This window comes from Manihot esculenta, chromosome 1, assembly GCF_001659605.2.
Source record: "Manihot esculenta cultivar AM560-2 chromosome 1, M.esculenta_v8, whole genome shotgun sequence".
NCBI lineage: Eukaryota > Viridiplantae > Streptophyta > Magnoliopsida > Malpighiales > Euphorbiaceae > Manihot > Manihot esculenta.
Genome location: NC_035161.2, coordinates 28452250 through 28511892, shown reverse-complemented (window position 1 = coordinate 28511892; position 59643 = coordinate 28452250). Strand labels below are relative to the sequence as shown.

The 59643-nt window shown below is 32.3% G+C and overlaps 9 protein-coding genes across 23 annotated transcripts; 3 read left to right on the top strand and 6 right to left on the bottom strand.

Moving 5' to 3' along the window:
• Positions 1-2162: 2162 nt before the first annotated feature.
• On the bottom strand, positions 2163-4005 carry LOC110629216 (3-isopropylmalate dehydratase small subunit 1). Its single transcript, XM_021776134.2, has 2 exons — positions 3121-4005; positions 2163-2456 (listed from the first exon to the last, which is right to left on the bottom strand). Exon 1 carries the CDS (start codon positions 3875-3877, stop codon positions 3128-3130), a length of 750 nt encoding a protein of 249 aa, XP_021631826.1. The 5' UTR covers positions 3878-4005; the 3' UTR covers positions 2163-2456; positions 3121-3127.
• A 159-nt stretch (positions 4006-4164) lies between these two features.
• Positions 4165-6745, top strand: LOC110629222 (60S ribosomal protein L15-1). The gene is made up of 4 exons (XM_021776139.2): positions 4165-4302; positions 5032-5198; positions 5990-6187; positions 6270-6745. The coding sequence occupies exons 1-4, from the start codon at positions 4299-4301 to the stop codon at positions 6513-6515; spliced, it is 615 nt and encodes a 204-aa protein (XP_021631831.1). The 5' UTR covers positions 4165-4298; the 3' UTR covers positions 6516-6745.
• Positions 6746-6903: 158 nt separating this feature from the next.
• LOC110629185 (DNA mismatch repair protein MSH4) lies at positions 6904-22119 on the bottom strand. Of its 8 annotated transcripts, none has more exons than XM_021776110.2 (25): positions 21984-22119; positions 21135-21338; positions 20968-21003; positions 20756-20868; positions 19998-20063; positions 19579-19624; positions 18904-18950; positions 18609-18716; positions 17277-17352; positions 15804-15876; positions 15548-15693; positions 15385-15470; positions 14492-14631; positions 12345-12484; positions 12201-12251; positions 11237-11300; positions 10325-10468; positions 10178-10245; positions 9993-10051; positions 9051-9207; positions 8880-8893; positions 8710-8808; positions 8080-8194; positions 7882-8004; positions 6904-7400 (listed from the first exon to the last, which is right to left on the bottom strand). In XM_021776110.2, exons 1-25 carry the CDS (start codon positions 22047-22049, stop codon positions 7236-7238), a joined length of 2406 nt encoding a protein of 801 aa, XP_021631802.1. In that variant the 5' UTR covers positions 22050-22119; the 3' UTR covers positions 6904-7235. The 8 variants fall into 8 exon arrangements, 7 of the variants coding, with proteins under 7 accessions (XP_021631802.1, XP_021631805.1, XP_043812359.1 ...); XM_021776113.2 differs by having other exon boundaries at positions 6905-7400; positions 8880-8932; positions 15548-15636; XM_021776099.2 differs by having other exon boundaries at positions 6907-7400; positions 8880-8932.
• A 798-nt stretch (positions 22120-22917) lies between these two features.
• LOC110629173 (inositol 2-dehydrogenase 2) lies at positions 22918-26399 on the bottom strand. Its single transcript, XM_021776089.2, has 7 exons — positions 26059-26399; positions 25816-25986; positions 25419-25583; positions 25183-25347; positions 23825-23959; positions 23426-23523; positions 22918-23324 (listed from the first exon to the last, which is right to left on the bottom strand). Exons 1-7 carry the CDS (start codon positions 26239-26241, stop codon positions 23126-23128), a joined length of 1116 nt encoding a protein of 371 aa, XP_021631781.1. The 5' UTR covers positions 26242-26399; the 3' UTR covers positions 22918-23125.
• A 351-nt stretch (positions 26400-26750) lies between these two features.
• Positions 26751-35987, top strand: LOC110629162 (phosphatidylserine decarboxylase proenzyme 1, mitochondrial). Of its 2 annotated transcripts, none has more exons than XM_021776078.2 (12): positions 26751-27061; positions 27919-28007; positions 28195-28248; positions 28393-28458; positions 29562-29622; positions 29771-29880; positions 29988-30241; positions 30768-30874; positions 32107-32174; positions 32796-32873; positions 34924-35046; positions 35489-35987. In XM_021776078.2, exons 1-12 carry the CDS (start codon positions 26899-26901, stop codon positions 35651-35653), a joined length of 1338 nt encoding a protein of 445 aa, XP_021631770.1. In that variant the 5' UTR covers positions 26751-26898; the 3' UTR covers positions 35654-35987. The 2 variants fall into 2 exon arrangements, with proteins under 2 accessions (XP_021631770.1, XP_043812341.1); XM_043956406.1 differs by having other exon boundaries at positions 26925-27061; positions 27768-28007.
• Positions 35988-36586: 599 nt separating this feature from the next.
• On the bottom strand, positions 36587-38186 carry LOC110629182. Of its 4 annotated transcripts, XR_006350626.1 has the most exons (4): positions 37987-38186; positions 37746-37898; positions 37487-37547; positions 36587-37034 (listed from the first exon to the last, which is right to left on the bottom strand). XR_006350626.1 is itself a non-coding variant. In XM_043956411.1 (3 exons), exons 1-2 carry the CDS (start codon positions 37990-37992, stop codon positions 37746-37748), a joined length of 159 nt encoding a protein of 52 aa, XP_043812346.1. In that variant the 5' UTR covers positions 37993-38185; the 3' UTR covers positions 36587-37034. The 4 variants fall into 4 exon arrangements, 3 of the variants coding, with proteins under 3 accessions (XP_043812346.1, XP_043812344.1, XP_043812350.1); XM_043956411.1 differs by lacking the exon at positions 37487-37547 and having other exon boundaries at positions 37987-38185; XM_043956409.1 differs by lacking the exon at positions 37487-37547 and having other exon boundaries at positions 37750-37898; positions 37987-38184.
• Positions 38187-40930: 2744 nt separating this feature from the next.
• On the top strand, positions 40931-43838 carry LOC110619099 (formyltetrahydrofolate deformylase 1, mitochondrial). The gene is made up of 8 exons (XM_021762354.2): positions 40931-41148; positions 41243-41355; positions 41526-41676; positions 41781-41854; positions 41934-42093; positions 42360-42458; positions 42563-42649; positions 43526-43838. The coding sequence occupies exons 1-8, from the start codon at positions 41002-41004 to the stop codon at positions 43670-43672; spliced, it is 978 nt and encodes a 325-aa protein (XP_021618046.1). The 5' UTR covers positions 40931-41001; the 3' UTR covers positions 43673-43838.
• Positions 43839-44910: 1072 nt separating this feature from the next.
• Positions 44911-47563, bottom strand: LOC110619894 (VAN3-binding protein). Of its 4 annotated transcripts, none has more exons than XM_021763438.2 (6): positions 47082-47563; positions 46394-46796; positions 45910-46288; positions 45655-45828; positions 45409-45516; positions 44911-45306 (listed from the first exon to the last, which is right to left on the bottom strand). In XM_021763438.2, the coding sequence occupies exons 2-6, from the start codon at positions 46658-46660 to the stop codon at positions 45068-45070; spliced, it is 1167 nt and encodes a 388-aa protein (XP_021619130.1). In that variant the 5' UTR covers positions 46661-46796; positions 47082-47563; the 3' UTR covers positions 44911-45067. The 4 variants fall into 4 exon arrangements, with proteins under 4 accessions (XP_021619130.1, XP_021619131.1, XP_021619132.1 ...); XM_021763439.2 differs by having other exon boundaries at positions 46394-46783; XM_021763440.2 differs by having other exon boundaries at positions 47228-47563.
• A 7938-nt stretch (positions 47564-55501) lies between these two features.
• LOC110623384 (probable aquaporin TIP-type) lies at positions 55502-56639 on the bottom strand. The gene is made up of 3 exons (XM_021768311.2): positions 56424-56639; positions 56086-56336; positions 55502-55997 (listed from the first exon to the last, which is right to left on the bottom strand). The coding sequence occupies exons 1-3, from the start codon at positions 56548-56550 to the stop codon at positions 55623-55625; spliced, it is 753 nt and encodes a 250-aa protein (XP_021624003.1). The 5' UTR covers positions 56551-56639; the 3' UTR covers positions 55502-55622.
• Between the last annotated feature and the right edge of the window lie 3004 nt (positions 56640-59643).

Here is a 59643-nt window from a genome sequence, read left to right as displayed (position 1 = left end):
TATTAAGAAAAGTATTGACGTGACTCGAGATTACTGTAATTGCCAAAGTTTCAGATTTTGTTTCTTTCTTCCGGTCCTTTTTTTGGTTTAAGCTTGTAAATTTGTTTTTCGGATGCTTGTTGGCTTCATTATTATACTTGACTAGTTTGAGGATCGGTGTGCTATCAGCGCGAAAATAGTGTCCGAATGCAGTGGAATCGAATGCATCCGGGCGGTTCCAGCGGTTTTGGGTTGGGTTGGATTACGTGTGTGGATTGAGCTCATTTTCTCTGTATTGGATTCCTATGAATTTTGGATTTGATAAAAACTGTTTTTGGATCATTTAATACATCTTACTTGCATGGTAAAAAAAAAAAAAGTCAATATAACGTGCCATTCCTTTGTATGTTGGTATGTCTTCTGAAGAAAAATTAACAACACATGCTCCATTGATTGATTTATATTTGGTTTGATATCTAAAATTAGAAAGCATATTGTTTTTCAGTTTAATAGTCATCATACTTATGCTTTAATGATCCCCAAAAAAAAAAAAAGCGTACAAGATTTCTCTAGTTTCCCACAATTTTCCTCAGTTTACATTTTGATTTCTCCATTTTTTAGAGAGAGAGAGAAAGCTCTCTCAATCTCAATTAGTCTTCTTCTTTACAATATTAAGTTTTCTTTCATTGTCAAATCCGTGGCCTCCTCTTTTCTCCACCTTGAGTAAATGTGGTTTCTTCTTGAATCATATATATATATATATATATATATATATATTATTTTGGTACTGTTTTTGCTACTTTGGAGAGAAAATACTTGAAATCCTACTTGTTTGATGAGGGTTTATTTTAAGAGAAGATTTTATTTTTAGGTGGATATTCTATTGCAGCTACCCTATTTCTACGGATGTTATTGGATTTTAGTTGACAGTTTATCATACTCAATTTATTTGGGAAAAATAATTTTAAAAAATATTTTTTAATAAAATCATTTATTTTTTATTATTTAATTTTAATTTAAAAAATAAAATACATTAATAAATTTTTATATGAAAGTTTTAATAAAATTTTTAAAATGTAAAAAATAATTTAAATTTATTTTGGCCCAAAATTTTGGAGCTTAGCTAGACTGTTGCTTAGATATTCCTCTTTTCATCAATAAATTAAAAAGAAAAATCAAGAAGTTGAACGTAAACGAGCTAAGTTAAATTTTGAAAAATTCAAGTGAAATTTATTAAAATTTTTTTAAATTCGAATTAAACTTAAGTTTAATAATATTAATAAATTTAAATTTAAATTATTTAGAAAATAAATTTAAACAAATTGAGTTTTTATTAATATTAATTTTAATAGTTTACAAATAATTTAATTTATAATTAATATTAAAATCTTAAAACTAAATTTAAAGAAATTAATACTAAAATCTAAAAATTAAATTAAAATTTAACTCTTTTAAAAATTGAGTTTGTATTCGACCGAATCTCAAGCTCCCAAATAATTTAATTTAAATTCAGTTTGATTTATTTACACCATTTCTATACATTTTAAAGATAATAACTCATTCAACAAAATCTTAATGAAATGTGTCAAAGAAGATTCTTTATTTTACTCAGAGTTTATTGTATTAATTAATTAGTATTGTTATACTAACAAAAATTAACAGATTCTTCAAAATGGCAATCAAGATGAACTAAATCCTAAATTCAACAAAGTCAATCAAAATCATTTATTTCGAGTTTTTGTTTTTTGTTTTCCAACTTTTATATAATAATTTAAGAGGATTTCTTGTTTCCTTCTAATTTCTCTATATTATCTTTATTATTTTCATCAATTGATGGAATAAAATAATTTCAGGAAACAAAACTCAAACCACAATATACTAAACCAAAGCACCAAGAACTGAACGAAATTGAAATCAAAACATTGAAGAACCAAACTGGAGAATTTCTAGACAAACTTCAAAGCAGGATTGTAAACCCCTGCTTAATAGTTGTAGGATGTTGACAGCTATTAATATTGAGTTGATTTTAATTGTCCTAAGCTCGTTCAAAGAAAAAGGCATATTCCTAGAGAAATTTATTTTTGAAGTTGATTATGATTACATATAATTGATTAGGTGCCTTCTGCTGATCAGTTAACAATCTTTAACTGAAGGTGAATATCAACCTTTTTAATGCAAGGAACTTTAAACAATATTAAACCATTAAAACATCAGTGTTTATTTTGACATGGCTGCTGCAACATAATAACCAGCAAAATAGAAGAAAGAAATCACCAACTGGAGCTTCAACAACCTGAAATCACTAAAACAACAAATGGCATCACTCACTCAGGTCCTAATACATTCAGTTGCTTCCAATCATAAAAATTTCCAACATAACAAGCTTTTTGCTCTTGAGTACACAAAGTAGAAGGAGAACTAAGCAACTAATAATGCTACCAATAGCCTGTGAATCCAGCCAGCAATGCTCAAATTGCCTGCAAACGATATTTTTAAATGAAAATCTAACAAAACAGGAAAGAGGCCAATATTCAAGATTATATATATATATATATACACTAAAGCGGGCAAACATAGAGCCACTAAACAATGTGAAAACTCTGATAGGAAAGACATCAATATTGAATAGTACATAAAAACAGCATACAGATATCAGTCATCCAACTCAAAGTTGAAGAGTATATGAAATTGTGAATTGAAATACTAAGGTATTTTTAACAATGACACGTAGATGTATCCAACAGCCTTTTGTGAACCAGTTGAACCCGTTCAAATTAGAATACCTCAGCTAATTATCATCCATTTTCACTCAACCTATTGCTGAAGGTTAACAGGATCACTAAACTTCAATTCGTATCATAAAAAGATACAAATTCGAAACCATATAAATTAAGATGGAACTTGTCAGATTTTTGACAGGGTAATCAGCTCTAGTCGCCTTTTCAAGCAAGTCTCTACAACACCGAAATTTTGGATTGACATCTAGAATTGAGACTAGAGACCTTATTGAAATGAAATAACAATTTGCTGACTTTATTGTTATAAATTGAATTTCAGAAGCCTTCAAAAAAGATAAAGAATTTCAGAAAGGACTTAACCCATAAAACTGCATTTGCCCATATAAATCAAGAACATATATACCTCAATCCTAGCATGGGATCATCCCCGTCTTCCTTGCGTAGGCGAAAATCCCCCCGGCCTCAATCACTGGCCCGGCATCCCCAATGGGCTTCAGCTTGTATTCCTTCCCAGTCGTGTGATTAATCAAGCGACTCTCTGCGAGCTCAATACTAATCACATCCCCAGTTTTGCATTCCTCACAAATCCTAACCTCCGATTCTAGAGGATATATCTCCCCGGTGGCCACCGAGTTCCTGAAGAAGATGCGAGCATAAGATTCCGCAATCACTGCCGCAACTCCAGCAGCACCAAGAGCAACCGGTGCATGCTCACGAGATGATCCGCAACCGAAATTGTCACCGGCAATAACTATAGTGTATTTCGTTTTCATTTCGTTCGGTTCAATGAACCGGGTCTCGTAAGAGGCAGGGAGGCCGATTAGTGCATACGAACCGAGCTTTTCATATTCGGCTGGGTTTGAGGGTACGAGAGTGAGGTACTCGGCGGGGATAATCTGGTCGGTATCGATGTTGTCGCCAACAACGTAGCAGAGTCCATGAAAGGTAGTTGAGTTAGTGGACTGGGCCGCGGGAGTGGCGGAGGCGCGTGGGACGGGGAAAGGCCGCGCGTGAAAGCCGAGGGATTTGATGATGGGTTGTGGATGAATGCAGGGGAGCTTAATAGATCGAGGAGAGGAGAGAAAGAGTGAGGGTTTGGAACCGAAGGAGGTGGCAATGGAAGTAGGGTTTCGCGTAAAAGTTGAAGAAGAGGCCGCCATTTGGTGCTGGAAGTTGAAACGGGGAGAGCGATCGGAAGAGCAGCGTTTTTCTTTAGAATCACTGCAACATCATTAGCCGTCAAGATTCTGCCACGTTAGAAGAAGTTGACAATCTCAAAAGCAGCCGTGCTGCGTTTTCCTTCCAAGTTCCAACCACAGAAACCCTACGTTTAGAGCATTCAAATTTGCGATTGGGCTTGGCTCATAATTTCACGGCCCAGTAGGCCAAGCTTCAATATCAGATGTGAAACGACACCGTTCCGGATCAGATACAAAAATGCCGCATCTACGTCGAAATGGACGGTGTAGATTTCAAGTCGACAATTTATAAGGCAGGCTAGGGTTTTCATTGCAAGCCCTTAGCACTTTGTTTGCAAGTGCAAACCCTAGTCACAAAGCAGCGGTAGCCAGCTCTGATCCAATGGGTACTCTCTCTCTCTCTCTCTCTCTACACTGATTTTTTTTCTCGCAGTTCATACTGCTTCAATCCTAGTGGCTGTGTGTTTCTTATAGATAGTAAAGTATGTTCTTTTTTATATGTTTTTAAACCCAATTATTTTGGTCTTAAATCTATTATTTTCCTGGTTGGTTTCGATTCCGATGTTAGGTTCACCAAAAAGGCACTTGAACTTGCCATTTTGTTTGATCTATTAGGTATTACACTGCTGTTCATTTGGCATTTCGTTGCCCCAATTTGTGATCCATTTTACTATTTTTATAGCTGCCAGTGTGAAATGTAAGTTTTGCAGTTCTGATGTTCTTTGATTAAGAGCAAAGGATTGCGTTATTTGGCTTTGCATCTGGCTGCTAACATAGAAGTAGGGTTGTTGCTTATCTTTTAATGAAAATGCTCACTTGAATGAGTTCTTTTGATATTCATTTTGTGGGATTTCATTATTTCCAGATATCTGATTGGATGGACTGTTAAGCTAACTTTAGGCATGTTTTTTTTTCTGCCATTGATCACTTCAGAAATCTTGAGTGATAATGCTATGAAGTCTTATGCTCTGTAGTTGCATTTTTGTTGAAACACAAGCATATTTATCTGTTCCTGAGCATTTGTTATGAATGTCTTTTGAGACTTAACCTCCCAGTGATGTGAAAAGTTTAATATGCACTGCGATCGTTTTAACATCATATGTTCATAAAAACAGGGGCTTACAAGTATGTCTCTGAGCTATGGAGGAAGAAGCAATCAGATGTTATGAGGTTTTTGCAGAGGGTGAGGTGCTGGGAGTACCGCCAGCATCCTTCCATTGTTCGTGTCACCCATCCAACACGCCCTGACAAGGCTCGCCGCTTGGGCTACAAGGCCAAGCAGGTATGATAAGGATGTGTCCTTTAGTCTTGCAAGCTTCAAGCAACTAATTTGATTCAATGGGAGGATATTCATCTTTGATGTTTATTATGCTTGTTAGTGAAGTGTTTTTCTTTCTGTTCACCATGAAGTGTAAAGGGAGATGCTTGTGAACATTGTGATTTCCTGAGCTTATCCAAGTTCTGTCTGCTAATTTCTAGGCAACAGTGATTTTGTTTTCGATTATTCAGTTCTTGCTGGTTAAGTGGTGTCTTGATTCATATTTATTCCTCCTAGGTGGGGTGTACATGTATGATGATAAGATACTTCCTGAGACCAGCTATGTCAACACAGTCCATCATCTGACCAAAGTGGATTCTTTTTCTGGTCGAATTCATTTTTGTCTCGATCCGATGCATTCTTATTTGGTAGTTTTGTTAGTGATAATTTCTCGTTATGTTGGGATTGGTAAAAATGTTATCGAGTTTTATTTGCATAGTGTTAAATCTCTATTATGATTTGTTAATCATGTTCAGTTTGTAACTTTGCCTGTTTGCATGACTGTACAGTCAACGACATAGAATATGTTGATTTTTTACACAATAAAACATGATAGTGGTATTTTACTTTCTTATTTGTCATAATTCATATAAATCATTGTTCAACAAAGTTATAGAACATTTTGACTCCTAAATTTGCTCTTTTTGGTCTTCCTATCCTTGTTCTGTTGATTTCTGTGTTGCATTGCATGGGTCACATGTGCGTGCATCATGGTCTTCTGTTTGCACTAATTGTGGCTAAGTAAATTCCTCCAGGGCTATGTGATTTACCGTGTCCGTGTTAGGCGTGGTGGTAGGAAGAGACCTGTACCCAAGGGTATTGTCTATGGAAAGCCAACCAACCAGGGTGTGACTCAACTGAAGTTTCAGCGTAGCAAGAGGTCTGTTGCAGAGGAGCGTGCTGGTAGGAAATTGGGAGGTCTCCGGGTTCTCAATTCATACTGGCTTAATGAGGTTTGTTTGCTATATTTTTGGATGTACACTTGTCATGCTTTAAATGTATAATTTTGCTCACGAAATGTATTTATTGGTACAGGATTCTACTTACAAGTATTTTGAGGTGATCTTGGTTGATGTAGCACATAATGCTATCCGTAATGACCCAAGGATCAACTGGCTCTGCAATCCTATTCACAAGCATAGAGAGCTCAGAGGCCTTACTTCTGCTGGTAAGAAATACAGGGGTCTACGAGGAAAGGGACATTTGCACCACAAAAATCGCCCTTCTCGCAGGGCAACCTGGAAGAGAAACAATACTCTCTCCCTCCGCCGCTACCGTTAAGTTCATTGATTTGCTTCAACTTGTCTCTTTGTGGGATTTGTCTGGAGGGCAAATTAGTTATCATTTTGAGTTCAAAATTTTGAATATTGAAATTTTTGGACTTTAAACTCTTTAGAATCCTGACAATCTGAATTGAGATGTTGAGTTTTATGAATTTGCATTGTACAAGTGCTCTTTTAAGAGGTTGCATATTTTATAATTTTGAAGTTATCGTCCGTCTATTGACAAAATGTTGTTTTCTTTCGAAATTTTATTTATTTTTATTCCATGAGAGTTTCCTTGGTTATAACGTTTTATTTTCATGCGGTTCAACTCCTCTCCCAATTTGATAAATTGAAGGTTTAAGTAATACGGAACCGATCCTACACTGGTTGAGGGTAATTAATGGACTTTTTGTAATTACGGTTCAACTCCTCTTCCTTTCGTTCAACCTTTCCCCTTCCTTTTTCGATTGTTTCCTCAAAACTTATCAAACTTTGAATTAGATTCAACATAGTTGCGTATTTGTACGCTCAAAGCTGCTTCGACTTTAAAAATTCGCAGACTTGATAATTGCTGCGCGCTAGATTGTATATGTACATGGTTTACCAATGAGAGTAAGCAACCAAGAAAAAAAAAATTCAATTCAGGAATCTATTGAGAAGCGGTGTGAAGGCAAAGAATTGCGCACTGAACGTAGAACAATACTTAACAGATTGACATATCTTGTTTCATCAACCTTCAAAGCATTCCATTCATGTAGTTCTCTTTGAGATTCTGTAGTGCTTGCCGAATAGAATCTTCGTCTTGGCTGGAATACTTTAAGCATATTAGTCGTTGAGCAACACGATATAGTATCTGCAGTTGATGGTACTGATGGCAGTTTAGTTCCATTTGTTTTATTTCCTGCACAAATCGAAATTGTGGCAAAGCACATTTGAGATGTCTGAGCCCTAGCCATGCTTAAGTAGAGAAGAAGCTTCATAAAAGTTGGAAAGCATCAATCTCTTATATAAAAACCTATGAACCAGCAAATTTGAAGGTCCAATTAATGTCTGTTGCAGATTAATATAATTTCTTGCCTCTCCTATATTACCAGCTAAAATGTTTGAACACATCATGAACAAGTATTGAGACCTTGTAATTGACAATAACCCTCCATTTTGAATAAAGAATTTTGAAATAAAAAATTATTTCTTGTAAACTTTTTATTTGAAATAAAAGAATTCAAAATTTAAAATTTTCTAACTTAAAAAATTTTCATCATATATAAAAATAAAATCATGAATAATTTTACAAAAATTTATTTGAATTTTTTTTCTTACAAAATCATTTATGCCACACAAGGGTAAACATTTATCAATATTGACTGCTCATCAGAAATGACCTTTTCCTTGATCTTTGCAGTGATGCTTCTAGCCGTTTCAATCACTGAACTTGGTAAGCCTGCCACTTCTGCCAGTAGAAGGCCATAATGAGGTATGTGTCTCGGTCCATCCTTGAGTTGAAACTAATTGAATCCAAGCTTCAATCAATAAACACTGACCAAAATCAAACTTAGGCCATAATAAATTAGATATACTACCTTGAAATCTAAGCGGTTGTTTTTAATGGCAACATCCAAGTGAAGAAGCTTGACATTCGGATAGATGGTTGCTAGCTCTGATAGATTCTCCATATGAGTAGCAAATATGGTATACCTGAAATTATGTTTTCGTGTCTTCATAAAACACTGTTTTTAAATAAGAAAGATATCCCAACAGGATAGTCAAAAGTCTAGAAATCATGTAGAGAACCATACTTATTTCAGAAAAGAAAATAAAGAAAAGAAAAAAATAGATGAAAAGTGAAATTTCTGTATCTAGATTTCTGCCTACCCTAAAAATGGAAACCAAGAAAGATGCTAAAAGGTAAAAACCAATAGCTATAAATGTTGATATCAATTCCGGAATAAAAATACAAAGTGAAAATAAAAAAGGATATTATTATGCAACAGTTAATGCCAATTAAGATGCTGCTCAGATAGAAAATAATAAAATACTGCTATGTGATTATACAATTAGCATCTCTAGTAAATAGTAAAATGAAACATGTATCATATGTTCTAAAATTAGGGAAGTAGCCACTTGTCCATTGATGAAACATGGCAGTGGCATCCATGAACTGAATATGTTCATAATATGGTGCGCTAATGACTAGATCCAGAAGTGATTACGCTTTGAGTGATAACAGATTCTCACAGCAGCTCCAGGCAATAGCAAATCCATCTGAAGAAGAAGTAGCTCTCCCAAGCTCATCCATAATGATCAGGCTTCTATTAAAAAAAAGTCGAATTTTGAATATATATTTCATATTTCTCGGTAGTAGAAGCACATGCTATTTCACCTTTGGGAGACATTCTGCATGACAAAAGCCGTCTCTTTCATCTCAGTCATAAACTGCAGCACCCATACAAAAATATTACTGTGATATGGTTGCTTATTATCAAAACCATATTTCAATCTTACTTTTGACTAAGGACTAAACCTTTTCCAGATTAAAGTCTAGAAATTGTACCGTACTAGAATTTGATTCAAGATTATCCATTGAACCCATCCTTGTAAATATACGATCAACTACCCTTATGGTTGAGAAGCGAGCAGGAACATAACAGCCTATCTGAGCCAGAATAACAATAAGACAAACTTGTTGAAGATAAGTGCTCTTTCCACTCCTGCATAAAGTCATGAATAGCTAAATTGAAGCAAAACATATAGCTAACACCGTCAAAATCTTATACGTCTTAGTTTGAGTCTCAGCGAGCATCTCTGTGTAAGCACATGCAAAAAGGTAAAAAGAACCTTATATTCAAGAAAATACTGAAAGGTAATAAATATAACCTAAATATCAGAGATAATGGCAAACAATTCAAGGGGAAGTAAGTTTCCAAGTTCCAACTCTGAGGATACCGGGTTAAGTTTTTATTTATTTTAATTTTTTGAAGGGGGAGGATGTGCTGTTCATCCCGTGATCAGAGGTGGAACGGGCAACCCAATGGAATAAAGGAAATGCTAAATTTACAATTCACCACACCCTCCTTATACAGTATGCATAGTTAAGTCCCCACATTAATACTATGATATGTTACTCATGGCCCTTTTTGTAATAGCACCTTTTAGAGTGAGGCCATTGCCAAGAGTGGACACCTCAGAACTATCCATATTATTTGACCTTCACTTCCAAAACTCAACTGTTCAAAGGCAACACTAAATTACAATATCATTTGAAGTACTCAACATACAGGCTATTTCTATTAAGGTTTTCTTCTGATTTTTATGCTCTGAATTAAACTGGGAATATGCACACAATAAAAGAAAAAAAGAGAAAAGAAAATTGGAAAGGATCAAACTCACATTCATATTCTTCAAAAGGCCGTCAAATACATGTTCAGAAGATACGTTACAGTGCATAAAAAGACTTCATGACAGTCCAGGATCAACTTAAAATGAGATTACTCACATGTTTGGGCCCATGACAATGACCATGTTTGACGCTTCTGAAATAAAGAGATTGTTGGGCTGCAGAAAAAGTTAAATCACTTTCCAGGAACACTGGAGCAAGAAATCAGTAAAACATTTTGCGGCTAAATTCTACATAAGAAAGACAGGCAAAAGCAAGAAATGCCCTGAAGATAAAGTTCATACAACAAAGTCATTGCGAATGCTCTCCAGGACAGGATGTCTTCCAGCATCAATTGCCAATGGACCACTATCTATAGTAGAGCAAATGATAAGACATGCCCAATCACCTTAGGAAGTCACAAGCTATATTATAGAGAGCAGGGAAATTACTTGTGAATTCTGGTCTAGTATATCGGTCAACGAGCTTAGTTGATATTGTATGAGCAAATGAATTAACAAGCATATCTAGAAGGCATAGAACCTCTGCAAGCAGAACGAGCAAGGAGACATCCTCTCTTATAGCATCTAATAGAGCTGAAAATCAAGTGAAATTAACATAGAAGCAATTCAAGGGTATGGCACATATAATGACTGTAGAGTATACAATCTAAAATCAGGAAAAATTGCTGTATCAGTTACCAATTATTAGTTGGAAAGAAGCCAACAGAAACATCAGATTTGTTATAATTGTTAGTTTTAGTTTATATGGCACTGGACTTCCATTGAAAAGATCAATATTATCAGATGCAACATAATGAGTTGAATTTATATTGCCTAAACATGAGATTCAAAATTTTGAGGTTGTAAAAAAATTTACTAGAAATTTGTGACACGGAGATTTTTATAGTTCAATAACAAAATAAACATAAAAGTCTATGATCAAACCGAATTGAGAAGAGAGCCATGGAAAATTGATAAACCCTGTTACAAACATAGTAAAAAACCGTCTTGCTTCCACTACCAACTAACAATGCAGATATAAAAGTTGACTTCCCTTCTTTAACTCCAGAAATATACATGATCACAGGATGTCCAAGAGTAGTGCCAAAATGTTTTCCTATCAGTTAATCTTAAATTAGATCTCTTCAAGAAGCAACTTCCCATAAACAAACTAGTTGTCATCTAATATAAAGAAAGCAAGTTTGATGAGGTACATTTGTTAAAGAAATTAAGAAACTTAAAAAAAAAAAAAATCAAAGAGGCATACACAATGCAGCGCCCAACAGTGAACAGAGAAGTGCACATTTGAAGTTCATAACACCGGTGTGTACCAAAATTATCAGTGAGTTTATCCATTACAACCTTCTAGGCAAACTTCTGTTCTTATATAGCACTCTTCAGCAGCAGACTTATTTCTGACATTTAGCTGCACGCAACGAAGTAAAAATGACAAAAAACTTTCCCAGGATCAAGGCACTTAATTGAATGTACAACTAATGCAAAAGTGTATATTCATCTGGTCAGAAAGACATGCATATAATGAAAACAGGTGTCACCTAATCATGCAATAGAAATATCAACCTTACCATAATTTTTACATGTATATTAACAATGTTGATTTAAAGTTTAATTCAAGTTTTTTCCCCTCATTTCTAATAGGGAATAGAAAGAATTATTTGAGATGCAACAGGCAATTAACATGTTAAATTGTTAATCAATATAGTAATAAGGTAGAATACAAATAGAGGAATGTCTGAGATCGTCATTTGAGTTGGCTCCTATTTTATGAATGATCCTGTCACGCTTTCCACCTATACAGCATAAAGGTTATTCATTCACAAAATAAGGATCTAGTTACAAGCTGGAGTGCTGGATGATTACTGGAGGAAATCTGAAACTATCATTTAAAGTGGCCTCTTATTAATGCTCTGCAAGATAATATCTTTTTTAATATGTATCTCCCCAATATTACCGTGGTAACTTCCAAACTAATTTCAATAAAATTGCAGCCAGAAGTTCATCTGAGATTAAACAGCCAGCAAGAAATTAGGTTCTTATATATTTGCATATTTTTGCACACCATTTATTTCCAAAATGTGCTCTGCCACCCTGAGATAATGGCAAATAAGTATAAAATTAAATAGAAATATTTGGTCATCAATAGGCTAGTCAGACTAGATAATCTAATTTCCTACCATCAAACGGAAACTGCAGTACACAAGCAGAACCAATTCGTTATGCAGTATATAAGAGTTGATATCAAAGGGAATATGAAACATTACTATCACCACATCCTATAATATGCAGTAAACAAGAAGATACTCACAGAAGCAAGTTCCAAAGTGGAGCAGTGTACATTGTTTCCATGTTTCAGGACCTGATTCATGTTCCGCAAGCACATGAATTGATAATCATTAAGGACGTTGTATTATCTTGTATACATAACTAGAGAAAGAATGTTATCCCCAACCTGAATGAACTTGTTTGGAAGCTTTCCCTGGATGTCCTTCAATGGAATGCTAAAGTAAAAGCCCTGTCTATTATTAAATGGAAGTTTCAAATTTGGTAGCTTGAATTCTTCACGGTATTTGTTTGCAAGATTATGTATTGCTGTCAAATTTTAAAAAAAGCAATGACAAACAAAAAGAACATAAATGGACAATGCATATATATATAAGGGGAGGAATAATGGGATAGGAAGTACATTGTTGAATTTGACAATGACAAATTCCTTTACATTTTGATTGATAAGATTGATCAACAAAAATATTTTTAATTTTTATATCATTTTACTACTTAAATTAAACTAGTTTTAAAGTTTATATAAAATTAAAATTCTTAGCCCTACTTTAAATTCTACTTCATAAGTTTTTATTACAAATTAAAGTAAAATTTTGTAAAAAATTAACTAAAACAAAAAAAATCATAGTTTCTTTTAGAAAAATGTATATATGTGCATGTTATTTAAAAAAGCATCAATTCTTTAAAAAAGCAAAAATAAAAATTTTAATCTTTTTGTATAACTTTTATCTTAAAAAATGGTGAATATCTAATTAAAACAACGTATTTTTAACTTTATTTTTTATGGCCCTTTTTCTTCCAAGTTGATGTTTTATTAATTATTAGAATTCATTACTTTTGATTAGCTATTGCCTGCTAACTAGTTAGATTAGTTTTTGTGTTAAATCTAGAATCTATTTTATTAAAGAATATCTATTAACTTTTTTAATCTAATAAAAGATCACATTAATTAATATATATTGTCTTAAGTTAAGAAGAATAAAAATCTCTTTACTTTTCTGTACATTTTAAGTTACTGCTGTGGTTTAGCAGTTGAAGAATAATTAATTTTACTATACTGGAAGATGATTATGAATTAGAATGAGATTGAAATTTATATTGTCCATTGAAAAAATCGTATTAAAATTTAAATTCAACATTTTCATCTGTTTCTTTCAATTTAGTGAATGTTTTGATTTATAGACAGAGAATAGAGTATAGAGTCCAAACAACAAGATCTACTCACCTCGTGAATTATCTTGGCGCCATAAAAAATTGAATATCTACAAGTTGTCTTGCATTATTTTAGGTTGAATCACATTAAACATTTTTGAAATAATTACTGGTTCTCTAAAAAGTGATATAATATCTATATAAAATGCTTGAAATGAAATTTCATAGAAGAATTATTCTCTTCCAATATCATTGCTTCATTTTGGTAGATCTATGGCAATTTTTTTCTTCAATGATTCAAGTATTCCTTCTTTATTAGAAAAAAAAGAAGAAGAAGATAAATTGTTAATGCTATGCTACTTACGCAATTTTGCATAATACATATGGGACTCCCTCCTTCATTGGCGTGGACCTCCATGCAATACAATCTAATTTTCATGAGTATTTGAAACTTGAATGTGTTTTGAATAATTACATTACTACTATAACATTAATAATATCAAATCAACAAGACTTATTTGTTGATTTCTGGGTTTTTTTATTTTAGTAATCTTATTTGGATATATGCTCATTATTAATAAGTTTTGCTTCCTTAGATAATTATTATATCTAAGATTCCTATATGAAGAAATTATTGATTTTCAATTTTTTTTGTGGAGACAGTCAAATCAATAAAAATTGTTCAGGAAATTATGCCTTTGTTAATTTCTGGTTTTTTATTTTACTAACCTTATTTGGATATATGCTCATTATTAATATGTTTTCTTTTCTTGATTAGTTATCAAAGATAAGATTCCTATAGAAAGAAATACTATTGATCTTTAATATCTTTTTATGGAGATAAGTAACATTTAGTTTTATTTGTGTAGGATTCTTTTGGGAAAAAAAAGATATTTTTTAATTATTATTTACTTACATACATACAACTAGAATATTAATAAAGTGTCTTTCAGGTATTTTTCATAATCTTGAGCTAAATCCTTTAATTTCCTTAATTTTGTTGTATTACTATAATCTATTATGTTTAAAGTTCATTAGTTAATTAGTGCAAAACTTTTTCTAACCAAGTACATACAACAAATTCAAGCATTGTGCAACTCAGTAAAAAAAAAAGTATATATATATATATAAAGAAAAAGGACTTAGATGGTAGAGAGTAGAAACCTTCACTAGTATCACAAAATGTTCTCCGAGCAATATCTAATAGTCCATCGATTCCAGCCTTGACAGCAAAACACTGCTGTGTTTGGGCAACGAAAGGAACACGCGCATGTAGCACATCTTCATCTATCACCTCCCCAATTCTTAAGAGAGAGAATAGAAAAAAAGGATGTTTTTTTTTTCAGGAAATGAATGAAGTAGTTTATAGTTAATTTTTAATAAGATAGGATGGGAGAGTGATTAAAAGAGTATAGCACAAAATTGACAAAGTATTTTGTTGCATATAATAGAACTGCAGCAAGTTTATTTCCCGTATTAGTATTTATACAATGTAAATTAAATGCTATCTGAATTCTGGACTACATCACCAAGTGTCAAATAATAAAATCTTTCAATAAAAAACTGAATAAATAGAGAGAGCTCTCCTTTGTGTAAGACTTCAATTGTCATGCCAATGTCTAAACATGCAGCACTACTATTACCATTTCCTTATTTCTTAGTATATAAGTCCATCTTCCTCTCTGTGGACCCTATGAGCATAAATAACCAAATTCAATGGAATAGACAATTGGAAGTTCTCTCAATGGGAGAATTGGCAATCAATCATGAAAAAATCTGATTTTAGTCAGCATTTTAAAGAGATGCACTTTATTATTACCCAGCTAAATTACCCCAAAATTGAATTTTATTTATGTGAACGAATCCATGAAAATGCCAATATATGCTATTCTGAAGTTTGAAATAATTGAAAGGGCCCAATTGCAGTAAAACTGTATTTCAGTTTAATTTTGGCCACAACTATGTCCTTGTGTGTGTGTTTTTATGCATAAAAGAAATGGCAAATATTCTGGAAAAATTACTTGACTAAGAATTCAGCAATCAGAATTGAGATATACCTCTTTCTGATGGAAGCATATTTCTCATTTTCACATACAGTCTTGTAAATATTTGCAAGAAGAAAACTTTTTGCATCTTTAAGCACCTGAAATGCTTAAACGCCATTACTTGAAAATATACAAGGTAAAATCATATGGTGCACGCAAAAGATAACAAATTCACCTTTGAAAGTAAAGGCAAGGCTTCCAAAGCAGTTTTAAGAAGAATAATACTTGATATCAAAACCCGGCTCCTTCTAGCATTATCAGTACCTAAGACCTCATTTGTAACTTTCTTTGGCTTAAAGCAGAAATGACAAAGAATTCTATCTGAATGAAGAGCATGAACAAGATTGATATAGGCATTAAATCAAATACACATGAATTCCAGAAAATTGGCCACCATCAATTCAGTAGTTCTTTTTTCGCATTTTACTTACCAGTGTCTTTTGGAAACTTACGCAGAACCTGAGAGAGTCCAAAGAATAGCTGTTCATTGCTCATCAGTTCATCCTGAAAGCAAATGAAAATAAATGCCACATGAGACTGTTTGTTGCATGAAAAATATTTTTCAAGAAAATTTTTTCTGCATTTTTTGACGTTAAGGGCACTCGGGAAATTGGTCATTGAAAATATTTATTAAAAAGAAAATTAAGTTATTTTTAAGGAAGATATTTCCTCTTTTGAAAAAAAAGTCATTTTTAGATTTTGAAAATCTTATTAACATCACTAAAACTTTTTATATATAAATCTTATTAACATCTTTTACTTTTACATTGCAACCAAATAATGGAAAATTAGTTAATTTCTTGGAAAATAATTTTCAAGGAAAATATTTTCTATATACAAGTTATTTTCCATGAAACAAATGGAGCATAAATGAGACTAAGAGGCATTGCACATTGTTTCCAAAATCAAATTTAATGAACTAAAGCACAAACCAATGTAAATGGAGCACAAGGTGATCAAATCTTTACCAAATAAAAGATAAACAGTAAATTTATTTCATGGTTCTTGCACGTAAATTTTAGAAATAACTCATATAACTAAATAAAGGGATTCAACCTAAATTAGAATCATGTCACTTGCAAATTTGATATCAGAACTTGAATGTCAAACTTCACTGCAACTTAGGTTTCTGGTGCTAGTGTTCCATATACGTACACAAGATTAAGGATCTCTTTGCCAAATTAACTTATTTTGTGGACAGACCTAAACTGAAGTGATAATTAAAATACACAGTTTCTTGTCTTTTCTTTCTTTTCTTCACCGCTCCCCCCCCCCCCCCCCCCTCCATTTTCTGGTGGTGGTTAGAGAGTTTAAGCAATCCAGTTCCACCCCATATATAGACAAAATCTACATCTATGCTGAACTCAGTCTTTTGAGACAATTGCCATGACCTCTTCATTTATGGCTTTTCACTCTGAAGCATACTGTAGAAGGGACAAAGTGTTACATATAAGAATCTAGTAGTAGTTAAGAAGGAACTTATGTTCTATGTAGACGTCTGGAAGTTGTTATAGACCTATTGGGGAAGAAGGAATTGGCAGGAACAGTTAATTCTAGATGCCTTTAGAAGAAGCTAGTCTATAAAAGAGCTGGAAAGCTCCAGGATTGTCAATCTCAAATTCTAATCAATAAAGATATACTTTCTCTCTCTCTCTCTCTCTCTCTAAATTATTTTTTCTCTTAATTCTCTGTTCTTCTACACCTCCCCTTCTTTTCTCTATTTCTTCTCTAATTTCTTTCTATTTTTCTGTGATGGAGAATCTGGTTATGTGACACAAAGATAATGCTTGCACTATTGTGATAAAAACTGCAAGTGCTCTCAAAGAAGAAACATCTTATATTGAAAGCACAAAATTCTGCTTTAGCTCCATTCTACAAATCTGAGAGCCAAAACCAACACTAACCAGGCAATCCAGACGAGTATTGATAGTTTCCACATCTTTTAAAGGCTGCAACAGATTGGCCCGTAGAAGTCTAGTCCTGGGAGAAAATTCCAACTAAATGTCACTCTCTTAATTGTTAAGGAAGAAACAAAAATTAACCAATGACAAAAAAATCAATCGTTTGAATATAGGAAGGTTCCAATTTTTTGCTTTGGAAATAAGTCTAAATTCTCCCCTGTAATTTTTATAGAGTGCCCAATAAGCCTATCTTAATTTTTTCAGCCATTTAAGGTCAAATAGGTACTAACATACTAAAATATTAATTTTTAATAATAAAATATTATTTATGTAGTTTTTAAATATTAAAACTTATATATACTATTTTTACTTAAAACAAAAACTCCAGAAATTGCTCTTCAAATCCTAAAGACAGAAATTCTTTCTACTTGCGTTCTCTCTTTCTAATGAAGATGACGAAGAATTTGGAGATCTTTACACGAATGTGCTACGACCCTTCTCCTTATCTTTATCTTCTGCTCCATAGCCCCAGCAAGCTTCTTCTGCACCTTCATTGATTCATCATCCGATCAATCTCAATCTTCACAAATCCAAAAACAACGACCGCGATAACAAGATCCTCTATGGTGTTCCTTCCAGAATTCAATTCCCACTAACAATAATTCAATTTTCCATCCGATAAGCAGGATAAATAGGTCACTTTTGTTATTTAGGAGGGCAATACTACACTTCTTGCAAATTCTAGTCCGATGATCCTGGGACTCGCCATCAATGCCGAGGGTTCCAAGATGAATGAAGCTAGTGGTGGTTGTGGCTGAGAGGGTGAAGATTGGGAGGAAGACAACGATAGTGAAGATGATTTGCGAATAGTGTTGAATAATACTAATCATGGTCTCATGGGGATGGAAAGAGGAATGGCGGATGATGTTGACGATGACGAGGATCTCCAAATGTTGAGATTGTTAATTTATTTAATTTGTTGAAATGTTGAGATTGTTAATTTGCTCATATTGGTAATTTGCTCATATTGGCTTCAAAAGAGTGAAGATGGAGGAGGAGGATGATGATGTTAACTTGTTTAGTTTTCATTTTTAATTAATAATAAATAACTTTTAATATTTTCAAGTTTAAAATACAAAATTAATAATTTCCTTTAAAAAATGGCTTTTAATGTAACGTTGTTGGTTTATTTGGCTGAAAAGTTAAAATGGACTTATTTAGCTCCGATGAAAAATAAAGAGGTGAATTTGGACTTGTTTCCTTTTCGATTTCATACATTTGCTCCAATTTATGCTATGAAAGTGTGGATCCACGGAGTTATATGATTATTCATACCCTCCTATGGTTTTTGTTGTCTTAAGCATATGGAATAGACTTCTTTTCTTGTTTGTTGTGCCCCAAAGGGAAGAATGAAGCGTCTCAATGATTTCCAGATTCTGAACGCTGCAACAAAATTCCAACCGTAAATTTGTTAACAAAGGATTTTATAGTACCACGGGTTAGGGTTTTTCTACGAATTTTTCCAAGTAAAATACCATTTCAATAGAAATTCATCTTGAGAACCTGACATAATAAAGTGGAAACTAAGCCAGATGTCTGTGCGGGGAGAAAAGAAAAAGCAACAGCTTACCTAGTCGCATCAATATTCATGTGGTCAAATGATCCATTGAAAGTTACCTGGGTCAGCAAGATTTGAAAAACTAAAGGTCAGATTCCTTTGCTACAAATGGCCTATATGGATTATGGGAGAACAAACAAAGTTACATGCACTTGAGGTATAAATATAATATCCATTTAGCCTCGCATCTCCAAGAAAATCTTCAAAGAACTGCATTCACTGAAATTGTGAATCATAAGGAAGGTGGTTGGACTATTTGCAACACTGATTCAAGTGTTGCAAACTATTTTTTTTTTAGGGAAATTAGATTCACGATAACTGAACCTAATGATTTGCACAAAATAATATTGATCATAGATCTGACTTCCGTGTAAAATAGTTGTATTTAACATCTCAAAAATAGGCATTAATAGACCCATAGTGAGCATGCTAATGCAGAAGTTTATCAAATATATAAAAGCAATTAGGATAATTACGATCTATAAGATTGAGATAAAAAGTGAAGAGAAAAAAATTGAATGTTCCATAACGCTTTCACTTTGCTTAAGCTGATAGCCAATCCTAATATCTGAGATTTGACTACGTAAGAATTATATCAGGATAGGAAAACGCTGGAGATGGCACAACCAAAGTATTTATTCTTTTCCCGTGTTCAAAAGCCAAAAGGAACATAAATTACCTACTTACCAACAAGGAATGGTTTGTAACGATGACCCCTTTCTCAGCTTCTGTCCTGTGTATGACACATTCAGAAGTAATAGTTATAATAATTGTAAGCAAGTTAGTTTTACAAACTTTGAGCAAGCATAAATATTAATGCATATGGAGATCTAAAGATGGTAAAAGTAAAAAGAAATATAGCATCAACAATATAACTTCATAATTTTTCAAGGAAACCACTAAGGACAATGTAGGATTTTGTAATCCTTGATTTTTGGGGTCTAATAACAATCATCCACCACGTAAAGTTTGCCTCTGTTTATTGTAACATCACATGTCTGCACCATGTACAGGACATGATTTTCAGAATCAGATAAGCAGCATTAGAGGATTTCTTGTTTCCTATTCCATTTGGTACATATTCACCCTGGAATCTGGAGCATTACCGTTCATGGGTGAAGTAAGGCCAGACTTGTTTATCAAAGAGCAACATCAGCATTACATCATCAAAGCTGTGAAACAACAACATTCTGAGCAATAGCAAATATTTGCTTCAAGTTGATTTAAAAGATCCACCTCAAGTTTGTACATCTTAAGTCCAATAATAATATCTGGTTTTTAATATACAATACTAAGACATGCCTGAGGGCTTCTCTAATGAAAATGAAGTAATGATGAAAATAACATTAATCTAAGTTTTCAAAGATTTGACAGTTTTATCTTACAGAACTAACCTGATCTAACCCTTTAAATTCATTGAATTTTATAGCAACCAAATTATTAGGAACGTTAACTTCTTATGTCATTACAAATACAAGTAAATCCATCATGAGGTTGTTTTTTCAATTATCTTATATCCAGTCTCCTGGACTGAGTGGACTGAGTGGACTGAGTGGACCAGAGTGGCATACGTTCAAGAGCCAAAATGTAGCTGTACAAATACACCTATAAAGTATGACAATAAGTTTACATAGTTTCTTAACATGAACTTGCTTCTAAAATGAGAAACATTTATTTTGATGAAATAACTCTGAAAACTATTCATAATATTTTTAATGACCACTTTAGATATGCCTCTAGAATTAAATGCAATTTGTTTCTAACTTGAGTCTCTGAGTCCTACAAATGATGAACATAAATAAATGAACAATAAATAAATTATTCCTTACTGCAAATACGCTGAAATATAACATTCTGCAGGTACCATTTTATTGTGGCTGCTGCAGCGGCCAGGCAGAGATAATATTGCTTGTAATAAGTATCCAAACCAAGTGCTGAAGGTTTCTTGGCTGCTATATTTTTAATCAGTACAGCACCCTGGAATAAGTATAAAAGAGGCATTACCATCAAAGAGATTTAAGTGCCAGCACCTATAAATAAAACAACAGTCAAGAATTAGAAACATTTTGGTGGGACCTTGGTGTCATCAAAGCAACCACGGGCCATCACAACCTACAAAAATTCAACAATGATGAGCTTGATGTGGGAATACTTACAGATAAGCATGTATGTTAAGGTGTGTGCATACAAAAACATATAGAGACTAATTCATACACAGAACTCCAATTCTTTAAGGACTTCACCTTCTTAACTAAAGCATAAAATCGATCCACCAGCTCAGAAACTCCAACCATCCCATCAGGTGCCAGTTTGTTTGGAGGAACTATGATTACCATAGGATCATAGAATTGCAGCAAAGTTTTTGTATTCTGGTAGGAGCTACTAGTTTCGATATACTGAGAAAGATGCAATGAAGCTGACCTTAAGTCAAAAGCAGCCATGCCGACCTACAAGTTAGACAAAATCAACTCTGTTGATTATATAGAATCCATCTTTTCACCTTGCTAAACCTATTTATAACAAAGCATAGACTACTGAAAATATTCAAAGTTTTTAGAAGTAAAAAATTTCAAATTCTATCTTATACAACGTCTTTAACTTAAGAACTGCTACTGCATAGCTAAATCCTTTAATTAAAACACTAGTTTTCGTTCTAAATATATAGACCAGATCCTTCTTCTTGAATCCTGAGTTTTTTATTCCCCCTTTCAAATTAGCAAAGAGGTAACACTATTACTATTATTATTTGTAGCAGACCGTAACCAGACATTGAAATACTCTTGAACTTTGAATGTATTTGGTAAAATAATAAAACTATACAAGCATTTTCAAACAAATTGAGAAAACGCTGTCATGTATTTGATTAAGTATAAACAAGCATCTTAAGCGTAATCAGAATTGAAGATCTGAAATGAAATTGGCACATAGAGGGGAACAAAAAAAAAGAGAAGAAGATATAGCAGATGCTAGCATTTTAATTCTTCAATTCAAAAGTAAGTTAAAACGGCGAGAGTGCCAGTCAAATAACAAGTTCTACAGAATTTCCCTTTATTTTCACGCATGTTCCTGGAATCCAAACGGAAAGAGCGTACCTCTTTGGCTCTATTTTCTATCAGACCGATCACGATGCTTGATCTCTCTCCTCCATCGTCTTCCATTTTACTTCGGGTGCAGAAGAGTGAAAAATCTTACAAACGCGCGCCAACTCGTGATCCATTTATAGAATTATAAGAGCGTCTTTTACTTCTAACGGGGTCGGAGTTTGCTTAAAATGCGCAATGGGCTTAAGCCCAATAATCTCAACACATGAGAGTGGAATGAGGATTGAAATATCTATTTGATATATCATTTTTTTAATTGCCTTGAAAATAATATAGAAATTTTATTATTGTCTAAAATTTTTAATTTTATTAACTAATTACATTAATGTATTTAAAATTAATAGCTGATTGAAGAATGTGTTTCAACAGTCAAAATCCTTCCAATTAATTTTTTTATTATAAGATAAAATAAAGCTTTCTTTAAAAAAAATAATTAATTAAGATAAAATATTCGTGCTTTGTTTTAATGTTAACGTTACAATAACTCTAGGCTCTAGCAATAAATATTCAAATTTGCCACTAAAATGCTCTATGAATAATCGTTATTTTATTATATTAAAAAAAAGAGAAATAAAAATAAGTATACACGCTACAAATTAGTATATAATATAAATTATGAAGTATTAAATTTATTTGAGTATTAAAAATAATAAATTTTAAATAAAATAATAAAATAAAATTATTAATTCTAAAATCTTTACCAATTAGAATAAAGTTAACAATAAGCTGCTTTTTTTAAACTTATGGTCTACAATAACTTTTATTAAAAATTAGCTTAAATTAATTTTTTATTAAATAATAAATTTAATATATAAAATCAAAGACAAGCTCCCTGATAATGCTAGAATGACTGCAGCTGAGTCTCCCTCAATGATTCTCTATTTAATGAAATTTACCAAAAAAGAAAGAACTGGAAACTAGTGAGTTAGATAAACAAGTTCTGTGAACCATTAACAGCTTTTTTTCTTGTCTTTTTACAGCATGACTCCATAAACAAGTTCTTTGATAATTAACAGGCTTTTTCTTGTCTTTTGACAGAGTGTAGGAGGAAATGGAAGACAAAATAACAAGAAGACTGAAACAACCATAAATGGAGAACGGAGTCATTAAACTCAATATTCAACAGGAACATTCTAATGAAATTCATCCATGACTTCCTCAATTGTAACAAATCTACCCTTCTCAATTGAAAGCTGTGCTGCAACTCCAATGGCAACTGAAATCAAACCATCTTGTAAATCCACTGCAGGAGCTTTCTCTCCTTTTGCTCGAATTGCATACAGGAAATTCAAGTGTTCCAAATAGCTAGACCCGTGATGCAGTCCATCATATCTGAAAAATAAGTCGATTCAAAACCATATTTAAAAGGTAGGGTTAAAAATTCCCATTTATCATTTTAACATTACAAAATAAAAACAAGAAATGCAACTAACTTGATCCGTTCATCTTCAGCTTTCAATGTTTGGACACCATCCCTTCCTACCAATCGAGTACCATAACGCACTATATTCTCAGGAACAAAAGCCTCCCCCTGTTACAAGCCAATAAATTAAAGAAAAGCAAGTAAAAAAAAATGCATAGCATGACCAAGAATATAGCACTATATTTTAAGAATCACAAATTGAATTAAGGATGTAGAAAAAGTAAGCTATTGTTGGATGTCACTCAAATAAAATTGGGTAAATCACATGAAGTGGCCCAAAAAAAAAATGTAGACTGCCTAGACTTGGAGGGTAAATGCAATATAACAGGCTGAACTGCTACTTCGGTCCACAGTGCCAATGCAAATTTGTGTTGCATGTGGAGAGAGAGAGCTAGGGAGATTGCATTACCTTTCCAATATCACCAACGACAGATATTTCTTGTTCATTTTTACTACCTTCAGCAAACATGCAAAGATCAAGCATTCCCCGAGAACCATTATCAAACTCTATAATAACATACGCATTGTCAATGATGTCTGGTACCTGAATCAAAAGTAAATTTGTGAACAAAGTTTCGATTACCTCGCCCTAAGAACATGAAAAGAGTTCCTATCTACTGCTAAGAAAGTTATAAAAATCTAATTCAGGAAAAGGAAAAACTAAATATTTCAGATCTTAAATTGTCATTCTATTACAAGCATACACATTAATTAAAGCAAAAGTTGTTCTAATATCTTGCAAACACATCCATATGGACTTGTGAGTTGCAAGTCATTTTAGCTGGATATAACTCAATGAGCTGAAAAAACAGAACAATCATAACAAACAGCTAGAGACAACCCCATTTCAATGTCATTAAGGTACTTGTATCCATCTGTCTTTATTGTGATTTTTTCTTTCAATCAAATTTACATACTCTCATGCATAGCCAATTGTTCTGAAGTGGTCTAACTACTAAATTAACTAGATCAATTTCATGAGACTGATGTGATTCATGGCGTATGAGGGCAAATCAATATATTAATTGAATGAATTAGAGGGCTTTTAATTTGGTATACACAAAAATCTTTACTTTGTTAATAATTCAAAATTTTGTTAAATACAATTTATCATTAATCAATCCAATTTTTTTATTCAGTTATAGATATAAAAGGATGGTATATTTCTTCGTTTAAAAAAGAGAAAAAAAATTCTACTTAAAATAAAATGAAAAGAAAAAAAAGTTCTGTTGATTCGTTTCTAGATCTAATTGATACATAATTGAATTCCATCTATCAGAATGAAATATGGAGTGGAAAAGAATGACAGGTCCATCTTCTTGTTTTCATATACTAAGTCAGATATGCTATAGGATATATATAACGTCATCAGGTTTTGTATCTGTTTTATCAAATTATAAGACATCATTCAATGCACTGCAGTAAATAGCCAACAGTGAAATGCTCTTAACCACTGCAATATAGCATAAAGAATAAAGCAGACCATACAATTTGGATCTAGTTCAAGCATGAGGTCTTGATCTTCAAAAGGCAAACATAATTACTCAGCTAACCCAGCTTCATTCCATAAACTCCCCAAGTGACCCAGCATAAACTACCAGCTAATTATATGATCAGGCTGCAGTCAAAACTATTAAGCTGCAGGCCCTAAATCCCCTATCTAAGACTCAGGTTGTACAACATCCAAGAAAACACACAAAGCCAACTTTTTATCATGCCAAATTTCGCATAATTATCTTCACCAATTTCCCAAGAATAAGAACTTACTTTTCCGTCATAGATTTCATCTTTGTGATTAACATCCATAGCTCCAGAAGCCATAACACGAACAGGATCTGCACCCGCAAACAGCCGCATCAGATCAAAGAAATGGCAGCATTTTTCTACCAGAGTCCCCCCTGTGTTGGCATTGAACCGGTTCCAATTGTTAACCTATTAAAAACATTAGTCAAGAACATTGATGGCTGCAGTGATAACGTGGAAAACTAAGTTGCACGATTTACCTTAACCAAAAATGGGAATCGATGTTCTCGGATTGACACCATTTTGACTCGTCCAAGAGATCCATCCTTGACAATTGCAATCAGCTTAGCAACTGGTGGCATGTATCTATACTCTAATCCAACTTGCACAAGCATATCTGACCTCTTTCTAGCAGCATTTACGACCTAGAAATTAGGAAGTTCAATAACCAAGAAGCAAGAAGACACACACATTACTGTAATAAATTTTTTTTTCTCCTTTTTTTTCTTTACCAGCAGAAACCCACAAATTGTAACAATGGATTGTGGAAAAACAATTCAAAATCTCACCAAATTTCCAGGAAATTTATTTAAAAAAAAAAAAAAAAAAACTTGATGCAGTGAATGGAAAAGAAAAAAGCCATGTAAATGGACAGACCTCCCTGCAATCAGCTACGGTGGTACAGAGTGGCTTCTCCACCAACACATGATGGGGTTTCGGGTGGTGAATAATATCCATAAGGATTTGATAGTGAGTCATGTTTGGGGACGAGACAACCACAACATCACAGAGCCCACTATCCAATAGCTCCTGATGCCCTGAAAAAACCTGCACAAAGGATCAAGTAACGACAACAGGCAGCATAAGGAAGGAAACCCATTGGAGCATATGTCTTTATACCGTAAGAGGCCAACCAAAGGATTGGGCAAGTTCAACAGCAAGTTTTTGGGAGGGGACATGAGGATCTGCTATACAAACAGCGGCCACGTTTTCAGTACGAAGATGATAGAGATTCATGAGGTGTTCTCTACCCATCATCCCAACCCCTACAATCCCATACTTCACTATATTGCTGCCTGCCATGGATGAAGAAGAGCTGCTCGATCTCTTTTCAGATGTCTGGGTTCATCTTACCTCTTAGTCCTTTGTGGTCTAGGTCCACTGGTGTACTTTTTTTAGTGGCTTGGCAGTCTCCAGTGAAAGAAGTTGATTTGTCTTGTCATGGGACGACGTGGAAAATTTTGGTAATTCTTACACATAGACCTGAAATCAGACTGAAATTTTTCTTCTTATGAATCAGAATAGTCCAGTTGGATTTCAATTTAATTTTTAATTTTTAAAATAAATCCTCTTATAAAATTATCTTACTTATAATTTATGTATAAATAAATAAATTATTAAATAATTAAATTAAAAACTTCTTACTTATAAAAAATATTATTTACATTTAAATGTAATATTATTTTTGAATAATATTACAATGCCGTCAATACTAAAATTTAGCAAAAAATAATCAAATCAATTTGAATAATCATTAAAATCGAAATGTGCTTATAGCTGGTTTTTCATTTAACTTCTTACAAAATTTCAATGCCGTCAATAGTCGTTGCCCAAACGGTGAAATCCCTCGTCGTTTTATCCCTTTACTTCGTCCATTGCCCGCCCAAGACTCGTTCCTAAACCCGCTGAAAAACCCTAACGAAATCAACTATCTCCGTGAATCATACCATTCCACAGAAGATGAAATTCCGCTTCTCCTATAAAGTCCCAATCTTCCCTCCTAATTTACGACTCAACCAGCACCATCACCAGCGCCAATTCTTTACTTCGTTTCTTAAAAAGGTCCAAACAGCGTCTCAAGCACGTGCTTCCTTCAATGGCAACGGTAGTAGCAACTCCCAAGGTCAGTTACTTCAATTAAATTGGCAATGCAACTCGTCGTCTCTGGCTAATTTTCTGTTTGGTTTCTGAGAAACTTTTGGAAAAAGAGATGGAAAGACAATTTTGATTTGGGCTTCATTTGCTTTTTATTTTGTTGGTTGAGATTGCACTGTTTGGATAGTTCTGTGGAACTTGTTTTTTTGTTTTTAAACGGAATGACGTCGAGAAAACACTTCAATATTTCTGCTTTGCACGATGCCCTGATTTTTCGTGCTTAGGACGATGGGAGTATGGAAGAAGGAACTACGAGGGTAATCATGTCCTTCATCATAGTGCTGGTGCTGGATAGTTTTTTTTGTTCGTTTCCTTCTTTAATTTACCAAAAGAGAAGGAACTACTAGGGTTTAACTAGTTTTCTGTTTGGTTCTGAGTGCATTGTGTTTCTGGTTATTTTATGGAAAATAATTATTTTTGCATAATGCCATGAGAAAAGCGCTCCTCGAAGAGATATACCATTGCCAGAGTTGAATATCTTCATTTTCCATTGGTGATATTCTTACATTATGGAAAATGTCTTTCAAGGAAATTGTTTTGACAATTGAACCAAGTCAATCAATTCCCACAAGATTTGGAGTTTTGGCAATTTGTAGTAATTCTTAAGAACTGTTTCCGTATTTAAGAAAAATTTTAACGACTATTGGCAAAATTGTTGATGTTCTTCTAAACAGTAAAGAAAGAAATTCAGCAACATGGTAATCACTGTAACAAAGGTTGAGTGAGGCAGCAAAATGTCATAAGCCATTACTTTTCATAAAAGTCATAATTGTGATGATGGCTTCTTGGAGGGCATGTGAAGTTCATGAATCAATATCTGTGCAGGCAGTGCTTTTCTGTTGCCTGGTGCAACTGTGGCTACTCTACTTATGCTTGGTGCACTTCATGCACGGCGTCTCTATGATGACAAAAAGGTATGTGATTATAATAAATATGCGAGCATATAGCTGTTATTACCTTGTTGCATATATATCACTATTACTCATTTCCCATGGTATCTGCTTTGTGATTGATAATGTGAAGTTTATTCATTGGTATGATGGCTTTTACAAGATCTGTTAATTATTAATTTGTTATAACTTTTTTCACTTGCAATGGCAGACTGAAGAGGCACGGGAAAAAGGAATTGAGTTAGAGTTTCAACCGGATGTAAAAGTAATTTATTTATATGAATGTTCTAAACATTGTTTTCCCAATGCGTTGACAATATATTTTCTGGATATTCTGTTTCTACTACTTAAATGCTATATTTTAGATGTCTAATATTTTAAATAATTCCTTTGGTATTCCCAAGTTCAGGCTACATTTCTTAGGATGCTTCCTTTACGCTCCTTTTCGAGGTTTTGGGGTTCCTTGACAGGCATAGTGAGTATCCTTCCTTTTCCTTAAAATACAACAGATAGTTTGTGGCCACTCTCTCTCTCTCTCTCTCCCTCCTTTTTTATTTAACATTTTGTATCAGTAAAGCTGATTTTCAAATGTAAACTGATTTTGTTTATTCAATAAAAGTTAGAAAACTTATTATAACTCAAGAATTCATCCAAACATTTGTACAATTGTTGAGACATTGGAAAAGTTCACATTCTTTGTAACTGTTTGGGTAATATAATTTCGGAACATCCTTTGAAAATTAACACAAATCTTAGTACAAATGCCTAGGCTTGTTTGAATAGGTAAACTGATATTATGCAACATACACAAATTATTTCTAGTACCATGTAATTGCGCTATTTAATAATAATGTCTTTTTTCTTTGACTACTGTTTATTTGTGTTGATGGAACTCTTTTTTCTTTTATTTTTTCATTTCAAACTTTTACCCTCATGGGGCAGTTTTAAATGTTTACAAAATTTTGCTGATGAAGAAGAGCCCATTCATTTCTGAAAGTTCGTAGATAAACATGGTTGATTCTCGACTTCTGAACAAAGTGTCTACTATAGGTTTGATTGTAGGGATGCTCGAGTAGTGAGCACTTAATTCTAGGATTTGGTTGGTCTTGACTATAAAATTAAAACATACATTCATAATGGCTAATATAAAAGGTATGCATGAAATACAACTAATGTGCAAAGTGATATCATAATGGTAATTAGGTTGGCCCAAAAAATCTCCCATTGGAATGTTTACTGAGGAGTTTTAATGTACTTATCAATTTAACTCTACAATTTCAGATAGACTAAATAATTTCAGCCTCGATGTATATGTCGTTAACCCTGTTCTTGTGACTGCTAAGGTACTTTTGTCTTTCAGCTTTGTTACTGGATTTAATTCATTCTTCTAGTTTGGAATCATATTACTTATTCAGTTATTTGTTCATTTAATAGTTGTAGCTAAATTTTCATAGTTTATAAGCTGCCATTTGTTATTGGATAAAAATGATAGGATATTACCACATGCTCCTTTCTCCATGTACTTCTACCTGTACCTTTATGTGAAAAATATAGCCTGCTAAGGAATCATGTTTTCAGGAACTTCCTCTTTGGGTTCGTCCATATGTTTACAGAGCATGGGCTCGGGCATTCCATTCAAGTATGATTCTTTTAACCTTTATTCTTTTAATTGTTTGATTGATGATTTGTTGTTCTTGGTGGCAGTGATAATTCATGATATAATATGTGGATGACTAACCAGAAATAAAGAATTTGTGGGAAGTTAATGATCCTTGTTTGAATCTCAGACTTAGAAGAAGCAGCTCTGCCTCTTGACCAATATGCTTCTTTGAAGGAATTTTTTGTCCGTGCCTTGAAAGAAGGCTCAAGGCCAATAGACCCTGATTCATGTTGTCTGGTAACTGGTAACAAGCTTCTTGTGCATTTTACCTTTCCGAAGTTGTTTTATTTGTGGTCCTGCTAACTTCTTTTAATTTCTATGGCCATCTTTTGTTGTATTTTCAGGTTAGTCCAGTGGATGGCACTATATTAAGATTTGGAGAGTTAAAAGGATCAGGAGCTATGATCGAACAGGTCAAAGGTTTTTCCTACTCTGTTTATTCTCTTCTTGGTGCTAGTTCTTTCCTTCCTATGATAGATGATGGGCATGTCCAAGAAAACAGTAGTGAACAGCAAAGCAATCTTCATGAAAACAGTAAGAAGTCATGGTGGAGATTTTCTTTGGCTTCTCCAAAAGTCAGGGACACTGTGTCAGCATGGTAATGTACCACTACCTTTGTATGTTGATTTTTCAATCACTAACATGTGGATTCAAATTTGATGACCAATGAGGCCTGAATTAACCTAAGTATTTGACTTTTCATAATGCTTCTGGCATTTAATATGATATCATTGTTGGACAATGCAATACATCTGTTAGTATTAAGATCAAGTTTTTCTAGTTTCATCTTTTCATGAAAAATATTAGTCGAATAATATATAGTATTCATGACATGGTGTCATTGCAAATTGGAATTGAGGAAGAGACTTAAGATTCCTTGGTCAATGGGTTGAAGTGAGTAGTAGACTTCTTTGCGCATAATTGGATCCATTAGTGATGCGAAAGTTGAAGTTTGCAAATTGTCTATGCATGTGCGTTTTACCATTCATGTCTAGTTATTAAAGATCTCTTATTGCATTTGAATTAGGAATTTCACAAAGAATGTTATATGCATATTTGACCTATAACTGGGTATTAAGGTTTGGTTGAGTTGGTAATTTACACATCGATATGATTTGTTGCAGTCCAACTAAGGGCCTTTACTATTGTGTCATATACTTGAGGCCTGGAGACTATCATCGCATACACTCACCTGCAGAATGGAATGTCCTTGTCCGCCGCCATTTTGCAGGTTACTCAAGTTGCCTTGTATTTGGTTGGGAAAGTATTTTTTTATACTATGTGACTCTATTTTCTCGGTTTTTTAAGTACACTTGCAACTGTTTATATTATATCTCTGATATAATCTTTACAGTCAGGCAGTCTTTTAGTTACTAAGGTTATGCTGTGTTGTCTGTTTTCTGACTTCATTTATGGACGTGGTATAACATTGAGACTCTGAACATGACTGCAAAGACTCTCAAAACAATCACTAAAATAGGCAAAGAGAATATGTTGCTTCTGGGAGAGCAAGGGTAAGGAGTGGGGAGAAAATATTGGACAGCTTGTCTATCCCAAGGGAATCATCTAGAAAGGTCCCTGGTAGAATATGAGAAACCATATTGCATGTCTTTCTTGTTGTCCTATAAAGCCCAACCAATTTTATTTTCCCCTAATGAAATGCTTCATTTGATATTTAAGAACACGGTACTCCACTTTAGTAAAACATTATACAGAATTTAGCCATGGGTAACAAGAAACAGAAAGGAGGATGCTGCAACAATGTGACGCAGCATAGCTAAATATCACTCACACATATTGTGAGAAAGAATAGGTAAGAGAGAAATTCTCTGCTGTTTCATTGAAATCAAATTATCCACTACTACAACATAAGATAGTAGTGTATCTATAGAGTTTTAATTCCCCTAATTAGGAGAGGAATAGAATTATATAATTTAAGAAGACAACTCCTACCAAAATAGAAATAAACTAATCTTAATTAATGTAGCATTTACAAAATAGTTTCCTAAATAAAATAAAAGACTCTTAGACTAATCTAGAAATAGTAGGAAAGTTTATGTAGGAATTCCAAACAAGCTAGGAATCGAAAAAGAAAGAATTCTAGTCAAAATAAATACTAAAAGTTCCTATTAAAGTAGGAGACAACTGCTCTCAATTCTCCACATCACAATGAACTATAGAAAGGGGATGATTGGGGTAAAATGACCATGCCATAGGCCTTGGAAGGAATGGTCTGTTGTGAGTTATGGAATACTGGAAATGGATTTGGATGTGCATATGCAACAACAAACTATTGCTTTTGGAGTCATTGGTGTTACCAAGTGCATGAAGAGAGGCATGTTTGAATCAGCTAGTAGCTTGTGTTTATTATTTTTTTCTTGGAATGTTCTTGCAAATATCAAATCCGTTTAGTATTTAGTTGATCTAGTTCTATTTGCTGCTCATTTCTCTTTTGTTTTTTAGGGCACCTTTTTCCATTGAATGAACGTGCCACAAGAACAATCAGGAATCTTTATGTTGAAAATGAAAGGGTAATTCTGATTTTTCAAATATGTCTACTTTAAGTATCTGACATGAAGTCTCTCACCATCATAGCAGCTTCATTATCACTTGATCGTCTATGGTTGGTGGTAGTTTCTCATTGGAGTGGTTATGCAATTTATCAAATAAATTGCTAATAACCTATGAGGAATTGAAGGGGCAAATGAAATTAAACAAATATGCAAAACAAAAGACCAGCTCAACGCATGAATAGATTCACATTTCATGCATAATTTGTATGTTGGACTTCCTAATTTTTAAGTTCACAAACAGAAGTAGACAATTTTTACTAGTCAGTAACTTCCTTTCTTCTCTCGTATTTTAAAATGGGGTAATATACACCATGAGCTACTTCTTTCCTCATTTTGGATATTTTTATAGTCAATCAACTGCATGGTTTATGGCTTCCCCTTCCCTCCTACTCAAGGATGAAAAACTGAAAAATATTGTTGAGTTGTCCAGAATATCCTTAAAGTTCTATTCCATCTATTCTTGATTGGCACAAACATGAATTTTAATTTGTGAATATACCTTATTTAAGTACTCTTTCACCATTTTCATGGATATGTATGGGGTTTCATAGGTTGCTTCTTCAATTCTGTTAACACCAGGTTGTGCTTGAAGGATTGTGGGAAGAAGGATTCATGGCTATTGCTGCAATTGGTGCTACAAATATTGGGTCAATTGAGGTGAGGTGGCTTTTCAATAATTGTGATTTAAGTAATCACTTTCCTCCTTCCACCCATCCACGACTGCACAATTTTTGCATGCATGCTTGCATAAAAAATTTACATATTCAACTCTCAATCAAGGTGCTTTTAGCTGGCACCCGTAGTATGTGGGTTAAATAATAGAAAGTTTACCAACCAAGGTTGCCTCTTTCCCCAAGAACCAAAAAATAAAAAGGAAATCCTACATAATTCACTTAAGTAAGTGTGTGTGTATATATATATACAAATTATAAGGCCTTATAAAGGCAATTCCTAAGAATCCTCCGTCAATCAATTAGCCTATAATTATGTAATCTCCTTTAATTATGTATAAATTATGTTCACACTCTAACACTCTCCCTCAAGTTGGAGCATAGATGTTTATCATGCCTAACTTGTTAGAAAGATAATCTATTCGAGGCCCATTTAAAGTTTTGGTGATTAGATCATCCGATTGGCGATTGCTCTCTTGTCTTTGCTCTCCTGTCTTCACATAACTGGCGGAGATTAAATTTTCTTGAATCTTTTCACTGATGAAATGATAATCAACTTCAATATGCTTAGCCTGTTCATGGTATACTGGATTGGAAGTAATGTGAAGAGCAGCCTGATTATCATACTAAAGTTTCACGGGTGACGCAACATCCATAACAACTTCTTTCGGCAGATGATTTATCTACGGAATCTCATAAGTGGATTGAGCCATGGCCCTATGTTCTAACTCGGCAATGGATCTGGATACCACGTTTTGCTTTTTACTTTTCCAAGACACTAGGTTTCCTCCAACAAATACGCAGTAGTTTGTAATCGACCTTCTATCACTTTTGGATCCCACCCAATCAGCATCAGAAAAACAATCAAGTGCATTATGCCCATGATCATTGTAGAGTATATCGAGTCCTGGGGTCCCTTTTAGATAACATAGAATTTGTTTTAACTGCAAAAGCAATATCTGGCCTAGTTATCACCATAAAGTAGTTCAGCTTTCTAATCAACCTCTTGTACCTCTCTGAATCATCATAAGGGACTCTGTCATCCTTTGTGAGACATATATTAGGAATCATTGGTGTGCTACAGAGTTTAACTCCCACGACTCTCAAAAATACTTAAGTTGACTCATTTAATTTCTAAGGAACAACTAGAAATGATGTTGCGCCTCTCCTTGTGCCGGCGGTGAGACCAAACTTGGTGACCTAATAACCAATAACCAATTTCTCTTTTGATTAAAAAAAAACAACCAATTCCTCAACCCGAGAAACCTAAAAAAAACAGATACCCAAAATTAGCTCAAAGGCTCTGATACCATGTGACAAGACAAGGAATAACTGGACAATTTTAATATGTTTTCTTTATTAAAATAAGTGTATATATATACACACAGAGTACAAGGCCTTATTAAGGCAAATTTTAAGAATTCTCTATTAATCAATTAGCCTATGATTATGTAATTTCCTATAATTAGGTACAGATTATGTTCACGCTCTAACAGTATGTTTGAAAAGTCTAAAAAAGAAAGAATTCATTTTAGCTATATTTAACCAATTCCTATGTTTGAAAGTATTTCTTTTTTGTTAACTTTCTTATTATATCCATCTTAAAGACATTAAATTTTATTAAATACTAAGAGATTTCTTGAAAATAAGATAAAATTAAATAGGGTTATGATAGTCAATTTAATATGTTATTATTGTGTAAAAAAGAAAAGTGGACAATAATTTTAGGATATTTAAAAAAAGAAAGATGGAAAAAAATTATGAACAGAGGGAGTATTAAAAATTCAAAACACCCCTACTATGTTTATTTAATTGTCGGTCATTTCAAACAATAGAACTCAGATGAATTATATCATTTCTAAAGGTCATTTCAAATACATGAATTTATTGAAAAATGATTTTGAATTGAATTCTTGGGCGATAATCATTACAATCTGTGTGTTAAAGAAATGCTGCGACTCCAGAAGAACGGGTATATGAACCTCTCTCCAAGGGAATGCCTTTGTTTTGACATTAGTCTAAAATTGAATTTGCAGCTTTTCATTGAACCAGAATTTCGGACAAACCTGCCAAGAAAAAAGCTGGTGAATTCTGAGCCTCCAGAAGAACGGGTATATGAACCTGAGGGCATTGGGAAAGTGCTGAAGAAAGGGGATGAGGTTAGTAATACATACAGATTGCATTTGTGAAATTGATGATGGATAAACAGTGTCATCAGAGAGAGTAGAAATAGAAATCTTGTTAACATTATAAATGTTATTGCTTGAAGAGTATAGCACAGTTGAATCAGGAGTGCTGCTACCCTACTTATTTTCCTTTATATTTCATGACATGCTTCTAATAATGATAATAATAATATGTATCCTGGCTGATGGCCCTTCTAATAATTGATTCATATATTTAATTCAAAAACCTTAAAGGATTGTAATAGTCACCCTTAGATATCTTCTGGTTTATCATTATGCAACCAATGGTGAATGTTCAAGTGAAGGGAGGATTCTTACTTTTACCGTATATAGCTGCACTTTCCCCACCCTTTCCTGTTAAATTTTATGGACTGTTTTCCGTTTGGGTTCAAGGTTTCTTTCTTTTATGTTTTAGGTGGCTGCTTTCAATATGGGATCAACAGTAGTTCTCGTCTTTCAGGCTCCCACATTAAAGCCACTCGATAACAGGGACGTCCCATCGTCAGAGTTCAGGTTCAATATCAAGCGTGGGGATAGAATCCGTGTCGGGGAAGCACTGGGGAGGTGGCACAATTTGTAGAAACAATGATGTCCTGATATTCATTTACTGTGAGCGGATGTAGCGTGCAAAATTTATCGCTACAGTGAAAGATGTCGACTATCAAAAGATTAGATATCGATTTTTGATTCTTGATTACATATTTTTTTTTTTTTCCTAATATACCATAGGTTAAGATGCAGCGGAACCTCTTTTATTGGGTTTATTTAGATTTTATTAGAAATTCATAGTTATTCTTTTTCCCTCATTAGCTATGGCAAGCTATGTTGTCAGTCTAATGATTATTAGTGTATTGTGAGCAATTCGATGCTTGATTTACTAAATGCTTGGCATAATTTAGTTAGTTATTTAATAATTTGAGTTTAAATCTAATTTTCACAGCTTTTCAATTAGCCTAGGTGTTTCTACGTCCTTAATATCCCAGTATTAACAGTGAGTTTTCTGCAAAGCAGAAAATGTAAGTGTTGCTACAGTTGCTGCTTGTATAATTGAATTAAATATTTGATCCTTTTTCTTTTTTTTGGCTTCTTCAAAGTTTATGACAACTTGATGTTATACAATTTTTTCCGTGAATCTTTCGGTTTATGCTTAAAGTAGGAAGACTAATTTTGCTATGATAATTTTGAAAAACACCTATCAAAAAGGCCTAGCAAGGGGTATATAGCGGGTTTGGACATGTTCAGTTGTTAAATTCTTTACCAGCTCCAATGCTCCACCACTGGGCATTTGGGATTTTAGAAGAACATTTAGTTTATAGGGAGAGTGTATTGCCAGCGTACTCTTTGCTCGTTTCATTGGAGTTTTAAAGCAATCCATAATCCAGTGACTGAATGTAAAGTAAAATCACCAATTATATTACAGTTTTACACTATCTGCATTCTGAATCAAAACCCATTGAACATACATGCTACATCCCTTGTTGACGATCACACAATTTATCAAGCAAAACACGAATAAAAACATGAATTCTTTTCTCATATTCTCATAGAGATGATAAGAGAGTTGCCAAAAGCAATCAAAACCAGAATGACTGGAAAACCATGACTGGCAAAGCTTATATGAGCAAAAAGAGAGCAGGCAGGGGCAAAGTTCATAATGGACATTGATATCCATTTTCTATCGAATCAAACCACACATTTGTATCCATTTTGTTTTACTTGTACTTGAATTAGAATTCTCAAGCACGAGCACAACAAAATTTCAGTTTTCAATCCAACAGCAGTCATGAACTCAACCTAGAAATCCCAACAGCAACATAACAAAATTGTAGTTTCAGTGCATTTACATTTGTATTTTCACATCAGTCAAGACCATATTCTTTTTGCAAATCTTCAAACTCAGGTGGCAAGGAATTGTATCTAAGGGTCTCTTGTCCCGATTTCTCTATATCAAAACTTTGTTCCTGAGAATTCAAAACCATCCAACATTAGTTAGAATCGGTTGCTTTTACCAAAAAGTTAATAATGATAACAAAATTTACAATACAAGCTTTCACATTTCCTCAAACCCATTGAAGAAGCAATTACAGTTTTCTCATTAACCTTCTTTCTAAATAATAAGTACACCATATTAGAGTTCCCTTCCTTTTTTGCACAACTTCTTGGTAATTTCAGCAAATCCAAACTTCTAAGCATGATTATATTTATATGATTCCAATAATAAACAACAGAATCTTCCCAACCAGTTTTTTAAGCGACAGCATTCTATTAAAAGGGGAAAAAACAAGGTTGAAGTTGAAACCCGCAATATGAAATGCGAAAATTGATACACAATGTTTGATCCCTAAAATTATCCAACTTAGATTCCAATAACCATGAACATTTTGAGGCCATCTATTTTGTTTTCCGAACTTACAGCCTCTGCCTTCAGGAAGAATTAATCACTGATGAAGCTCTACTAATACCAGAGTTCAAATCTGAAGGAGAAAATACCCATTTTTAGCTAATTAACGAGTAATTACCAATTAATCAGCACATTGAGTAACCCTACCTGTCATTTTGACCTCTAATCCAAAGAAACAGAACAAGCATAACAGATTTCGTGGCGAAAATCAGAACATAATAAAGAAAGAAACAGTGTTAGGACAAAAAAAGGAAAACAGCCAAAAGCACACCTACGTCTGTTTGGAGTAAGAGGAAGAAGAAGGAACACGCCGGGTACGAAACATCATGTAACCGACGGGTAAGACCACCCCTATCATCATTATCGCTGCTCCGATTATGTATCTTAACGGACTAGGCGGCTCCACCTCCATGATTCTCCGGTACTACACCCCCACCGGATCATAACCCAAAAGTCAATTCAATTTATCTGAATCCACAATTGGATAACACGAAAGAGAGAGAGAGACTTACAGGCATTTTAATTTAATGTTCTCTTTGCTTGGTAGTGCAGGTTCAAGCGATCGAGAGTAATTGAAATAATTGTAGAGCAAGGACGGGGATCCGTTTGCTTGGTCGTTGCGCTTCAATGGCGATTTCCAGTGAGGATCTGGATTCTGGATTTTCTACCGTGAATTGGTCCGGTGAGTTCTGCTGGCCACTTATAGCTCGCCACGTAGAACGCCACTAATATATATATATATCAATAAATCAAATTTGCCCATAAACGGTACAATAGCCAAAAATATTAAATTTTAATTTTTAGTACAAATTTATCAGTAAATTATGGTCAAATAAAATCAGATAAACTAAGATCTTTTATTTACATTTTAATAATAGTTTGAAGTAAATTTATACCGAAAGTTAAGATTATATATATATATAAATTTATTATTTAATTTTTAATATTATTATTATTAATAATTTTCCTTCCCCTTTCTCAATAATCTAATTTCTTCTTCAAACTCTTCTTCCTCCTTTTAATATATTTTTAATAATAGAAATGAATGATTATTTTATTAATAAAAAATATAAAAATATTTTAATAAAATTTTAAAAATATAGAAATTAATTTTTTAATAATAAAGAATCACATCCGTTGGGCTTACCATCCACGGACAAGTTTGCAAAGCATGTTTGAAATCTTCGTTAATTAGAACAACTGTGATTTCGTATAGAAATAACAAATTAATAATAAGTATATAAATAAATAAAATATACTCAACAAGTGAATAAATAAAACACTAAATATGTCTGAGAAGACGTAGAGTAAAATAATATTTTTTTAAGGTATAATTTTATAAAATAAAATTTTTCATGAGTTTTAAATTTTAATATTTTTTTATTTGAAAAGTAAATAAATTTTTTAAAAATATTTAAAAAAAATTTAAGAAAAAATCTTCTCATTTTACTCTGGTAAATTGAGGTTGAAAGCTTTTGAAGATTAATCTCCAAAAATTTTATTTTAAAAACTCTTATCCCTTTTAAATACAAATTCAAAATTTTTAAATTTTGAAAAAAAAATTATTTCTTGAAAAAATCTCTTTTCAAAGTAATTAATTAATAATTTTTTTATTTGAGAAAAAGTTTTAGATTTACATAAATGTTTTTACATGTTGTCTATTTTATTACATAATTTTTCATAGACAGTGAAACAGGTTAAGAAATATGAATTTGATAAAGTCTTGGTAGAGTGTGACCACGTGCGAGAAATTTAATTACTTACTAGAGTAACTATGGGCCCCGGAGTGCTTTTCTTTTAGTTAATTAGATTTGAGAGTTGTTTTCCCAATTTTCAGAGGAGAGGAGAGGAGAGGAGAGAAGCAAATTCAGTGCAAATTATCTGGCAAATTTAGCGCCTGGTTATGTTTTGGGAGTGTATAAGCTTTCAACTCTTATGGAGATGTTGTTAACAGGCTTGTTCATGATCAGTGTGGCGTTCGCTGTCATAGAGTTTGTATTTGTCTTTGTGAACTTTAATTTTTATTTATTTATCGATAGATTATTAAATGCACTAATGGTATTAAGACATATAATAACTAATAATTATTATATTAATTAAATAATTTTTTTAATCATGCAATATAAATTGCATTTTCAAGGTTCATCAAACTAAAAATAAAAGAGATACATGGTCAAATTCAAGGTCCAAAAAAAAGAAATTAAAACACAACAATATCAACCCATACATAATAGAACTAAAGAAAAATTAAATCATATCAAAACAGACCAAATCCAAATTCATGCACCAATAAACCAAAAGCTTCAACCATCTCTAATTTTTAAACATAGCCTAAGCTACCGAATTATTATTGATCCACCTCAGCGCAATATCTCGATGACGATGGTCATAAACAGTAAAAGCACGGTAAAAAAATAAACCAAATCTAAACAAGATATACAAAATATAAGAACAATAAAAAGTTCCAAACAAAGTAAACAAACAATTCTGAATCGGCACTGTACATAGAGAGGAAACTAAGCAGAGCTCATGGTTGATCTACTGTCTATAGAAGCGGAAGCCACCAGATGAATTAGTGTGGTCCTCAAGATGCCCGTATTGCATTTTCGAAAGCCCTATTTGAAATATCATTGCAGAGCAACTCTACGGCAGGTTCAGTAGAAGACCCATGCTAATTCATACGAGGAAGGTAAAAATGGATAGGCGACAACAAAACAAAACAAAAGCACCCTTCTCTTACCTAAGAGATAGGGAAAGCAGAACAAAACAATCAGTTGCAACCAGTAAAAGCAACACAATCCAAACAATGGCACTGATGATGAATCTAAACTATTTCTCTCTAACTCTTTCCTTTTTTTTTCTGCTTAATTCGAAAATTAATTAATTAGACCATTTTTAAAATAGTTTAAAATTAAATTATTAAAATTTAGTTATAAAATATAAAATAATAATTTTTATTTTTTAATATTAAAATGATAGTGTATATTTTCTTAAAAGGTTAGTTTTCGCTTGCAAATTACTGTTCAAACAGATAAATTTTCATAGATCAACATGAATATCGTTTTTCTTTTTTTTTTTTAATAAAAATGAAATTTTTTCGATAACTCGTGCATGCAAGATAGTGTTTTTCAAACCCGTTTTTAATAAGAAATCATTCTTTTAGGAATAAGTTCGAATTATCGACTTTACTTACCAGTCATGGAAATTACATTACATTTCAACCAATGGAAAGATAGAACCCAAAATCTTACTAATTAGAGTATCTTTAAAAAAACTAAAAAGAAATAGAGTTTAAAGTTCTAATTTCACTTTAACAGGAACAACTTTAAAACAATAAAAAAAAATTGAAAAACGTCGTCATTTTAATTTCTCTCAGCATTATACGACGTCGTAGAAGCTTATACATGGCCCAGCTGATTGGTGTAGGACTTGATACCGATGTCAGCTTGAACTACCACCTCCAAAAGCAAAGGCCGCCAGTTGTGGTGCGTGCCTGTGCCCGCGAGTTCTCCAAGATATCTGCAGGGATGAGCCTGAGAAGGGTCTCCTCAAGCATTCCTCAAGTTCTTGGATTTGCTAGCAGGTCCTTCAAGTCCCTGAATTTAACTGGGGTGCCCTTAGATTCCTCGTCCTCTCCTTGTCTCACCCATGGCATCCATCTTTTTCAATGCCCAGTAGATCTCGATATCCTGCTTTCTTGCTCCGAAATTTCTATACCCTTTTAAGAAAGTTAATTTTATTGAAAGAAAATTGGTTTTTTGATGATAGGATTCGGTTGGTATTGTTGCCAAGCTATCGGAAGGCATTGCATCGAGAGGTGGAAATATTCTTGGAGCTGATGTTTTTGTGCCAGAAAACAAGAATGTCTTCTATTCTAGAAGGTACCTTCTTTTAATTTGTTCTTAATTTTCCCGTGTTGGCCATGTTTTATGTCTTAGCATTTCGTGTGTTTACTTTCAGTCAATTCTTTGCTCAACGGGAGATTGTGTTTTGTGTTTGATCTGTGTACTAATTAATCTGAGGTGAATTTGATTTGTGGAAAATGTGGCAGTGAGTTTGTTTTTGACAGAGTTAGATGGCCACGGGCTCAAATGGATGAGGACTTTCTCAGGCTAGCAAAAATGTTCCATGCAAAAACGTCCATTGTCCGGGTGCCTGATGTAGACCCCAAATTTAAGATTGCTATTCTTGTTTCCAAGATGGTAAAAAAATTTTCTCTCTGATTATCAAAATTGTTACTTTTAACAACAATGGTTATGTTTCACAGTTTCTGTGTCTGTCAACTAACTTTGTCTTGTTGCTACAGGAGCATTGCCTAACTGACTTGTTACATAGATGGCAGGATGGTAGATTTCCAATTGAGATAACTTGTGTAATAAGGTGAAAATAGTCTCCCTCTTAAGTACTCTATTTGGTTTAATGGATCCTGATTATGTGTTCTTCATTTGTACTATAACAGTAACCATGAAAGAGGCCCAAATACACATGTGATTCGCTTTCTTGATAGGAATTGTATTCCTTATCATTATTTGCACACAACCAAAGAAAATAAGAGAGAAAAGGAGATATTGGATTTGGTGAAGGATACTGATTTTTTAGTACTTGCCAGGTATATGCAGGTAAATTTAATCAGTTTTGTTCTTGTCAAATGTCAATATCAACATGTGCCAGATTTGGTGGCTATTGGTTTTATCATTAAAAGGTCAAGCTGATAGAAGAAGAAACAAGCTTCTTTGGGTTACTTTAAACCTGCAAATCAATTGATGTTCGTATCAGGACTTCCATCCCCCTAAATTAATTGTAAAGCACACTTATAAAGATTTGGTGAAATTGTTTAACTAACGTTATAGTTTTTTGAACTTACATGGCTTATTCTTTACCTCAGGTATTATCTGGTGATTTTTTGCGTGGCTATGGGAAAGATATAATCAATATTCACCATGGCCTTTTGCCTTCATTTAAGGGTGGCCGTCCATCTAAGCAGGTCGATTTCTACCTTACTCATGTGATGCAGAAATGATCCCTTTAACCATTCTGCTTTCCTCCATGACTCCCATACATGTTTAATTTGTTGGACAATATTGCCAGGCTTTTGATGCCGGTGTAAAATTAATCGGTGCCACTAGTCACTTTGTGACTGAAGAACTTGATGCAGGGCCTATTATTGAGCAGATGGTAATAATTTTAGACCCTTTTAAAATTTTCATGTTCTGATGTCTGATATTTCAGTCTATTTTACTCTTTTTTTTTTTTTGAAGAAAATGTAGAGAAATTTTATTAAGCACTATCAAGCCTCAACAGAGGCAAAATACAAGTAGGAGGTGAAACATTCTATTTCACCTGATTTGTCAAAGAATGGACAGCCCTAGCCAATACATGTGCTATGCTGTTAGCAGATCAAGGAATATAATGAATACTAACACTATTACTAACACTATTCGCCTCATCAGTCTATTTTACTTGGTAGTGAAATTCTTGTCTACTGTTTCTATTGTGCAATGTTTTTTTGTTTTTACTACAGCATCAAGTTGCATAGGACATTTTAGTAAGAAAAAGTTGCATAAAATTAGGTTGAAGAAGAAATAAATCGTCCGCCTGCCCTCTTCTGCATATTTAGAAGTTTTAGAACCTAAGTAGCTTGTATGCGTGTGCCCAAATTTCTTAACATGGGCTCCCAATGGCTTGGCTTCTGCTTCTGGCGCTATGATATGACTGCAATTTCTTAAATCCAAATTGAATATAGAATATTGTTGTGCATTTCTACAAAAACAATACCATTAACTGAAATCCTATCTGACACAGTTTAATAGCATGTTAATTTGGAGCAAGGGCATTTGGTTTATGATACTCTCTGGGCCTCAAGTCAACAGTATGGTTTAGGAATGAAATCAGTCTGGAAACCAGGAGTTGACTGCATAAAGTTAAATTAACTGTTATCAGAATGTATTTGACTTCATGTTTGGTTCTTTGTTCTATTTATCTGATGAGCTTGTAGATTTCTGGAACTGTTTAACATGATTACGAATTCTGCCAATTCTCCCACTTTTGCAGGTTGAGAGAGTTTCTCATAGAGATAATTTGCAAAGTTTTGTGCAGAAATCAGAGAACCTTGAGAAACAATGCCTTGCAAAAGCTATAAAGTCATATTGTGAATTGCGGGTGTTGCGTTTTGAGGGAAACAAGACTCTGGTATTTTGATAACAGATGGAGACGAGCAATTCAAAGTAGTTACATTTTGCATGTATATTCAGTTATCCATTACATTTTTTCGGTCAATTTATTGGCATCAATTTGTAGAAATATGTTTATACATAACCCCCAAGTGAAAGTCAAGAGAGTAAAAATTCAACTTTTCATTTTTTAATTGGCTTTGGTGAAAATGACTACAACGACTCAGAAATCGGAATTCTATAGGCCTTGGGTTAAAATCGATTTAAAATCGCCGAAATTCATAACAAGTTTATTATACATCCTGATATAATTTTATATATGATTACACAAGCATATAAAAATATTTTCATTTCATTAACAAAAATTTGATACCGAAAACATGAATGTATATTAAAATTTTCATCAAATGCATCGAATAGTCAATATTATGTCTCAAATTTATTTTATAAAAATTTTATTTTTCTTTCTAAAAATTTTAATTTCAAGATTTTAGATTCTTATGGAAATTTAATTGAAAAGCGACAATAAAATTTATTCGGGTATTATAGTGAAACTTGACTTTGTTCACATCTTTGCATTTGCATCCTTTTTCTTTTGGGTGGGAAAAGAGAAGCTTGGCATCCAAAAATATGTACGAACGGAGGAATAAAGAGAATTTCATTAGAATTTGTGAAAAAAAATTGAGAAATTTCACTTAATTTTGTATTTAATAGCAAAATAAAAAGTGAATTAATTTCTACCATTATGATTAAATACCAGTAAAATAAATGAATTTTGTTTTAATCTTTTGATGAGATAAAAAATCAATAATTTGTTTAGTTCAAAAAATATAAAAGAAATATTTATTTATTTAGTCGTATTCATATAAGATGAATCATGACCTGAGCTCAAGAGGCGATTTGAGCCTCCGAGTCCCCAGAAGAAATGAGCTTGCTATGCGATTAGGTTCCTTATAAAATGTGAGATAGCTGAACCTGCTAAGCTTGCATTTCCATTCGCATCCTTAGTTTGCATTTATTTTTTCAGTAAATGCACTAAGTTTGCATTTGCATCCATAGTATGCATTTTTCAAGAATCTTCAGGAATTTTCAACAGTGCCTTTATGAGGTTTCAGCTTTTCTTTCTGTTCCCATATAGAGAGAAGAAAACCCAAAGGACCTTAGGTCTTGGATCGCACCCAGCAATCCATTTTCACAATATTCAAGAATCCAGCAATGTTTGTTCAGCTAGTTCTTTTATATTCCCAGAAAAAAAGGACCAGAATGTGTATTTAGTTTTCTTGTATTATGTATATGTATAAAGGAGAAGAAATTTTATTACATGTATACCATGTTCACATACTGTGTAGATGATCATTAGTGAACTTTCATGTGTTTCTACCGTTTCTTTTGGAGCACAAACAAAAATGAGACACTCAGTGTACTATACGCCATTGCTCAGGCTTAGAAATTCCATGGAGCATTCAGTTGCTTCAACACAGTTGACTCGACGAAGAAGATTTTGAATCCCATCAACCCATCTCTGCTTATGGATCTTGGTTTTGCACTTGAACTCTAGAAGACCCTGTGCAGTTTTAAGCCCAAAATATACTTCTTCAGAGCTTCCCCTTTCTCTTCTATATGGCCATGCTGTTGTCTCATCGCAGACCCCGTAAACAACACCTGCAATCAACAGATCACGTTTAAACTTCAGATTAATAAGAGAGTTTATGCTGAAGAGAGCTGAAAAATGCAGCAAAAATAGAGTCGTGTATAAATGTTTACATTTGTTTTTCTTGGAGAAGGCTCCTCCAACGTGCTTGCTTTTAATCTTGATTATGACCTGTGATTTCTTGTTGATGTAAACTGAAATGTGTTTCCATCGAAGCACTCCTGGAAATTACAAGAATGAACTTATTTAGGCATAGCAGCTAAAATTCCTGAGCAGCAGTTCTGCTCTTGAATTTTTCTTTACCGAGCTTTCAAGCAAAGTCCAAAAATGGAAAAACAGAGGAAGTACAAATTATTAACCTTTTTTTGTATGTTGCAGTACTTCTCCAACGCAGGGAGCCTGTTCTTCCACTTTACCAATGGTGGCAGAACCCCATTGAGTTTCTACTATTCCTCTGTCATAAGGACTAATAGCTGCATTTTTTCTTGCTTCTTTTGGCAATCTTGCTTTTATTGCTGCTTCTCCCCTCAAAGCTACACAAGATCAAAATTCTTCATTAATCAATGTTGAATGATGAAAGAAACATGAAGAACAGTGTAAGATCAAGCAATTACCTGTTGCAGCTGCTGCAGTAAGGGTCATTAGATCGCTTGGACTCTGAATATCGACTGCTGATCTCACAACAGAAGCCACACGATCATGATCAGCTCCAGCTGATTCTGCTAATTCTATACAATGGGATGCCAGGAGTTCTGTAGCTGAGGCCAAAGCCATGCTCATTTTTGAACCAGAACTGCTAGAGTTTCCCGCAGCAGCCACAGCAGCTAAGGCTGCAGCCAGTCCAGCAACAGATACAGCAGAATGCATATGTGCATTTTCCATGCGTGTCTTGTCTTTCTTCTTCACTGTGCTACTGCTAAGCTCCTTGTGGTGGAACCACTTTACTATTGATCCTGTCTTTCTTGAATTTATCGAATTTAAAATCTTCCTTGACTGCAAATTAAGCAACAGAATCAGACCAACAGGAATTGAAATTGATTATCAAAATTTTGAGAATGAAATACGCACATAAACAAGAGAATTTGAAAGGGAACCTACCAACTGCGGTGCAGTTACTGTATCAGCTGGGAACAAATTGGGTTGCTTGTCAGTGAAAGATTGTCTCTGTTTCTGAGCCAAAGCTTTTGAAATTTCTGAAGCAGAAAGACTCCAAGATCTAGATAAGAACTCCATAGGTTCTTTTGGGGTTTCTGGTTGCTGGATTGCTGGAAGCGGTGCCACCGGTTGTTCTTCCTCCAAATAATCCAGCAAAGAACCATGCTTCCAAGCAGAATGAAACCCACCATCCATGTCTTCAATTTGCATCCAAAGCTTCCAATCGAATCAAAAACTCTCTTTTATCTCACCAGAACTTCAACAGTGATGTCAGTTTGAGAAGTCCTTAAGCAAGCACATGGACTAAGCAACGCAGTGTGGAAGATGTGATTTCTATTAAAAACAACTAACATGCAATGAGTTAGACGACTAGCTTTATAGATTGGAAAACACTTGTCTTTTTGTCTGAAGCAAAGTTTCACTTTGACAAAAAAGCAAGCACGTCAAGGCTATAAACTAATATCTTCGTATAGTCAAATGAAACTGTAAAGATTGCAGCTTTGAGTATCGAGTATTTCAGATTCAATACTTGAAAAGAAAAGAAAGAAAAGTTTTCGAAAAGCTCACTTCTCTCCTTTTTGTTTTCTTTAAATTAGACCCATAAATAAAGAGAACTACTTTAATCACTAACCTCCCAACCTCAGAGGCTCCATGCCCATCTAACAATCAAACCCATAGGCCATAACCTCCGTTGAGAACAAAACTTCTTTATACGCAAACGAAAAGATCAAGCAAGAACCTATCTAAGGGGACAAAATAGGTTACAGAAGCACTCACCAAAATCTCGTGCTTTGAACCTCCATGAAATAAGGTTGGGTTTCTAGCTCAACAAAGGAAATCAAAAGGACAGAAAGACAACATGTACAGAATTCACGCAACTCGAAAATTTATATAATTGTAGTTTAATTAAGAAACATAAACAACAACAATATCCTTGATAACCAGGGATTGTTCCTTGGACACTCATGCTATTAAGCACAGGTTTTCTACACAGAAATCTGGGATTTATGTAACATTTATTGGTTTTTTGACTTGGTAGGTACTACTAGATTTTTTTTTTTCAGTAAGGAGTTGAAGGGTGAGGACTCGAATATGGATGTAATTTATTTATAAACTCGACAAGCGTTCTTATTTTAGTGTTTATATAAGATTAGTTTCATGTTCTCTATTTGGTAGCATTCATTTTGTAAATAAAAAATTTGAATTATTTTGTTCATAATCTTGAATTAACATAAAGCGGATGTTGAAGTAGTTTCAATTACTTGGATGGTTGTGTAGATTATTTGTTGTGGGCTTTGGGTGGTTGGCACTTGGCACATGGCATTTTGAAACTTGAAGGTCAGTACAGGATCAGCCACTGACCATGGCATGATCTTTCGCTGGACGGTGGGGACAGTTTAGGAGCGAGTCTCTCTCTCTTTCGAGTTCCCGCTGCTTTTCTCAGCCGCGACTCAAATGCATGTCCCTGTTCCCTATTTTGTACGCTTCTAGCCGAGAAATTATTATGAGCGCCTCTAATAACACCTCATCACGTTGCAGTGGTATACTCAACGAATAATACTATAATAAATTATTTTATTATCTAAAATTAATTATTAAATTAATTTGAGATGAAATTAAATTTATTAAGTTTTATTTTTTATAAAAAAAATAAAATAATTAAATATATAATATAATCATAATTACATTATGCTTTTTTACCACTTTATACCAAACGTGCGAGGAAATGAAGTTTTGGATTTTTAACCTTCATGTTTCCCACTAATAAGAAATTGTAACCTTTTGCATTTCTCAATAATTGGGATAAATTGAGATGGTGACGATTCATGCATTAAATTATTGATTACACGTCTGATACGTACAAGGTAAGATCATTCCAATTAAAATCTCGACTCTATTCCTTGCTTCTGCTACGCATTGCCAATATTTATATGTAAATAATTGCAGCACTTGTCTTTTAATTCACTATTTTTTAATATGTTCATGTGTATAAAAAAATTAATTATTTAATATTTGTTTGGTATTTATTACTATTTAACTTTTATATTTTAAAAATTGAACTATTACATCTTCGTTAAATCATATGGTAGGTTGAAATGAGAGGTCACTTGGTAATTTTGAATTTCAAATAAAATGTAATGGACACACCGACACAGATTGATGGGCTGTATGGCATTGCAATTGGTAGAGGATTTTCCATTATTGGAAGCTTCGTGTTTGTATTGGAAACAAACAAATGGGACATATTTCTTGTGATATGGGTAGCTTCCTCAAGGGCCACTTCCAGTCTCAGCCAAACAGATCACTAATCCTGGGAGATTGAAATCTATCTCATTAATTATTAATAATAAACAATCCAGTGATCTCCTTATCTTCGAGAACTGATCAGAAAAGGGCCCTTACAGTTTTGCATTTATGCATATGAAAATGACAATTTCCTTTGATGTACACGATTCGACCATACCAGTCTGTACTTTTGCTCTTATCTCTAATTAATTATAATCTGAAAACTCAGATTAAATTATTCAAAATACACAACTTAATTACAAATTTTTTCTAAAACAAAAAACTTACTTACAAATTCTTTTTATTCAACGTAAAATTTACACTTAAAGGTATTATATAAACAATTTCATAATTTTAAATTTTTGTAACAACTTAAAATTTACAATTAAAGGATTTAAATATTTATTAATATAGTATTTACATTTAAAAATAAAAAATATATATATAACAATTTAAATTCAATATAACTAGGTTAATTAATTAATAAAAATATAATTTAAAGCAAATTTAAATTTATTAAATTTTAATTTAGTTATATAAATAAAAAGATAATTTTATAATTTTTTAAAGATAACTTATATTTTAGTCTCTAAATTTTAGTATTATTAATAGATTGATCCTTTATTTTAAAAATTAAATACTTAAATTTTTCTATAATCAGTCCGTTTAAATTATAAGTCCATCCATCTATTTTTACCGTTAAAAATATAGAAATGTCTTTATTATTTTTTTTAAATGCATAAACTATACTTACATTTTTTAGTTTTAACATAATTAATTATATTGATCGATTCCTGTATTTTTAAAATCGTACACTTAAATTTCTTTATAATCAGTCTGTTCTCATCTATTATAATTTAAACATTTTGATCTTTCATTTTTATTTAAAAAAACACTTAAAGCTCCATTAATTTTATTTATCTCATTTAACTAATTTTTAACATATTTTGTTCTTTAATTTTTATTTATTAAAATATTTTAATATTTATAATTTCAAAACTTTCAAAAAAATATTTACAATTTTAACTATTTTTAAGTAATATTAAGTAATCTTTAAGTAATATTAAGTAATCTTTAAATAGGTTGAAAACTTTTATAAATAGTATTTTGGAGAGAAATTGTTCTTTCAAAAAAAGTTTAACCATCTACTAATTTTGAACTAATATCCATAATGGACAGAAAAATGAGCTTTTCTTAAATCATGTAAAACTTTAAAAATAAATCTCAAATCATATAACCACCAAAAAAACTTTTAGATTCAAGTGGGCAACAAATTTATTCAATACTTTAAGTGTCGAACAAGCTTCTTCACTAATAATGCTGGCGAAGAAAAACTTGTTCGAGATTAACAATGTTGAACAAGCTCGTCAGCAACAAAAGCTAACGTGTCGTGGGACACGTTGGCTCCGTCTGGTAACAAAGATACCGAATGAAGCCACATCAGCTTTGATTGACCCTTAAAGGGTCAATAAGTGCATCTCTGCGCTCTCTGACACTATGATTGACCTGTCGATTGATGGGTCCGGCACTTACAATGCCGGACGCTTTGTTTAGTGGTGAAAAACTCTTTCCTTTTTATTTTTTCTCTAATATACTCCTTAACTTATACGATTTTTCAATTTATTTTATTTTATTACTAGATATATCTAAAACTCCTTTTTTTTAAAAAAAAATATGCATGTTTAGTTTTATATATATATACATAGACCAATTTCACACGATGGTGAATAAATATATGACGTGATAACAATAAATATGTCTAAATCTTTGAATGACATGACGAAATGATTTTCTTTTATATATATATATATATATATAAAGATTTTTAGTTGTGTTTTGGTAAGATGAAATAATAATTTTCTTTTATTTTTTAGATTGAAAATTTATATAATTATGATTTAGTGTATAGTAAGAAAATCCTTTCATCATGTCATTCAAAAATTTAGACATGTTTGTTGTCATCACGTCATATATTTGTTCACCATCGTGTGAATTGGTCAATTACTCTAAATTTATTTCAACTGCCCAATCATATTATTCAGGGTGCATCTTTTGAATATTATCCATAGTCTCGTAAAACTTTCTCTTCTGGTTTTGATTTGCTGATATAAATGACAAGGTCATTAAACTAAAATTATTATCAGCAAAATGTGACATTAAATAGATAAAGAAAATTGTATTAAAAACATAACACTTACCTACCATACACAACGATTCTTTTATTGCAGCATTTTTTAATGTTTTATTGTAATTATTCAATACATGTCTTATGTAGTAATAATAATAACCGGCTGGAGGTTGTCACCAATCATTCCGCTATGCCTTAATAATTCCAGCATGACGATTTGAAATTACATACAAATCTTCTCTATTGGTCACAATTATCCTTATACAGTCCATAAATTATGACCAATTGTTACCGTATTCCTTATTAATAATAACAAAAGCTAGGGAAAAGAGTTATTATTTCCATCAAGTGTGGTTACACATAGTATACGCCCGGTATATTTTCTATATAGGAATATCCTATCGATTAAGATTACAAGTTGGCAATGTTTAAACCTCTCAATCGATTGCTTAAAAGTCTAAAACATTCAGTCAAATACATGACACATCGAATTTAATATTTCATTTATTCAATGTGCATTTTTCTCAATCATTATACTATTTCAGAATTGAAATGATGAAGACCTGTTATGAATCTACGTAACCGACTATATGATTCGTCCCAACTCTCATAAAACTTTGCAATTGTTTTTTATTTTGCTTCCTATATTTTTTTATAAAACGACTTATACCCAAATTTATCTCTCATTTCTACTTGTAAGGCTGCAATTTTTATATCAGGTTGTTATTCAATCAATGCAAAGATAAATAAACATAAAATTTTTATCCAATTGGCTATGATTTTTCGACAATTGAGGATTTGTACATGTGTGCAGTGCACTATATCTCGTAATTTTTCATATATTCTCTCTTTCTTTTTTCGATGCTCGAAGCCTTCATGCACAATCATTATCTTTATCTCTACACTTTATAGAATATGTCATCCCTCTAGTATAATGGTAGCAAAATTAATGATGACAGCTAAGCTGATATTTTTTTACGGCCGCAGCCACTGCATCTCTTGAAAAAAAATATCATCCAACTGAAAACACTTTAAATGGATTCCAAAAAGAACAAACTTCTGGCTTATTTTAGGGATCCATCCTTAGTAAATTAAAATTTATTTTTGAGTATGGAGGAGGATAAACAACATGCACAATATGATTAGTAAAGTGAGTGTAGTATTAATGCATACTTAAACTATCCTCCTCGCCATCATCATCATCATCATCCTCAGTAGACATCTATAAATTATCATCATCATCATCCTCATCCTATACTTTATCAGATAAATTATTCGACCACCTCCAAGACTATCAGATAGAGGAGGGAGCTGTGGTTTTGTAACATTAGAATTGACAGTTGGAACTAATTCAGCACTATAAATGTCGAACAAGCTATTGGACATGTTCTGCACTTCTAGTGATGGACAAATACCCATTGAACATGTTCGGCACTTCTAGTGCCGGACTAATATTTGCAAGGCATGATCGGAATCTTAGATGTCGAACATACCATGTATGCAACATCATAAGCTTCCGTGTACTGATGTGGCATGAGAGTTAGTTGTTCAATACTTTGACACCCATGGTGTCAATCTTGCTTATTCGACAGTATGACTGTCGAACAAGTAGGTTTGACACACTGAATTTGAAAGTTAGTTTTCGGATTGCATAATTTGAAATATATTTTTTACATTCTGAATGATTTAAAAAAAGTTCTAGAATAACTGTAATTTTAGACATATTAAATATAAAGGGATTTATAGATTTAGTTTTAAAAATATAAGTACTGATCCGTCAATTATACTAAAATTTAAAGATCAAAATGTAATTTATATAATATAAAAGTTCTCGCATGTATTGAAAATGATTTAAGTGTTCATAAGGATATTTTAAAAATTTAAAATATTTATTCTCTCTTTGACTATTTAACTAACGAAATTATGAATGAAAAAATTCATAATTTAAACGAATTTATTATATAGAAATTTAAATATTTAATTTTAGAAATATAGAAATCGATGTATTAATTATGTTAAAATTTAAAACTTAAAGTATAATTTGCTTTTTTTAAAAAACATATATATATATATGAAAACCTAAAAATAATAATTTATTAAAATAAACTTATATTCAATATACTCTCATTTAAAAACTTTTGTCAGTTCATTTAGGCTTGTCACTGACATTTTGAGTTAGTGATACACATTTTGAACTAATTTGAAAAGAAAGTTTAAAGATCACAAGCAAAAGCTAACTTTAGTATCCTCTGATTATGCGCGTGGGACCTTCATGGACTAAAGTAGATAATAGCACCAGTCCACTGCCCTGCTAGCTAGTTAGCTTTACGCATCTCACTTCCACAACGTTCTGTCTATTCACGGCTCATGCTACACTTAGCAGCAAACTGTATGCATGAGGCAGATTTCTTGCTTTTTATATTCAAATCTTCAACGGAAATCAATCGTAGAAGATGCCTGTCGTTTGGGCAGTGATCTTGAAAGCCTCTATTGTGTGTGTGCGAGCCCGTAAGCGTGCCTATATGCTAAGGTCAATTTGGATTGCAAACTGGTAAAAAATAACTCTTAATTCATATAAATTTAAATATTTATAAATTTTAAAAATGTAATTAAATTTTATATAGTTGAATTTTAAAATATTTAAATTTGATTTATATAAATTTATACGGAATTTAAATTTAATTTTCTTATAACATTAATATTAACCTATTTAACGAAACTATTTATAAATCTATTTATTAGACTATTCATGAATTTGAAAACAAATCGAGATCAAAAATTTTAACGAATAAAATATTGTGAAGTTTAAGTTTAGCTCGTGTATTAAATGAGTTTACAAATTCAATTTGAGTTGATTTGTTTAGAAATTAAATTGAGTTTGATCGAAATTTTATTTTATTAAGTTTAATTTTAAATAGTTTAGTAAAAGTTTGATTCATTACATTTTTATAGTGTGTCCATCCAATTTTAAAAAATCTTATTTAATCTGTCATAAAATACTTTAAATAATTAAAAATATTTTTAAAATATAATTTATATAAGCATTTTACATTGATAACAGTTTATTGATTCCATTTCAGTTAAAAAAAACTGTTTATTGATTATAATTAGGATTTAATTAATTAAATAGCGATGCTTAGAAAAAAAAAATAGTATTGAGGTTTACTTATGTTCAGGAGATATCTTCAAGCTCAGCGGCTCTCTTAGCTTTTTGAGTGTTGATGCGCACTACTCTTCATTTGATTTAGCTCCTGATAGGTAAGGTTAATTTTAGTCCAAAGCTTGTCTTGCTAATTTCATACGAATTCATTAAAAATTTTGGTAATCCAAATAAAATATAAATAAAATTTCAAAGCATATGATTAAGCTCTTAGACTGGTGTGTACTGGAGTTAATTTCTCTTTCCCTTTTCATTTTCCTCTTTAATTTCCCCGGCGGTCCACTTACCGAATGATTCAGAATTTCCTCAATTATTGTGCCATGGCCCCTACATTTTCTCACCATCTCAAAGCCTGTACAGAATAATCATAAAAACAGTGCACATAAAGAAAAATGCACAGAAGAAGTTTCGGAAAAAAAAAAAACTATGGCAGATTTCAAAATAATGTTTATTTAATGTTTTTTTGCGAAAGATATTTCATTACTAGAAAAGGTCGAGGCCCAGTACAATTAATGTCCAACGAGGCCATAGAATTACAAAGTAAAAATAAAAGAAGTCCAAAACTCTAGTCCAGAGCCTATACAGCTAAGAACCCAAATAGACAAAAAATAATAATTAGTCTCAGATTTGGATTTGACCTGGGAATAAGGTCTGAGGCTTAGAAAATACAACGTCATTGCAACCTTGCAACTACCTGAGAAGGCTTCATCGCAAGGCACCAAGGTATCAAATAGCTGAAAGGTTACAAGAGGCACCAAAATTAAAACCAGAAGCAACAAACTCTTCACAGCCGTCCAAAATTCAAAGAAAAGTAGGGCTTAAGAAGAGAGACAAGCACAAAACACTTTGGCATGTCAGACAGACAATAAAGGCAAGGCATGGTAGAGCTCATCGAAGCAACCCAATAATGAGGAGGCGTTATTAGCATCCCAAAAATATATCAGTCATCAGAAGAAGATCGTCTCTCCAAAAAGCTCTACAGCCCTTTGCAATAGATTATCGAACATCATTATAATGAGAAAGGGCTTACATGCAACCACCAAATGTCAGAGCTTCCTAACCAAACATGCAAGCTAAGAAAAACAAAGAGAACTTCCTTTTTAACCAAACAAAGGATTATTTTACGACTCATAGTGCCAACAAGAGCTTAGGTGCTCAATTTCTAAATCCAAGACTAATAGAACACTAATTGGCAATCATACGCCAAGTTGGATTCTATTCTATTAGAGGCCTTTATTAATTTAAGCCCACACAACCGCCCAATATTACTCTTGTTTCTTTATTTTAATACTAAAAAGTGAAATTAGTTTAGACAGCTGCATGAATTTTTTCAATTAAAAAAATATATTAACTTTACGTTCTAGCTTTATATTGTTGGTAAGTCGATTTATTTTATCTTAATAATTGAAATCTTATTTGAAAAAACAATAACCACAAATTCAAACAGCTAAATGAAAAATATACTAACAAGAAGAAATCAGATAATAATTTACATTTTCATTATTATGAAGCACAAACTCAAGTTCAAGCCCAAACCCACAAGTAAAAGAGCAGATGATCATGAGACAACGGAAGCAAACAAAATGCCGACAAATAATCTAGGCATAGTCTTCAGAAGAAGGGGCTGGGACATAAGACCCAATGAAAATCTGACCATAAACAACCCCAGCCAACCCACCACCGATTAATGGCCCAACCCAGTAGATCCAGTTCTGTGAGAAATCTCCACTAACCACAGCTGGCCCGAATGATCGGGCCGGGTTCATCGAACCGCCGCTAAATGGCCCGGCAGCTAAGATGTTTGCCCCAACTATGAACCCAATTGCAATTGGTGCTATAATTCCCAAATTGCCCTTCTTGGGATCAGCAGCTGTGGCATAAACTGTGTACACCAGTGCAAAGGTTATGACAATCTCCATTACTACTCCTTCAAAAGCATTCATGCCATATGCCACTCCATGTGTTGGGACACTCTGCCGAATAAAAAAAATTTTTATTTAATATTTAATTTTTTGGAAATAATTTCTTTTTAAAAAAAATTATGAATTTAAATTCTTATACCTTGCCATTGGTGACGAATTGGAGAAGGAGACAGGCTACGGTGGAGCCAAGGCACTGGGCAATCCAATAGAAAATGCCAGTTAAGATTGTGATGTTGCCTCCGACAGCCAATCCTAAAGTGACAGCTGGATTCAAGTGTCCACCTGAGATATTGGCTGCAATGGCTACCCCAACAAACAGTGCAAAAGCATGAGCCACCGCTACAGCCACCAGCCCAGGTGGGTCTAGAGCTGCATCTGCTGTAAGCTTACCTGAAATTTATTTATTAATTAAATTATATTAATAATACGTCTAAATAATTTTTCTAATAATAATAAATAATATTATTTCTGACTTACTGTAAGCAATAGCAGAGCCAACACCAGCAAACACAAAAAGAAGAGTAGCAATAAACTCAGATAGATAAGCCTTGATGGAACCAACACTGAAAGAGTCTCCAAAACTACCGAAATCTATCCTCGCCATTTTCGCTAACGACTTCAATATGAATCAGAGACTATTGCACTATTGGCTATGTAGCACAAGACCTTATCACAAAGTGTATGTTATATTATCCCACCACTATGAATGCTTATATAGTGGTCGGAGTAGGTTCTATAAGAATGAACGTTGCCGGCACCGGCCATGGACCCATACATTACTTCATTGCCACTATATCATTGGGTCCCACAGACCGCCTTTGATTTGATTAATGAACACTTTGATCAACATTAAGGATGTAAGACAATGAACTTAACTAGTAATTAATGAAACATTGACGATGCACTACATTTATATATTGCACTAGATTAATGATTAAGGGCTAACGTCATTTTCATTTGTATTAAATAGAATAGAGAAATGGAGGGCATTGGATTTTCTCGCCCACCAAACAATATTTATTAGCTTCGATCAAAGAATTGGTGTATGGGTTTAGGTTTTATCTCATCATGATGATGATTGATTATTTGAGGATGGATGATTGTGATGTACGTGTCGATTATATGAAATTTTTGAATTGAATTATAATTTAATTCATAAAAATATAAATATATTTAAAATTTGAGAAAAAAAAAACTACATATATATAAAATCCATGGATTATAATGTTGTTTGCACTTTGTATGTGGGTTAGTTAGATTGATGGATATTTTAATTAAGGATAGCTTTTAAAATAATTAAAATGTGTGGTTGGGAATCAAAGTTCCACAAAAAAAAACTTTATTAAAAGGTATATACTTTTTCAAGCACGGCTTAGCCGACCAAAGGATGGAAAAGCTTAATTTTATTTTTATATTGTGGGAAATAATTAATGTTTAATGGAAGTTTTGTTTATAAAACATTAAATAATTTATATTTATTCTCAATGATAAGCACCTAGCTTTTATATATATAAATTATTCAACGTTAAAAATCTACTGATTCGACTGATTTATATTTATATCGAATAAATTTATTAAAAAATTAAAATATTTTTTTAAAACATTTTAAAAATTTCTGTATTTAAAAATTTAAATTCGATATCTCTAATTAAAAAATACGCATCTCACTTTTACATGTATATTATAATATCTCTTTTATATATATATTGATTATACAGCTGTTTGTTTTATTTTATATAAACTAACATACAACTACTCAAGCTTATGAATTATTTGTAAGCTATAATTATTTATAATTTTAAAAAATTATATATGTAATTAAAATATTTATAAATAGCTTATAAATGGTTGACAACTTGATATATTTAATAATAAATAATACAAAAATATATTTATTATTAAAATTATTAAACTAATATTAAAAAATATTTGGTAATATTTTAAAAAAAATAATAAGAGTAATATAATAATTTATTTATTCAAACTATGTTATAGGTTTAATATGTATAAGTATCAAAATATAAAGTCCATCCTCTCAACTTTAATATGAATATAATTGAAAAATTAATAAAAAATTATGTTTTTTAATATGTATAAAAAAATAAATAAAAATTATGAAATGGAAAAAATAATTAAATATATTAATAATTTTATTAAAAATAAAATTTAATAAACTTAAATTTGCTTTCAACTAACCGCACAAGTCACTTTCAATGTAAATTTTCTCTGATTGTCCCTCTGCGACTGATATCTCGCTTTTTTTTCTTTTTTAAATTTTTTTATTTTTTTTATTAAAATTCGATAATTTTCAAATAGTTAATGAATTGAAAGATTTGATTATTAGTTATAAGCCGAATGTTTTATTTTTTATAAAAATAAAAGTTTTAGCTCGCCATACTGTTTGCCTTTTAATAGCTGCATTTTTATGAACTATTTGCAAGTGATTCAATTTTTTCAATATTTACATTTAGATATTTCTGAACTCAATTTGATTTTGAATGATTATAAATTTTTATTAGACCATGTTAGATGGGTTTGTCGTCATATTATTATACCTGTTCATATTTTCACTAGAGAATTTATTACATATGATCATTTTTCTATTTGAGATAATATTTCTGTTTGAGATAATATTTCTCTTTCATATAATTTTATTAATATAATAAATAATTTTGCTTTAAAAAAAAATAATCGCACAAGTAATAAACACTAAGTGGTAGTGTGAATTTAGATAATTATTTATATATTTTGTAATAATTTATTGTATTATTGTTAACTAGTATACCACCTTAATTTAATAAGATGGTATTCAAAGTCCGTGCAATAATTTGCTCAAAATGAAATCAATTCTTTTCTCACATGGTATAGCTGAGGTTGTTAGCTTGAGCCAGTGACAGTTGTAGCAGAAGAGATCCTTCTCGCATTATTTTGTATATCCAAGCAGCTTCATGGATGAATAGAATTACAATTTTCTCATTTTTTTTTCAATTAATTCAAAAAGCTTAATATTTATGTTTAATTACATTTTAATTTAATTTTAATTTAATTCACTCGATCTATATATTTTGATATAATTTTTGTTAATTTTTAAAATTTTAAATTTAATAATTTACGTAGTAATTTAATAATTTAGATAGCGTGTAACGTATATTATTATTAATTTATATTTAATTAAATGATATATTTAATTTTAAAAATAATAATAATCTAAATATATAGAACGACAATTTTAAATGATAGATAAATTTTATTTTGTATTAGTAATTATAATATTTTATAATAAATATATTATTTTTAATTATTTTATATACTGCTATTTTAAATTAAATAACATATATATTATAAAATATTTATAATTATTATGGTAAAATAAAATTTATCACAGTTAAAAATGTAAATTAATAATTAAATTATTTATTTTTAATTTTAATTTTAAAAATTAATTAAAATTACACTCAAATATAAACTTTGAATTTAGATAAATATTTGAATTAAAATATAAAATAATATAAATATTAAATTTTTTTAGTCAATGACCAATTAAAAAAAAAGTAACACTTGGCATATCACTTAAATTATTAAATTGCTATATAAATTATTAAATTTATAAATTTATAAATCAGCTAAAATAAATTTAAAATAGTTGAGTAATTAAATTAAAATTAAAATAATTAAATTAAAATATAAATAGGCGTAA

Excerpts from the sequence above, each read along its gene's own strand:
- LOC110623384 (XM_021768311.2), bottom strand. The coding sequence starts at position 56,550 with ATGGCGAGGATAGATTTCGGTAGTTTTGGAGACTCTTTCAGTGTTGGT. Across the intron at positions 56,337-56,423 it reads TGGCTCTGCTATTGCTTACA|GTAAGCTTACAGCAGATGCA; the intron begins GTAAGTCAGAAA and ends AATAAATTTCAG. Across the intron at positions 55,998-56,085 it reads AATTCGTCACCAATGGCAAG|AGTGTCCCAACACATGGAGT; the intron begins GTATAAGAATTT and ends TTTATTCGGCAG.
- LOC110619894 (XM_021763438.2), bottom strand. The coding sequence starts at position 46,660 with ATGCAAATTGAAGACATGGATGGTGGGTTTCATTCTGCTTGGAAGCAT. Across the intron at positions 45,517-45,654 it reads ACTGCAACATACAAAAAAAG|GAGTGCTTCGATGGAAACAC; the intron begins GTTAATAATTTG and ends TGTAATTTCCAG. Across the intron at positions 45,307-45,408 it reads CTTCTCCAAGAAAAACAAAT|GTGTTGTTTACGGGGTCTGC; the intron begins GTAAACATTTAT and ends TGTTGATTGCAG.
- LOC110629216 (XM_021776134.2), bottom strand. The coding sequence starts at position 3,877 with ATGGCGGCCTCTTCTTCAACTTTTACGCGAAACCCTACTTCCATTGCC.
- LOC110629173 (XM_021776089.2), bottom strand. The coding sequence starts at position 26,241 with ATGGCAGGCAGCAATATAGTGAAGTATGGGATTGTAGGGGTTGGGATG. Across the intron at positions 23,960-25,182 it reads ATGAAATCTATGACGGAAAA|GTACCAGACATCATTGACAA; the intron begins GTAAGTTCTTAT and ends CTTTTGATTCAG. Across the intron at positions 23,325-23,425 it reads GCTGAAGATGAACGGATCAA|ATATGATGGACTGCATCACG; the intron begins GTTAGTTGCATT and ends CTTATTTTTCAG.
- LOC110629162 (XM_021776078.2), top strand. The coding sequence starts at position 26,899 with ATGAAATTCCGCTTCTCCTATAAAGTCCCAATCTTCCCTCCTAATTTA. Across the intron at positions 28,459-29,561 it reads GGGGTTCCTTGACAGGCATA|GAACTTCCTCTTTGGGTTCG; the intron begins GTGAGTATCCTT and ends TCATGTTTTCAG. Across the intron at positions 35,047-35,488 it reads TGCTGAAGAAAGGGGATGAG|GTGGCTGCTTTCAATATGGG; the intron begins GTTAGTAATACA and ends TTTATGTTTTAG.
- LOC110629222 (XM_021776139.2), top strand. Across the intron at positions 5,199-5,989 it reads TGGGCTACAAGGCCAAGCAG|GGCTATGTGATTTACCGTGT; the intron begins GTATGATAAGGA and ends AAATTCCTCCAG. Across the intron at positions 6,188-6,269 it reads ATTCATACTGGCTTAATGAG|GATTCTACTTACAAGTATTT; the intron begins GTTTGTTTGCTA and ends TTATTGGTACAG.
- LOC110619099 (XM_021762354.2), top strand. The coding sequence starts at position 41,002 with ATGAGCCTGAGAAGGGTCTCCTCAAGCATTCCTCAAGTTCTTGGATTT. Across the intron at positions 41,149-41,242 it reads TCCATCTTTTTCAATGCCCA|GATTCGGTTGGTATTGTTGC; the intron begins GTAGATCTCGAT and ends TTTTGATGATAG. Across the intron at positions 41,356-41,525 it reads AATGTCTTCTATTCTAGAAG|TGAGTTTGTTTTTGACAGAG; the intron begins GTACCTTCTTTT and ends AAAATGTGGCAG.
- LOC110629185 (XM_021776099.2), bottom strand. The coding sequence starts at position 22,049 with ATGGAAGACGATGGAGGAGAGAGATCAAGCATCGTGATCGGTCTGATA. Across the intron at positions 15,877-17,276 it reads ATACTCGTCTGGATTGCCTG|GATGAACTGATGAGCAATGA; the intron begins GTTAGTGTTGGT and ends ATTTGCTTTCAG. Across the intron at positions 8,195-8,709 it reads AATCTGTTATCACTCAAAGC|GTATACCATATTTGCTACTC; the intron begins GTAATCACTTCT and ends ACATAATTTCAG.